The 71709-nt window shown below is 39.9% G+C and overlaps 3 protein-coding genes, 1 long non-coding RNA gene and 1 other non-coding gene across 7 annotated transcripts in view; 1 reads left to right on the plus strand and 4 right to left on the minus strand.

Annotated features, from left to right (window-relative positions):
• Nucleotides 1-2036, minus strand: part of Cdhr1 (cadherin related family member 1) — a 22768-nt gene extending 20732 nt beyond the window's left edge. Inside the window, exons 1-3 of the mRNA XM_005340083.4 lie at nucleotides 1748-2036; nucleotides 1024-1119; nucleotides 1-52 (exon numbers count right to left, since the gene is read on the minus strand). The exon at nucleotides 1-52 is cut by the window's left edge and continues 94 nt beyond it. Coding sequence (XP_005340140.2) covers nucleotides 1-52; nucleotides 1024-1119; nucleotides 1748-1802 — 203 coding nt within the window. The 5' untranslated portion in view covers nucleotides 1803-2036. The remainder of the gene's footprint in view (nucleotides 53-1023; nucleotides 1120-1747) is intronic.
• A 7659-nt stretch (nucleotides 2037-9695) lies between these two features.
• On the minus strand, nucleotides 9696-18993 carry Gpr15lg (G protein-coupled receptor 15 ligand). The gene is made up of 3 exons (XM_005340082.5): nucleotides 17159-18993; nucleotides 15205-15279; nucleotides 9696-10279 (listed from the first exon to the last, which is right to left on the minus strand). The coding sequence occupies exons 1-3, from the start codon at nucleotides 17226-17228 to the stop codon at nucleotides 10194-10196; spliced, it is 231 nt and encodes a 76-aa protein (XP_005340139.1). The 5' UTR covers nucleotides 17229-18993; the 3' UTR covers nucleotides 9696-10193.
• A 6622-nt stretch (nucleotides 18994-25615) lies between these two features.
• Ghitm (growth hormone inducible transmembrane protein) lies at nucleotides 25616-38690 on the minus strand. 2 transcript variants are annotated; one of them, XM_005340079.5, is made up of 9 exons: nucleotides 38537-38690; nucleotides 36790-36953; nucleotides 35186-35285; nucleotides 33742-33853; nucleotides 33178-33319; nucleotides 30451-30559; nucleotides 28958-29146; nucleotides 28331-28502; nucleotides 25616-26880 (listed from the first exon to the last, which is right to left on the minus strand). In XM_005340079.5, exons 2-9 carry the CDS (start codon nucleotides 36916-36918, stop codon nucleotides 26796-26798), a joined length of 1038 nt encoding a protein of 345 aa, XP_005340136.1. In that variant the 5' UTR covers nucleotides 36919-36953; nucleotides 38537-38690; the 3' UTR covers nucleotides 25616-26795. The 2 variants fall into 2 exon arrangements, with proteins under 2 accessions (XP_005340136.1, XP_040127969.1); XM_040272035.2 differs by lacking the exon at nucleotides 38537-38690 and adding an exon at nucleotides 37975-37996.
• A 6939-nt stretch (nucleotides 38691-45629) lies between these two features.
• LOC120885979 (U7 small nuclear RNA) lies at nucleotides 45630-45691 on the minus strand. The gene has a single exon (XR_005728764.2). It is a non-coding gene; the product is annotated as a U7 small nuclear RNA (small nuclear RNA).
• Nucleotides 45692-65353: 19662 nt separating this feature from the next.
• On the plus strand, nucleotides 65354-66839 carry LOC144375178 (uncharacterized). Of its 2 annotated transcripts, XR_013434666.1 has the most exons (3): nucleotides 65354-65577; nucleotides 65810-65831; nucleotides 66576-66839. It is a non-coding gene; the product is annotated as an uncharacterized LOC144375178 (long non-coding RNA). The 2 variants fall into 2 exon arrangements; XR_013434665.1 differs by lacking the exon at nucleotides 65810-65831.
• Nucleotides 66840-71709: the final 4870 nt, after the last annotated feature.

Raw genomic sequence — 71709 nt, forward strand, 5'->3', positions numbered from 1 at the left:
GAGACCCGGTCTCCCTCTGGGTCTGTCCCATTCAGCGTGTACACATGGGTACCTGGAAAGAGCACAGTGAGGGAAACCTAGAACCTGGGACCCAATTTATCCTGAAAATGGCAGTTGCTCAGAACCAAGGATACAAACGTTTATAGAGTGAATGTTCAATTCAGCACCTAGGGTGCTGCCCTGAACTGGGAGCTCCTGACTGGCCTCACCCCTCCTGGCTTCTTCCCACTTTTTATCTTTATTCTTCACAACTGTCCGATGTTATTATCAGCCACTTTGCTGACTATAATCTATAAGACAGATTATGGAGGAGGTTCAGGTCTGCTGTGCCTAGTTGACTCTAGTGACTATTTCCCTCTGTCTAAAATGACTTCTCTCTCTGGAGCCAAGACTTGGGAGGAGGGGGAGGGTTATCCCTGGGGGGGGGGGAAGCAAGGAGACAAGGGAGCAGTACTGAAGGCAGGAAGTCACTTGGAAGACTTCAGGGATTTCTGAAGGTAGGTACTGCTTAACTTGCTCCTCCTTTTCTTTAGGAATACCAACGCTGATAGAGTAAGGAAGAGGGGCTGCGACCCTTTCTTCTTATTCCTCGCTATCTCTTTATATTTCAGCTGGTTGGAACTTGGTGACTCTTTTTAAAGTCTAGAGAGCTGAAGCTCAGGGAAGTAAATATATATGTTCAAGGTCACAAAGCCCCTAAGGAGCAGTGCCTTATCGCCAAGTTGCAGACCACTGACTGCCCCCAGGGGCCTACCCTGTCTTCAGCCTCCGCCCCCCCCCCGCCCCCCTGTCTCCTGGACTGTCCCGGCTTAGGTCGCCATGGCAGCGGTGACCTCTTTTCCAGACATTGCCCTGGGGAACTTGGAGGACAAACAAGGAATCCCCCAGGGGCATGCGCAGCCTTGAGCTAGGCACCCTGTAGGCTCAGAGTCACGGTTGCGTCTCTGCATCCAGGGGAATGCAACGTACTCTATGGGAGACCTGGGGTGGGGGTGGGGGTGGGCTGAAGCTAGGGCTACTTACCCACAGGGGTGTCCTCTGGGAGGCTGAATAGGGCCATGTTTCCATTGGTGCTGCCCACTCCGTTGTCAAAGAAATGGGGGGCAAAGTTGGCCTGGACTAGAAAGAAGAAAGGAAAGATCCCCCAGACACCCCGGGAGAGCTTCGCACCAGCATGGTCATTGGTCAGACCCCACTAGTGCGAAGAAGAGCGCTCTGTCTCTCCAACTTCTGCGCACGGAGGGACCCAGCTGGGCGCGCCGGACAGTGCACCCGTACCCCCGCAACTCCAATGGGCTCCGACTGCGCTCCAGCGTCTCCAAGACACCACGTTATCCGGGCGTTTAGGAGCGAGGTGGCGCCCAATCCCATCAAAGGGAGGACTGAAAACTCTTGCTCAGAGAGGGGCAGTGCCCCGACAAGGTCATACTGCGAGGCAGGATACCTTCCCTTGCCCCTCCAAGCCATCAAAGTAGTTAGTCAATCTCCCACCTTGCGTCCGAGGAAAGGAGAGCAGCAAGGATCTAGCCCCCACACCGCGGGGCTCTGGGTCCACCCCTCTGGAGAAGGGCCCCAGGAGCGCCCACGATCTGGCCAGGCCAGACAGCTGGAAGGACTTCTCCCGCCCCCGTCCCGCAGCCTGAGTCTCACTCTGGAAGTGGACGATGTTTCTGAGTCCACCCAAGTCGCACCATCCCCCATTCTCCCTGTCACCCACGGCGGCCGGAGGGGCCCAGCAGCCACTCACCCAGGCAGAAGGGCAGTAGCCCCAGCGCCAGGACGGCCCGCGGCCTGCGCCTCATGTCTCCGCGGGTGGGTAGTGAGCTTCACCGCCGCCGAGGCCGGGAGCAGGAGCATCAAGCATGCCCTGGATCCGCGAGGAGAGCAGAGACGACAATGGGGGTGGCTGCGGCTGCGGCGGTAGCGGCGGGAGGGGGCGCGGGGCGGGAGAAGTGCCGGGTGGTGCGAGGGCGCTAAGCGGATGACAGGGCTCGGATCTGTGCAGCTAGAGCACTCCTGCCCGCCGCCTTATGAGACCAATTAATGGGAACGGAGCTGAGGGACCTGCTCCTAGGTGCCGGCAGGAGGGCTGACAGGACTATCCTCCCTCCACCACGCCCCCTTTGCTCAAGCCTGGGGCTCAGGAGCCTCGAAGTGCAGAGACAGGGCATTATGGAGGGAAAGGAGTGTCTTTCCCCTGGTTGCCCTGAAAAGGCTGTTGGAAAATTGGGGCTTCCTTGGGTCCTCAAGTCCTGGTAGGGCTAGGGCTCCACCCCGGTTTTCCTTTTTCATGAACTTCTTCTGTGAGTTTCAGGGAATTCAGGACTTCTTGAGCATTCTTGAAGACAAAACAATGGGCAGGGAAAAAGCCCAGACTTGGTCTAAAGGGATATCTGGAGGAGAAGCGAGAGGAGAAAGAGATGGAGAGGTTTGGGGAGGCATTGACTTAGCAATCTAAATAGGTCCCAGGAACCACATTCCTAAAGGCTTTGAAGGTGAGACCAAAACATGGGGAACAGGTGGTGAAGGGTTATCAGGGCCTCCTTTCTGGGATCCCAGGAATGCCTGCCCTGCCCTCCAGGTGAGGCCAGCTCTCCCAGAGGGTCTCATCACATGTGTTGTGTGTTGTGGGCAGCAGACTCACTCTCATCCCTAGAGCACAGTCTGGTGACCACAGAGGAGCAGCTGACTCACTCTTCAAGCTGGCCGAGGAAAGGCAAATAGTTTGCAGGCAATTTCAAACCCCATCTTGAGGTAGACTGGCATATAGCTGGCCAACTCAAGTGTGAACTGCCCAGGTAGGGGGAGCTCCCCAGACCTGCAGGATATTTAGGCAAAGCAAGGCACTGCTTTGGCACCCTGACTGATTGATACCTGGCTGATTGATACCTTACCTGAAGCAGGTAAGGGCAGGAACTTCCCCAGTTTCTAGTAAAGTTCCCTGAGTTCTCTCATTGTCCTGCTCTGACACAGAAGTGTGTTTGGAAACTTAGCCTATCTCCCTTCTCATGGCTGTGTCATTTCTGAGTTAGAAAGGAGGGCACAGGGAATCCACTTCAAGCCAGGTTACATTCCAGGACGCCCTTCGGAGGGTGTGATTTCAGGTAGAGGAGACCCCCTACCTCCAAGGGCCTTTAAGGGAGCAGAGCATCCCCCATCTCCTATGCCAGGCCACCTTGATTAGCTATTAGCAAGGGTCAGGACTCAGAGAGAAGGAGGGAGAAGATGAAATAATGGTTCTAGGACATTCAAATTTTCAGGCCCAATTCATTCATCTTGTTGGATCCTCTCAGGCTGGGCATTTTGAAAAGCTGCTCTAGAAATTGCAGAGATCTTTCTGCGTCTTTCAATCACAAAATGCTGGGATAAAGCCAAGGTCAGTGTTCCTCAAGTCTTATATGGAGATGAGAAGACAGAGGCTGGCTGGAGGCAGAACCAAAGTTTCCAGGAGCCATCTTGTCATACGCAAAGAAGAGCCCACTCTCCTTGTGTCCTGTCCACTATCTCTTCACTATAGGGTTCTTTGGGACCTTTGATTCTCTGTCCTCAGTTCACTTAGTCAACAGACTTATACCAGAGAGGAATAGAGAAGATAGGTCACATGCCAACTGTGTGTGTATGAGTATGTGTGCAAATGTGTGTGTGTTCATCCTCACCCCTATTACCTTATTTAACCTACACAGTCCTCCTGGTATCATTGTCCCTACTTTACAGAAGAAAAACTTAAAGCTCAGAAAGGGTAAGTCACTTGCATAGGTCCACACAGCCAGTGAGCAGAGGTTGGATTTATATCCAGTTGGACTGCTTTCAAAGTTGAAACTCTTTCCATGGCTGATGTAGATGGCCATGAAGTTGAGGAAACTTTAGACTCTGAGCTCCCTCACTCACATATCCCTTCCATATTTGTACTTTATAGTCTTTTCCTTGAAGGGATTGCCTCCGTCCCAATTGTATAAGCTCAGATCTGCTAGAGTGACTAGCTGTCCCAGTTTGCCTGTGACTGAAGGGTTTCTAGGGATGCACTAATTTCCATGCTGAAATCAGGAAAGTCTGGGGTAAACCTGAGATGGGGTGGCCACCCTAGATCTGGCGCTGTCCTCAGAGCACCTAAAAACATGGAAAAGCAGCAATGCTTCATGGTAGTTTTTGTCATGGATCTTGATCTTGACATTGTGCACGGGGGTGGGGGAGGTGGAGGTTGGGAGAGTGTGGGGGTTGGAGCTGGAAGCTATGTGGAGGACTCAGTTTGCTGTAGTGGGAAAGGCTCATCTGCCATGAATTATAAGACTTGGTCTTCACCCTGCAGACACTGAGCAGCCCCAGGTACCCAAGTCACCCTTACCTCTACCTGCCTACCACCCCTGCAGGGTAACTGAGAAGCTCCCTCTCTCTTGGGCCTCCCACATGATATCTGTGGTGCCATCAGGTCATCTTTGGGTCGGGTTCTGACAGCTCTTCCTCTGGCAACTGGTCCAGTTATTGATAAGTGAGAATTACAGAGTCAGCTGCCAGCCTGGGCATGCACACATGTTCTAGCTGTTTGCCAACACATCACCCCAGGCATAGATGCCCTTTTACACCTTTGCTTTTATCTGATCTTCCTAAGTGTGCTAACTTATAGTCTGTTGCCCACCTGTGCACACACATTCTCACAGCTGTCCACAAACATACACATGTGAGTTCTAGTCCCATTTTCACACCTGTTTGTATAAACATACATACTGCCATTCACATGCAAACTTGTTTATGTTTTATCACAAACTTGTTCCTGTCTTATCTCCATGTGTAAACACTCAGCCCAGCATCTGCATGCACATCTGCATGTAGAAGTTGGACCAGGTACTCTCTAGGCTCCCCCTAGTGCTGAGAAGATGGTGAGCACCTGCTGTAGCTATTCAACCACACAGATGGAGGAGGCGGCAAGGGTAGGTAAACAGTTGCTGCAGTGTCTCTGACTCTGCCCCAGTAGTCTGGGAGACCGTCTGGCAGATTGTCAGCCTCTGCCTGTCCCTCTTGTTCCTAAGCCATGTGTAGGGTGACAGTTTCAGTTTCCTCTGGAATGAGGATTAGATCCCTTCCGCATTGTTGTGGCTCTGCCTATCCCCTTAACGGAGGTACTCTGCACTGTTTCCTGGCACTCAGTGATGCCCCAGTAATCATTTTGCTCATGGACTGACTTCTGGATTGTAATGTTGTAGTGCTTTGAACATGACATTCACACAGGTAGGCAGACTTTGCCTAGTTCTACCCTGTAGATGTCTTCTTAGCTAGCTAAGTCTGCTGCATGGCTGAGCCTGGTAGGGAACACTTCAAAGAAGATGTGTTTCTCCAGAGGGTTTTCTTCCCCCAGTATGCCCCCATCCCAAGAAGAACTGGTCACCACTTGGAACAATGAATTGTAATCGTTTGCTTGTTTTTCTCCTCCAGGGGGCTGTGAACCATTCAGAGAAAGGCTGTGTTTAAATCATAGGTTGCTTTACTCTCTGCAAAGGGCCTGGACACAGTGGGTTCTTCTTGTGTGAGTCAGCCTTCTACTACTGCAACAAATCTCGGAGGCAATCAACTTATAAGCAGTAAAGGTTTGTTTTGGCTCCCAGTTTTAGAGCTTTTAGCCCATGATCCATTGGCCCTGTTGCTCTGGGTCTATGGAGGTACATCATGACAGAAGCTGGTAGTGGAACAAAACAGCTCACTCCTGCATAGGAAGTGAAAGAGAGAGGAAGAAAGAATGGACTGGGGTCCCCCTCTGAGATCATGCCTCCGATAACCTAAAGACTAGGCCGCACCTCTTAAAGGCTCTACCACCTCCCAATAGTGCCGCAGGCTGGGGACCACACCTTTAACACATGGATCTTTGGACAACACTTATCAAAGCCATAGCAGTCCTTAAGGAGTAATCATTCACTTTAATGAATGAGGAAATAAGTGAATGAAGAGTCTTCTAAGAATGTCAGGAGTTTTAGTTCCTGGTTCTAGTTAACCACTGACCCTCTGCATGCCTCTGACATGCTCTCCCATCCTTCCATAAATTGTCAGAGTAGAATAGCCAGGAGATATATGTTGTAATGCTTCTGAGCCAGGCAGGAAATGGAAATGTTTGAAACTGGCAGGGTGAAAGACAATAGGGAGTGGTAGAAACTATGGCTCACACATATGACTGTGCACATCCATGGAATATTTGAATGTGAGCTGAACAAGCAATAAGCAAAAAAGGTTGTGTTCTGATGTGGAAAGGAACTCCCCAGTGTGGACGTCTCACAGCTTGATGCCTCCTATCTTTCTGGTTAACACTTTGCAAATCTGAGGGTTTGTGCAGTTTAATTGAATTTACATGGCAGTTGTGCACCAAAAGCCCATTTCCAGGGTTGGAGCTGTTGATGGTGTATCTGCTAGCTGCCTCTAAGCTGTCTTCATACTCCCAGGCCGCTAATAAACTGGCAAGTTTTCGCCACTGTCAGGGAGACCAAACTAGACCACTGGACCTACCCATATCCTAGGTGTTCCCGGTAAGTGGAGTCACTGTGTGAATGTTAGCCAGCTGGAACGTGGTCTCTACAGGGCTCTGGGAGGCGGCTTACCTGATCATTTGCCCAGAATGAGCTGGGAGTTGTGATGAGCAGTCTTAGCCTCACTTTACAGGTGAGAAACCTGAGGTTCTGGAAGCCTCCTGATCTCTCCCAATGTCACACAGTGGATGCTTAAACAGGCACCGTTGGAACCTCAAATCTATCTTGGAAACCAATCAACTACCCCAGGTGCCCCTTTCCCACTTCAAGGACCATGGACTCACTCTGTTGCCATGGAGACTGTACTTTTACCCACTGTATCCTGTGAACATGTCTAGATTCCTTGAGGAGTCCATGGGGACAACATAAGAACTCCAGCTTTACTGGTTTAAAGTCATTTACAGATGTGTAGGATTCCTCCCCATGTTTGAAGAGTCTTATGCACAAGACTTCCCTGGATACTCAATATATCTTTTGAGAACTAAGTTTTTCTACTGCTTGGGCAAAGGACAGAGGGGACAGGGAGAGGTGGGGCAAGTATAGGGTCCTCAGCTCCCCTTCAAGTCACGGCATTTATTTATTTTTTGGTTTTTCTTAGTTATACATGTCAGCAGAATCCATTTTGATAGAATTTTACAAGCATGGAATGATTCTTATTCTAGTTAGGACCCCATTCTTGTGGGTGGGCACAATGGTGGGATTCACTTAAGAATTTTCACACGTGTATCTAGGAAAATTATGTTAAATTTATTCTACTATCTTTCCTATTCCTATCCCCTCCCTTTCTTTGATTCCTCTTTGTCTAATATACTAAACTTTCCTTCTTCACCTTCCCTATTTTATTGTAGTTTAGTTTCCACATATCAGCAAAAATATTTGACCTTTGGTTTTTGGGGACTGGCTTATTTCACTTAGCATGAAGTGATGGACACTATGTGTCCAGATTCATCCATTTACTTGTAAATGTCATAAAGTCATTCTTCTTTATGGCTGAGTAATATTCCATTGTATATATAAACCAACATTTCTTTATCTGTTCATCTGTTGAAGGGCACCTAGGTTGGTCCCATAACTTAGCTCTTGGGAACTGAGCAGCTATAAACATTGATGTGACTGCGTCACTGTAGTATGTTGACTGTAAATCATTTGGATATATGCTGAGGAGTGCGAAAACTGGGTCAAATGGTGGTTTCATTCCTAATTTTCTGAGGAATCTCTATACTGCTTTCCGGGGGGGGGGGGTTGCACCAATTTGCCAATTTTCAGTCCTTCCAACAACGTATGAGACTTCCCTTTTCCCCACAGCTGCTCTGAAAGTCAGCTGTCCCTGGGAGCTGGCCTCTTCCTTGTGCCCTTTCTCTGTGAGCATCCCTGAGCCATAGCATGGCAGTTCTTGTCCTCAAGAGAAAGTGTCCTCTTCCCCCAAGGGCCAGGCTGTGTCTTCTTTTTACTTGTGAGCATTAACAAATACCCACACACAAAATTACCAAAGAGGCTGACGCTCCAGGACTGGTGTTTCCTCACTCTGCCTGTTTCTGGGAGAGGCTCACTTTTGAGTCATTTCTCTTAGTTGACTCAAGCACATTCGTTAAGTCGTGTGTGTGTGTGTGTGTGTGTGTGTGTGTGTGTGTGTGTGTGTGTGTTTTCTTTACCTCTTTTCTGGAGGGAGGGGTGGGCATGGAGAGAAGAGAAGAAGGAAGGACAAGGATACAGGGACCACCAGCTCCCACTGCTGGTAGGTGAAGCAGCTGCCTTACCAAGGAGGGAGTGCCTGGTGAGGGTCTGACTCGTCCCCACAGCCACCCAGCTCATGCATCACCAAGGCCACCCCACCATGTTCAGTGACACCCCCGCCTTCCCCCCATGCCTTATCCTCTCCAATGCATTCAATCTCCTTTACCTGTGTTCTCTCCTGCTCACACACTTTTCTAGTTCTTTGTTGTTCTCGAGAGAAAACCCCAGGTCCCCGATGGCCTGTCATTCTATGTGCCCCAGGCTGGATCCTCCGCTTCCCCTTTGGCCCCCTATTGTTGTCCAGTTGCTGAATTCTGCTCCAACGCTCAAGTCTTTCTGCCCAGCCCTTGGTGTGCTCCTACCCAACCCAACCCATAGGCCACAAGTACACACACACACACACACACACACACATACACACACACACTCTTCACTCTACACACACAAACACCACACCATGCATTATATACCCACCACATACATTACACAACAAACGTGTAGACCATACACCTACACCACACAACACACCACACATAGTGCATGCACCGTATCACATGCACACATACCCTCCCAGTAAACACACGTCACATCTTCCTCATCCCCCAACACAAACCTCATACCTGCATACTTCTTCTTCTAGCTGGATTCTCCGTCCCACTAACTCAATTCATGGGTCAGCTTCCCATCTTTTCGCTCCCCTCTTGCACCCAGCTTGCAATTTTCCCACTGGTGCTCACAGTTTGGTGGAGTGGTGATTGCCTATCTGATGTTAAAGGACCCTCTTTATCTCTGAGCTTGAGAACCCAGCACCGAGTCACTGCCAACCCCAGAAGTGGGGTGCTGAATGTGTGAGTGAGTGAGCCCAGAAGCATCTATGAAAGGGATGGGAAAATCCTGGCCTTGACGAGATAAAGACTTGTAATGTGCTCGGGGACCGCTGTCCCCACATTCTGCACCTGGGACCTGTGCCCATCACTCTCACATCAGGTGGGCTGGTCGTGTCCTCCGTGCCTGTGGGTGATGCAGGGATGGGGCTTCTCACCTTGCTGGGAGAATCTGATTAGAAGGGAGCTTTACTGAGAAATAAGCCTCTTAAACCTGAGCCATCTGTCCCCTGTGAGCCACGGCTCTGAGCCTTGTGATCACTGTAGCAGGGAAGGCAGTGACATTACTCCTGTGTGCTTGCCCTCTGAGAAGGTCCTGTGATCTCCATTTATACAAAAAAAAAGAGACTGTAATGCTCAAGTTGCATGAAAAATCCTGGGCAGGGCTGGGCTTTGCATCTTGGGGTGTTGAACCTGGTTACTGTCCCTATTGCCCACAACCTAAGTTGTTCTGTGATAGAGAGGTGGCCTGCATGATCTTTAGGACGGTTTTGTTTTAGTGGAATGATGTGTCTCAGGCCCTATCACCAACTTTCTCAAAAAAAAAAAAAAAAAAAACAAAGATGCATCATGGATTTTAGCTGTTTGTTTGTATCAGTTTGGGTCTTCTTTCCAGTAGAATCATGTCTGAAAGTTAGCGAGTGGTTCCTTTGGGGGTCACTGGATGCTGGTGGCTAAATGCCAGGATTGGGGTATATTTGAGGATGACTGAGTCTCTGCAGTCCTCATTGACCACCCTTCGGTCTTATTATGCTGAATTCTAGTAGACTTAGAAGCTTCTGGAACCCTAGGTGCCACAGGTCATGGTGAAATCCTCAACTATCTGCACTAAAGGGACCTCCTGGGGTTGAAGTCATGGGGGTTGGGCCTGGCTCACAATAGCTCTTCAGACTGTGGCAGGATTGGGACCAGGACCTGGAGTTCCAGAACCTTCCCCAGGGCCCTTGATGCCTTAGATGACATTCTCCAACATCACTGCTCACTTGCTAAGAGGGGCAGACCAAGGGTTCTGGTGTTTCTGGTGCTGAGAACAAGAATCTCAGCTGTATGGAGCCTGGCTCTGGGAGCACTACACCTGCGGGAGAGCCCCAGGCACCACCCAAGACTGTGACATTGGCTTGAGCTTGCACACTCTGCAGAGCCTCATGCGGTTTCCTGGGGAGGAGCAATGGGTAGAGGCATGAGGACAGGAAGATAGATAGTGGGGAGCAAAGGTAGGGCAGGGAGAGAAAGAAAGAGAAAAACATAATTAAGACTCATTCTCAAGTACAAAACTTTTTTTAAAAAAATCAAAGCAAAGAATCAGACCTTCCCCTCCTCGCGGGAGGCCCAGAAAGGGCCCTTCATGGCAAACATGACTACCCCAGATGATTTTGGTCATGTTGGGGGAGTCTGGGGAACGCTGATTTACTGGCAGAAGGTGGAGAGAAGGTGACTTATCCCAGGCAGAGCACACTTGAGTTGACTTGGGTCCAGGAGGCCTGTTTGTGAAGGCTGTGGCCCGAGGGCTTGCCACATGGATGTGCAGCCCTTGGACCCCCAGACTGTCTCCCCCCAGGCAGCAAGTGCTAGGCCACATATGTTCCAGAGCTGCATTTGCATCATTTGGCAAACCGGTCTCATTTACAGGAGGACAATCCACAAGAAAGGAAATACTGCTTGCATTAAACTATTCTTCATATTATTTTTAATAGCAGAAAAAAATGCTGCTAATGGTGTATCCTGTGATCTTTATGGATAATTAGTGATGATACCTCATGATGATAGAAACCCCGAGGTTATAAAAAATGTGTAGCAACATAAAGAAAAATGCTTATTATGGTTAATATTAAAGATTTTTAAAGTGAAGTACAATAAAAACAAAACCAGGCAAATGTTTTTTTGCATAATAATAACAAAGAAAACATGAATGAGAAATGTTCTTAAGTTATGGTGATGAGATTCTTCTTTCTCTCTTGATTCCAGATTACTATTACACGCACTGTCTTATGAAAGTTAATAACAGAATCTGGAGCTAAATTATTTGGACTCAAAGCCCAGCTGTACCATTTACTTACTAGATGTGTAACCGTTAGTAAGTTACATAACTTATCTGGGTTTTGATCCCTCATGGGTGAAAATAAGGATAGTAAAAGCATCTGACTTTTAGGATTATTGTGAGGATTAGATGTGTTAGCAGATGTAAATATGACAACTAGTAACTGCTATATAAGCACTTGCTATGTAAAAATAAGTTTAATTCTCATAATTCATCCACAACCTCATGTATTAATCATAAGTAAGTGCTAACGTTGCTGTGATTTTCTTTCCATTTTTTTACTTCCTACTTGAAATTACTTTCACCTTTCTGTGGTGATAATCATGAACATACATAACTTATTCTTTTCCTTTGACACTCATTGTCATGAGTATTTCCACCAGCATTTCTGATGGCCCATGATGATCTGACCACTGCCCCCCTCTCTGTGCTCTGTCCCCATCTGTAGACCCCAAGTGTCGTTGTTGGGTTCTACAATAAACATCACAATTGATTGATTGGGAATGGGTGGTCATTCTCCGCCCTTCTCTTGCAACTTCTCCCATCAAGGTATAGGATCTATTTCCCTGTTCCTAAGATCTGGGCTGGTCTTGTGACTTGTTTTGGCCAATAGCAAGGGGTGGACATGAAGGCGGTTGATTTCTGAGCCTCCACTTGAGGAAGCCTCCATGTTCCCATTCCCAAATGGTGGATCCCTGTAGCCTTCTTGTGAACAGTCTGGGCTAGTCTGAATGAAGAAAGACCATGTGGAAGCAAATCTAGTTGTTACAACAAGACTCTCCTAAACTGAAAGCTATTCAACCCACAAACACATGAAGGAGTCCAGGCAACATCCACAAAGCTGCCTCTCTAAACCTTAGAAGAGTGAACAAGACCAGCCGAGACTAGAAGGAATGCTTAGCTGACCTGCAGTCGCATGGAAAATAACAACTTACTGCTTTGGGTCACTCAAGTTGGCGGTATTTTTAAGGCAGTTACAGTTAATGGACATCATTACAGGAAGCAAGACCACAGATTTGCAGTCCCTCTAGTGGGTCTCCGGGGCTGAGGGCTCTGTCCACCTCCTCCAAGGTCTCTATTTCTAGGTCCTCATGTCTATTCTGGTACTGTTGCTGAAACCCTGAAGCCACCACATGTTTTTCTCAGTGGGCAATCTTTGTCCCTCCTGTCTGAGGTCCTTCCTAAAGACAGAGACAACTGCATGGTAGGAGAGGAATCTCTCTATACCCCATTCACCATGAGTCTTCCACTGTGGGTTGAATCATTTTGCTGAACTTTGAAGCAGAGAGGAGCATGGGACTCCCAGTATCTGGGCAATCTCTCAAGTATTGCCACAGGGCCCCCCAGGTCCTAAGCAGCCATCAGTTGACCCTAGTTTAAACCAGAACAGCTTTGCATCTCAAGGCCAGTGCCTCATGCCCCTTCAAGCCAACAGAGTTAGTATATTGAATGTTTCGTTTTAAAAAATATCATGACAATGCTGCTATATAGATTGCTCTCACTTTGTAAATCTTTAAGAAAGACTATTTATCGGGAAATTGGTAAATGGAGTCAATTCATCAAATCCACCATTTTTTCACACTAATTTTTGGAGATGGTTTTTGCCTTAACCCAGAGTCCTGGGCCTTCCATATCTCGTCACTGCTGTGAGTTTCACGTAGCACTTAGATATAAAGTAGTGCCCAGAGAAGGCTTTAGAGTGAGGAGCAGCTGCCATCCAGGTGTGGGTCCCAGCTGGTGCTGGCAGCCCTGTATGAATTTCTTGACTGCAGATGGAGGCACAGGCGCTTTCATATGTCCAGGTGCTGGGTTCCATGAGGCCAGATTCCAGGAACCCGACACACCCCAAAATCCTGCTCTTGGTTACACAACACCCTGATTCATTTTTCTCCCTCCTTTTCTCTCAATCCCAGTGTTGGTCCTGGAAGATAATGGGTGGAACCCTCAAGCCTGGGCAAGAATGCGTGAGCTTTGGTGTTTGGCACGGGAGTCATGGCTCTCCTGCCCCAGGGGAAGCAGGCAGGGTCCAGCCTAACTCCATGGTAACAGGCTTGATGCCAAGTGCCCCACTGACTCCTCACTGCAGCCCCATGCAGATTCACTTATCATACCTTTTCACAGGGAAGGTGACTGAGGCTTAGCAAGGCTGGGGACCTGCTCAAAGACATGGATCTAGTGGGTGGGGAGCTGAGATCCCAACCCGGGTGGCACTTTTCATCTAAGAAGTCTGCGGTCCAGCCTGGCGTGCCGTGTCGTCCAACCCATGCTACAGGAGACTGTCCCTCCCAGGAAGAGACGGGTAACTGTAGTGGAAAGAGGTGCACAGAGCCTGGCTTTTGGCTCTGTCCAGTTTCCTACTGGGCCTCATAGTTTTCCAATCTATACAATGGTGACAAGACCTCCCTAGGGTGGTAGCAAGGATTTAAATGTGATCACATGGTAAGGACCTGGAAATATGTTTAAATATGTTTAAAAGTTGTTTATATGTTTCTACAGTGGAAATTAAATATATACCTGAAGAAATTCAGTCTCAACTTAGAAGTCACAGCCCTAGGTTATTTTTCCAAAGTGTTATATGATTAACAAAGAGACTACTTTTGTACTATGCACAAAGGATGAACCTGGCCATGTTTCCTATGAACTGTGTGTACTTGTATATGTATATGTATGTGTGTGTGTGTGTGTGTGTGTGTGTGTGTATGAGTTTGTGTGTATCTGGGTGTGTAATGTGTGGCACATGTACATGTGTATGTAGTGTGCATATATGTGTGTGTAGTACGTATGTCTGTGTTTTTGTGTATGTGTCTGCGTGCCTCTGTACATGTAGTGTGTAAGTGTGTGTGTGAGTGAGCACAACACCACCCCTCAACGGTCTATTCTTGACAGCTTCTGAGCATCCCATGCTGGGGAGGTATGAGAGGGGCCTAGGTTTGCAACTCACGGAAGTGTTCCTCCCCAGCAAGCCTGGGGGAGCAGAGTTATAGTGAGCTTGTGCTCACCCTTCACCTTGCCTGGGCAGATGCCTCACATTCTCTTTGCAGTTTTGCAATGTGCGAGGTGTGCGTGTGAGAACTGATTATTTTTACCCAGCCCCAGATGGGTGTGATGCCAGCTGGAAAGAAGAGGTTGTCAGCGTCTGGAGAGAAGTAGCCCGAGGTTGGAGCTGTCCTGTCTCATACCCCCTCACACTCCTATCCATATCTGAGCTTCCCTTTGGGTGGGTGGGACTCTTGGTTGCTAAGACAGGCATGAGGCTCTAGTGTTAGTCGTGGGCTTTAGGGGCTATAGCCTTAGAGAAGCAAAAAGGGCTGGGGCCTCCTTGGACTCTGTGGGGAGGGTATTGAGTCAAAGCATGGGCCCTAGAATGGGGGTAGATCTGCTCTTCCAGGCCTCACCCTGAGCACGGAGCCCATTTGGGTGCCTCCATCTGGGTGCCTAGGAATGGAGCCTGGATATTGGCAGCCTGCATCTTTGGGGGATGCAATGTGCCCCTCCAGGCTGAAGCTCCTGGCACCTGCATGCCCCATCCCCCCGCAGGTGGCTTGCACTGCTGGCCTGTGCGTCAGGTCCACATGGCTGCAGTCAGGCACTCTTGGTGTGTAGATTCCATAAGCACCTTTGCCCACCCCCTCCTCCCAGCTCCTTTTTGTGTTCCATGTCTTCTTCTAGCCCACTCCAGGCCTTCAATGCCGCTGCTGCCTCTTTCTGGACCATCAACCTCCATGGTCTGAGGCAGGGTTCCTGGCCTTTCATGGAGTCTCATAAATCTCACTTCCTCTGACACCTCCCATCCAAGGGACAGGTACACCCCCATGCCATTTCTTAATTGCGTCTTGCTTTTCCTTGATAGAATGTGTTCAATTTGAAATGGTTAATTTGTTCCCTCTAAGCTCTAGGAGGCAAAGATCATACCTGTTGGTGGCGCCCTCTGTACCAGGGCCTCACACCAGGCTCAGGTGAAGGCTGATCAACGTGTCTGGCCTGTTCTGTGACCCACTGGAGCTATTCCCTATCCCCAGATGGAGCAGGTATGAGCACTTACCTTTCTGGGTTGTCAGGTTGAGAGCAGGAACTCTGTGGCAGCAGAGTTTCCAGGACTTGGCAGGATGCCTTTTCCCTGAGGGTGGATACAAAAAAGCACAGACACTCCTTTAGTGCACTTGGGGGTAACCTGGGGTGGTTCTGTGCAGGGAGACTCAGGTTCAGAAAACCCAGGATGAGCCAGGCTATGTGAGGGAAAGGGTGAACTTTGTTGTATTTTAGTTTTCAGAAATAATAAAGTCAATGTTGGAAGATGACTATGCCCTCAGAATACATCCTCCTCATTTTCCTGTCTGAAGAACCATTCTGTGGCCCAGAAATGTCCATGCCCTTCCACACAGTCTCCCCTGGCAATCTAGCCTAAGAATCCTAAGTATAGGAAATATTTTATGTACACATTTTTTTTCTTTTACGTATACTTACTACAGTGCAACATTTTGAACCATCTAAATGTCTGAGCACATAAATTTGTGCTATCTCACTCACTTAATGGCAAATTATACGTGAGAATATTATATTATATATTATATTATATATTGAAAATAATGTCAATTTTGGGATCTGACATAGATAGTCCTAAATGGAATAATAGGAAGCTTTATGGAGAAATATAGTCATCCTTATTGAGTTGCCATGAGAGTAGCATTGGTGACCTCTAAGATATCCAAAAATATATTTCTGCTTATGTCAGAAATAGGATTTTAAGTTGAAGGCTTGAAGGCCATCATTTATAATAAATGCCATCAGCTATGTTTGCTGTTATTTCTCCACTGTGGTTCAGCCACAGTTTTCATGTTTGCTCATTCATACATTTCTTAGTTTTGTATTTTAAAGGTTTAAGCTTTTTCCCAGTAAAGTAACATCACATATAGATTGTTTAAAGTCTTAATAAACAGTGAGGTTTTTATAATACAATAAGACAAAATATTGACCATATAGAGACATTAGCAATTTTTTTAAATGATGCACATAAGACTGAAAAGAAATAAACAGAATATTGAAATGGTTATACCTATTTTTTTTTTTGATACAGGGGATTGAATTCAGGGGCACTCGACCACTGAGCCACATCCCCAGCCTCCTACTTTGTATTTTATTTAGAGACAGGGTCTCACTGAGTTGCTTAGCGCTTCACTAAGTTGCTGAGGCTGGCTTTGAATTCTCAATCCTCCTGCCTCAGCCTCCCAAGCTGCAGAGATTATATGTGTGCACCACCATTCATGGCCAGAACATGGTTATTCTTGAATCATGAAATCGTGGGTGTTTTTCTCTCCTTTATATATTTCTACATCCCTGGCTCTAATAAATGTTGAAATAACCATAACCATTGAGACAAAAAAAGTTGGTAGTTTCTAGAGTATTAGGTAAGAGAAAAAGCCCCAAATATTCAGCTGAATGAAGAAAGGCAGGGGAGCGAAATAGTCACATCCTCAAGGGTGGAAAGAACATGCTCCCCGCTTCTGAACATGTATAAATATACCCCATATCTATCCCCATTTCATACATACCCTCATCCCATCTGCCTGTGCAAGATGTTTGGGATGTTCAAATTCAGATAGTCAACTAATTAATTATTCATTCAGCACTAATTCACTCTGTCCCAGCCATGCTACAGATCCAACAGAGTGGCTCCAGATTTTCTAGACAGGTTGGACTCACGTGCAGCAATCTAGCTGAGAGGTCTTGGGCTTGCATGTAAGCGTGATGCTTCACCTAGGCTGTCTCTTTTGGAGGAGTTGGAGCTATTGATGAAGATTGTAGGTCCTGAAGCCCCAAAGCCACCTGTTTGGTGCTAACTGTGGATAGAGACACTGCATGGATTCAGGAGCAAGAGCCTGTCTTGTGCAGGACTGCCTGCCAAAGCCTGATCTCCAACAGTTCCTGTTTGGAAACTTCCTAGAAACTAGAATTCAGGTAGTAGCTCAGGTACTAGCACCCCAGGGGGGCAGCCCTACCTTCTGAGGAGAAGATGGAGAAACAGAGAAGCAGGATACAGAACAGGCTGGAAAGTATTAGAAGCCTCATGGTGAGGTGACTGGAGTCTCAAGTCTTCAGCCGGAGCTGTGCTGCAGAAGGCTTCCCTCAGGACCACTACGGCATTTATAGAGAGTGACAGGGAGAGGCGTTTCCCAATGGGCAGGGCACCAGCAGTGCTGAAAGTCCTGAAGAGTACAATCAGCTCCTCCCAAGAGGAAAACTATCAGCTTTTTGAGAAATCAGGAGCATTTAATGACCTGTAACACAGACAACTGTAAATGCCTAGCCCCTGAGCTCCCTGATCTGGTTTCAGTGGTCACAGCAGGAAACTCCTGCTATAAGGGGAGAGCCACTTCCTAGGGTTGAACATTAACTTTTAGTATCTGGAATAATCATATGCATGTCTTCCTGCTCATTCCTCAGATGAAGCTGGGATAAGGACCATAAAACCCTTTTAAATGCCTCAGGGATGGCCAAATAACCTGGGTTTGAATCCTTACTCTCATTTATCAGCAGTGTGACCTTGAACTTGTCGTTGAATGTCTCTGAGTATGCATCCAGCTGTAAAATGGGCACAGAGATTGAGAGTTCAAAGCCATCCACAGCAACTTAGTGAGGCTCTAAGCAATTAGTGAGACCCTGTTTCTAAATAAAATACAAAATAGGGCTGGGGATGTGGCTCAGTGGCCGAATGCCTCTGAGTTCCATTTCCAGTACCCCCCAACCAAAAAACAAAAAAACAAAAACCAAGGAGTAGTTGCACTATTGTTAAATTATTCAGGTGCTGGATAATTGTTTCATATGGTGATAAAATGAAAGGGTACTTCAGGTATAGGGTTAGCCTGAAAGGCATGGAGGAGGGAAACATCCAACCAGGATTGGCATGTGGACGTTGGCCATGGGTGCAGGAGGCTCAGTAGTTACCCATTCACTGGACATGTACCTCCAGCTGGGCCACATTTTGGGCCTCAGGAACACAGAGACACTGTGTCTGGCCTCAGGTGACTTCTTTGGTGGAGGCAGCCATGCAGACAGGTGACTGCCACACTGGATCCTAAGTGCTGTCCATGACAAAGGCTAGTGAGGGATATTGTACAGTGAGGGAGTTGGGGAGGAGGCAGTTTTGTAGAGATGGGCTAGAATGAGTGGGAATTGGGATGGGGGTGGGCTAGCATGATGGGTCAGGTCATGGTGGGCTGCTAGAGGTGAGGTGTTGGATTGGCTAAGGTATGAAAAGGGGAGGTATAGGGGTCTTTCAGCTGGGGAGAGACCGATGGTGTGAACGCTTTGAGTTCCTTTTCCATCAGGAATGGTCTCTGGATGTCCCTTTAATAATGGTGCATGGTTGCCTGAGCATATGCAAGACCCTGGCATTAAGGGGTAAGTTGGGTGCTGCCAGTGTGGTAGCGTATATCTATAATTCCAGTGCTCCAGAGGCTGAGGCAGGAGAATTGTGAATTCAAAGCCAGCCTCAGCAACAGCAAGGCACTAAACCAGTTAGTGAGACCCTGTCTCTAAATAAAATTCAAAACAGGGATGGGGATGTGGCTCAGTGGTTGAGTTCCTCTGAGTTCACTTTGCCAAGCACTTTGCCAAGCCTCTGCCTGGGCTGTACTCTAGCCCCTACTCCTGAACCAGCTCCTGCCTGTCCTTCCAGCTCCAGCTTGAGTTTCCTCCTTGTGAATCATCAATGACACCTAGAACAGCAGTGGTCACATAAGCTGTGACTGTTACCTCTTAGCATGCTCTTTCCCCTAGATGCAGAGACTATGGTGATACAGGGCCTGGTGAATGGACAGCAGGATCCCTGAGGAATGACAGTAAAGTGAAAATGTGTCCAAGGGGGTTTCCTGTTGGGCATGGGGTCGGGGTGGGGCGGGAAGAGGCTGTCCCAGGCTGAAGAAGCAATATAAATTTTGTATGGCTGGAGAGAAGATGGGCCAGCCTGCAGGAGCTCCTTTCTGGAAGCCAGCAAGTGAAGACATACACATAGCTGGCATGAGTGCACACACATATTTGCGTTTATGCTTGGAATGGGATGGCCATCTGTCCTTTGTCTTGAGAATCATGTCCTTCTAACTAAGGAAATGATGGCGACTCCCAGACTAGAAAGGCATGTGGGAAGATGGCATCAACTGTTCAAATCTCCAGGATCTCCCTGGTTCCTGGCAGCCAACTCAGATGATTTCCTGCTGTTGGAGCCTAATCTATGGCCCTTCGATTCCCTTTTCCTCCTCATTTGCTGCAGATTAGAGAAGCAATTTAATCCACATGCTTAACAGCTCAACGGACAAGTCAATGGCAAAGGGCAATTTTGGCAGCCATCCGGTATGCTTTTATATGTTTGCAAAGCTTTAAAGTCAATTCACACAAAGAAACTGGTTGGGGCAGTTAAGCTTACGAACTAGACCTCATCCTTGTTAGTTACCCACCCCAGCCCCAGCCTGATTCCCTTTGTGGCCTGTTATCTGAATTCTGATGGCTGTGCTGAATGTGCCATGCCATGGGGTTCCAGCAGGAAGAACCTGGGAATTTACCAGGGGCAGAACCAGTGCTGGTGTCTAGGAGATACTGGGGGCAGCCACTGTTGGAAGAAGAGAGAGTCAGAAGGTGGGACTTCTCTTGAGGATGCATTTGCCTGCCAACACTCTATTCTTACTTAGATTGCAATAAACTGCCAGTTTCCTAACGGTGATTCCTAAGATCAGGACTATATCCATGATCCACATTAAGGATAGTACTACTATTTTACTAATTTCATATTTTATCTGGGGTTGTTTGGGAGTGCTGCCACTGAGTTCCCTGAGTAGCTGCATACCTTGGGCTGCCACTTATATTGTCACCTGTTGTAACAGGTACTACTGGAAGAGTCCCTTGTTGTTTTTGGCAAACCATCATTAGAGGGGAAGGGAACAGTCCAGCTGGCAGAGGGGGCAGCCAAGAATTTAAGGCCAACTCCTAAACATGAACTCTAATCTCTTGGGGAGTACATAAATTAAGAGTGGACTTTTAGGCAAGTGAAGAGATTTGTCTGTAACCTACTGACCAACTAAACTGGGATTTGGATAACTTTCCTAGTATTTGGCAGCCATTCAGCTATGGAATTGGAAATAGACTTCGGGTTCATACCACAGGTTTTTTCCTCCTTACAGAACAGAATGCTAAGGGCACTGTCCACTAAGGGCAGGAGAAATCAGTTATCTTCAGGGGTTCTAGTCCTCATACACTCACACATACCAGTCACAGATTTGCAGGTTTCTCTGGGACCGTACATTTCAGTGGAAAAAGGGACTCATTTGTCAGTTTTCTGCTTTCTAAAGGCTCACAGAAAATTACTGAAGCAATCCAGGCCCATGTTAATTTAAATAACACCGAGTATAAAGTGTAAATTCCATGCTCAACCCCATTCCTCAGGGACAATCGATGTTCACAGATTTTCACCTGCTATTAACATTTCAAAGATAGCTGTCAACTTCTTATTTTTAAAAAGGAAGAAACACCTCTGGCTTTTTAGAATATTCAGAATCTCATGTCGAGCTGGGAGAGGTGAAAATGAGAAGCATTTTAACGGGAACACCTGCTAGTTTTAAGCACATGCAGTTTAGGTACCAAAAAGCTACTCAAATTTGACGCTTTGAATGATTTCCAAAGATGATTTTGAAAATTTGTCAGCCTTTCTGAGAAAGAAGTCTCCAGACAAGCACTTAAAATTCTAGAGATCTTACAAGGAAGGAAAACAGTTCAAGGCAAATTTGCCATTTCTAAGACCAGTGAGGACGCTGCCTGTAATGTTCCCACCCTACCGTGTCCTACACTGCAGTTTTGAGTGAAACACTCTCCATCCAAGTGTTTTATGGATCCTATAATGGACCAGAGTTTACTCTCCTTCTTTTATTTGCCTGGCAAACTGCAGATCGGCTCTGAAGGGAGGGTGGGACTAGGTCCTGGACACTATCCTTTGCTTGTCCTCCCACTGAATTTCCTTCCTGTTTGAGGGAGGCAGGAGTTTCTATTTTGTCTTAAGGAAAATGAAGTTTCCCTTCACTTTGCAAAAAAGGTCTTGGGAATTTCTGAACTGCAGCCAGGTCTGTGTATGACAAAACCATGGTTCTCCCCTGAGTTCCAGGAAATAATCTACAACATGGATGTTTAGCTTACACTCCACCCCATATTGTGCTCCATACCCCCCTGAAAGACTGTCCTCTACTTTTTACAGTTAATCTGAACTTCCTCATAACCTCCAATCTACTGGGTTTTGCTTGCCTCTGGGCATCCTGCTGTGTGGTCAAGGCTGGTGAATGAGGCATCTGGCCCCTTGCTGACCCCTTTGCTTTCACTGGAGCTTTAAATCTTCCCACTGTTATTCACATCTCCCTTCCCCCAACCCTGTCCACCTATAGCCTTTGCTGTGGGGTTATTCTGCCTGGCCTTGGTGGCCACCTACAGGTGGAACATCGTGATTTCCACCATATCACAAAGGCTTGTGGGGAGACTAGAAAGCATTGATTGGCTTTTCCATTCTTCCGTGGCCACTCCATATTGGTGTTGGAGCACCTGTGAAGCCATATTCTTTGACTCCCTGATAGAAATAACCTTTAGCTTCTGGGGCTTTTGGGCTTTTCCCCCTTACTCCACCCCATGTTTTTGGCTGGTATGGGGCACCAGCAGGCTGATAAGACAATTTTTGTCTCCCTGCCTCCCCTATTCTTGTGCAAAGCACAGCTTTTTCAGTCACATGACCCAGGCTCTAACCAGAGTGCTACTATGTTTTAGATGACAAGACTGGAATACTAAAATGTTGACTGTAGGGAAATTTATTTATTTTGTAATATTATGTGGTCAATTTCCAGAAAGGAGGGTGCCGAGCTTTTCCCTCCCTTTTTGCCAATCCTAGAATGTTTATTATCATAACAGTTCAGGATAAAAGACTTCAACATACTGAATAGTCATTCTGACCCCGAGATGCTATAGTGATATTTTGTTTAATTCCTATCCAAGATTCAATACCATTTCAAGATTTAAAAATATTTTGATTTTTTAAAAAACTTTTCTAGTCACCATTGACTTAGATTTACATTTTCTGAAGAATTAATTCTCTCATAATATGCTAAAAATGTATTTTATTTGACAACAAATTGTGATTGTATGTAATTATTAGGTTCAGTGAGGGAATGATTGAATCAAACTAACATATTCCTAACTGCAACCTAATCAAAATGCCTTCATCTATCCTCTCCCTAGTTTCTGATAAATACCATTATTCTCTGTTTCTGAGTTTGATTTATATCTTACATATAAGAGAACATATGACTTTTGTCTTTTGTTGACTGGCTTATTTCTTTTAACATGTCTTCTAGGGCCATCCATGTTGTTGCAAGGACAGATTTTTTCAAGGCAAAGTAATATTCCATTGTATGTGTGAATTTCTTTATTCCTTCATCCACTGACACACATTTAGCTTGTGAATAATGTTGTAATGAATATAGGTATGAAGATACCTCTTTGACATACTGATTTCAAGTTTTTAGGATATATACCCAGAAGTGGAAATGCTGGATCTCACTCCTTTTTCAATGAAAACCTGTCTCCAGAAAATACTCAACCACCTACTTGTGCTCAAGGATATCTGATACTTCTTTGGTGGGGAATGACTTCCTTGTCACAGTTAAAAGGAAAAGTGTGTGGGGCACATGTGTGCGCACACTGAAATTCAGGTCTGAATAATTGATGCCAATCCAATTATTTGATGGAGAAAGGTGAGAGGACAAGCGCACCAATTGCAATAGCCCAGCAGAAGGGAGGGTGTGCAGACAGGAGCTTGGGTGCCAAGGTTTTCTGCTTCTGCCAGCACTTGGGGCTGGACAATAGCAAGGTTTGGAATGGACCCTTTTTGTCAGTGACTGTTCTAATGCTGTATTATTTGGCAGCAGAAGTGTTGCTTTGTTTCCTATTCTCACCCCCACAGCAGGTGTGGGGGCAGCAGGCAGGGGCGGTAGATGTGTGTAGTGCAGCTTGAACTATGTAGCTTTTCGGCAAACTTCCACTCCGCTGGAGGAATAAGGGTAGGGCCTTGAAGGCTCTGGGTCCAGTGTCACAGTGGAACAACATTTTGTTTTTCTGGATCTTTCCATAAGCTCAACTCTGAAATTTTTCTTTTGGTGGTGGTGGTGGGGATACCAGGGATTGAACTCAGGGCCACTCAACCACTGAGCCACATCCCCAGCCCTAGTTTGTCTTTTACTTTATTTAGACACAGGGTCTCACTGAGTTGCTTAGTGTCTTGCTTCTGCCAAGGCTGGCTTTAAACTTGCAATCCTCCTGCTTCAGCCTCCTGAGCTGCTGGTATTAAAGGTGTGTGCTACCTTGCCCAGCAAATCTGAGATGTTATAATGTTTTAATGATTTTTGACTTTCTCTCCATATGTACTTTCCTTTTTACAAAATTTACTTAACGGCAGCTATATTATACTGAAAAAGATACACAACTCTCCATTTTCTAACCAAAGACAGAGTTTCCCCTGACAATTTACCACAGTGAAAAATATCATTTTTCCAGTTTTGACTGCTCTATTTAAATGAGGCAGGTGATTTCTGCGGGTGACACTAATCGACTCGAGCTTACGTATAAGCAGTCTTGGAGGGCATTTTCAAGCACAAACAGAATTTAGTCAGAGTCCTTCGGAAGAGGTAATTTTAAAATAAGGATGTAAACTTCGGTTCTAAAAATGTGACTAAAGACAATAGGCCCTTTGATATTTCACTTTAAAATTACATTGATACTGGATGGGGAAAGGGAAATTTGGCATCAAAGGGAAATTTGGAAACAAACTAATAAACCAGAATCAGCAGTTAATAACAGAATTTGGTCAGGGTCCTTTAGGAGATAAGCTCTCTGTGAAGTAGGTCAGGACACGACCTATCATGCTGCACGTAGGGCCTGGCCGCCATTCCCCTTCCCAAGCATCAACCCTTCCCTTCTGTGGTGTATATTGACACATAATGTTTCCAAGGGCTCTTGGCACATTTGCCTCTTCCTCTGTCCTGTTGCAATTTTCCAAATAATCCTTTTGTAGTTTCTCAATGACTTTGCCTTGATTCATGGAATCATTTGTTGCTATTTTCCATGGTTTACTATTACTTAATAAATGTTTATCTCTCAAGGATGACTCGGGTGAAGATTACCAGTGTTCTATTAGGGCATGAGATTCCCCACCTTACATTGTTTCTGTCTCCAACACTTCGTTCCCAAAGGTCAACAGGGCCAGCTGTCTTCTAACAGTAAATCCCACCTGGTTACTGCCCACCAGTGAATTCCTGTTTGGGAGGCATTCTGCCCTGCTGAAACTGGCCTAGTCACAACATGTGTATAGGTAACTGGGCGTGGCTAGCTTGTTTGTATTTTCTTGTGAAAATTTCCTCTGAATCTTTATGTCATTTTAATAGTGCTCACTGCCAAGACACTCATCCAGTGGCAGGGACTGTGGCTGTTTATGTGGGGCTGCTATGCTTCAGAAGGCAGTTACTTTATTCATAAGACACTCATGTCTTCCCACTGAATGCTCATTAGACACCCTTCAAGCAACCAAAAGGGCTTTATATTTTGTGTGACTTTTAAACCACAGATCTCAGTTATCCTTTAACACTTCAAAAGACATGTCTGAAAATGTAAAATGCTAATTTTATTTTTCTGCCTAAAGCCTATCAATTTTCAGGTCTATATACTCTTCCCTGTGGATGAGGGGAAATGAACTCTGCATGTTAACAGGAGTAAAGAAGCCAGATTTTTTTTTTAGTTATCATTTTAGAGCTATGATAAATAATCACATTTTATATCACTCACTTTTCTATTTTATATAGTCTTCACTGTCTTGATAAAGTTACAAAAAGTACTGTAATAAAATACTAAGCTGCTAAATTAAAAAAACAACAACATTACATTCTACATCAATTTTTGCCTGCTATCATTGTTGAAATTAAACCATCTGGATTTTAAAATAAGGATGTAAACTTCCGTTCTAAAATGTGACTAAAGACAATAGGCCCTTTGATATTTCACTTTAAAATTACATTGATATTGGATGGGGAAAGGGAAATTTGGCATCTATAATTTTTATAATTTATAATTTTTGTTTCCCAAACTAACAAACCAGCATCAGCCATTAATAATTATACAATGCTTACCAAGTGTGTGCACATTTAACCTTAACTCTGTGAGGCAGGCTTTACCTTCATTTAACAGAGAAAAACTAAACAAAGAAAGGTTAAGAAACTTGTCAAGTCACATAAGAAATAAGGGTTAAGAAGCTGCGATAGCAAAATAGAGACAGATGAGGTACAAGTACTATTAGCAAACGCCTAAGTTGCTGTTTTGAACAAATAAATCCCTATTAAAATGGTGTTCATGTGGTTTAGTTGGTAAAAGCAGACCAATTACCATCTGGCTGAAACCTTTATTATTTCAGAAATAAGCATCCTATATACATACTTTGAGATGGTTAAAATAGTTATTTCTGGATTACTGTAATAAATATTTCTCAAAAACAGCAATCATCTCAATAATCATACATATTTCTTTCCATTCATTAAAGACTTCCAAAAATAACTCTTGTATCAAAAAACTTATAATCACAAAAAAGCTAAGTAGTGGTTTATGCAGGACAGAAAGAAAACTGCTAGTGGACACTAACGAAGCGCTTTCCCTACTATACATCTGATTCATGTGTTTCACAAACACTACTTTTGCTTTGCTTGTTAAGTGCTTATTAGTCTCAGAGGGAATGCAAGAAACCATCAGTTTTTTGAGAAAACTGCTTTCATAATCTCTAGTGTAAGCAACAGACTTTTCTGAAAAAGGCTCCTGAGTTTGAAGAGATAAGCAATTATAAACACATCTTTTGTGTACTTAAAAAAAAAAGCATCAAGTTTCATGTTATGAATAAATATTTTATCTTGAAACAAAAGATTCAAAAGTCAAACTCACATAATTCTATCAGGAATTCTCCTTATGATTAACACTCTGGATTGCCCTAACAATGAGAAGCCAATCATTATATCCACAATGTAAAGACAGCAATGAGAAGCAGAGCAGATTTAATCACCTCTGTTTCACAGACACATGGGAAAATAGCAACTGTTTCAAATACCTAGATGACTCTTACTGGCTTCCCATGATCACACAGCTAAGACATATGAGTATTCAACAAAAGACTGCAGATGACCTTTTACTTCTCTCTGGTCTCTATACCAAAACCCATATTTTCAACATTCTGCATCCCCCCCCAAATATACAGGCAAATATGAGTTTGCTAACTTAACCCAATAAACTTAAAAGCTTAAATTCTTATAACACAAACCTTAGATTTCATATTTTGTTATAGTATTTTAAAAATGAAAATTGGAAATGTATGTGCTTATTTGAAAGAGAACTATTGAATTTATTCTCTAGAAGAAAAAGCAAACCTGAAGGATCACATTACTGGAAATTTTAACCATGTTGACAACATATGTTCCTAACTTCTAAACATCATGGAAAGCTGCTTGTACAAACTATGTGACAAATATGTGCTGTTAAACAAGCAAGACATCTGATTCAGTAGCAAAGCCAGAAGCTGTTACTTCACTTCTTTCTGTTGCCTCCAGATGCTAGCATACTTGCAACTCGCATAAATATATTTAGTGTATCCATGTAGATTCCCAACATCCTAGGAAAGAAAATTATGCCCATTATAAATGATGCAATTCTAAAGCTTTTTTAATATGTAAAAGAAAAAGCAATGTTCATTATCTGGTTCTAAATACATGAAATAGAAACTTGTTAAAAATATGATGTTTAATTGCCAACTACAGAAGCCCTAAATTAGGAAATACAAGGTTTCCTTGTAATATACCAATCTTTTAAAATATTATACACAGTTTTTAAAACCGTTAGTCTATTCTCTGACCATCTGCTAGGAGTACAGCTTACTGCAAAATAGGCTGGGTGACAGACAATGAAATAATCAAGACAAAACCAAAAAAACACCTTTATTTTAAAAACTTGCTAGACACAAGTCTAGCATTTTAAAATATAACATATCTACCCTAATCCCCTAAGAAAAATTGCTCCAATCTGTAAGCTTTACAGCAACAATTTTTAAACCATTACATTGTTTTATTTTTAGATACAGAAAAACAAATTACTTTAAGAATGTGACAGACTTCATGAAATTCTAGAAAAATTTTAAAGATAAAATAAACTAGTTTGGTAGAATCCAAAGGGGGAAAAAGAGAATATGTAACACTAAATGTCAACAAAAGTTCAATATCTTCAAAATACAACCTGTATGCTGAAGAATATCTAATTTTTAGAATGATACTCATCCTTTAAAAATTCCAAGTCTATTATTTTCCAAAAATATGTGATTAATACTTACCTTTTCTTTAGTTCTAAAGTCTGTCAAATATATACTATCCAAAAAACTGATGAAGACCTCATTGTTGCACCCTAAGCCTAATTAACAAAAATAGGTAAAATACTTTGAATTGGACAAGTATATAGATATTACACTTAGTTGCAAAATGATTAGTTTTTTGGATACACACACAGTTTATTAAGAGACAGGAGATAAAACTGCAACAGAAATAAAATGTTTGATAAAGTCACTGATGTTGGCTGAACTGTGTTTCGTCAAAAGATATGCTGAAGCCCAATCCTGGTACCTGCGAACATGACCTTTTTTGGAAATATGGTCTTTGAAGATCTAACCAAGATATGTTATGATGAGACCATACTGGACTAGGATGGGCCTTTACTCTAAATATGACTGGTTGTCTTTTAAGAAGAGACAATGAGAGACATTTAGGGAGAATGCCAGTCAAGTTCAGTGATTGGAGTGATGTATCTACAAAAGTCAAGAAATGCCAACGGTTGCCAGTGTAACAAAAAGCTAAGAGAGGCATGGAACAGATTCTCCCTCAGAGGCCTCAAAAGGTACCAACCTTAATTTCATACTTCTGGCCTCTGGAACTGTAAGAGAATAAATTTCTGTTGTTTAAGCCATCAGCTTGTGATATTTCATTATGGTACTACTCTAAGAAACTAACAAAGCCATAAACAAAACAGACAAAAAAAAAAAAAAAACCATAACAGTAACAATGGTAAAGACTACTTACGAATTGATGGGATCATATTTTTGAAATCCATATGCTGGTATTAGTTCTGCACGCTTGATTACTTTTTGAGTATCATACAGAAGGAACATGCTGAAAAGAACTAATCCACCATACATGGCCACTGAGTACAGAGTGGCACCAGCCACAGTGGTAGGTGGAAGAAACATAGATCCTGAAACCAAAATTTAAAGATAAATAAATAAATAAATTAATAAAATAATAAAATAAATTAAGATTTGTTAAAAAAGGAATTTCTTATAACTGGACTAATAATTTAATTAATCAAATATCTTTGGTATACTGAACAACTAATAAGACAAGTGAGTATATGTTCTAATGTTACTTATACTTGTTCAAAAATCCATGGCATTCATTCCTCCAATGGGTCTCCTGCCCATATCATAGGAAGATTCCTGTATCAGAGCAATTTTCATGTTCTCTAAACCATTTTAGATTTTATCTTATAAAACCAATAAGATTTTTTTTTAATATCAATGAAACCCAACCAAATTAGCATAAACTTTTAAAACAACTTTTAAAGAATGACTCTTAATTATAATATTTGAGTGTTTCATATTTCAGGACATAAGAACCAAGTACTAAAAATGTTAAAGCATAGCAGCTTACCCAGTGAGGAAACAAAGACGAGACCCAGGCCTACTCCCAGGGGTGCTCCCATGTTCAGAAACTTCTCACTGGGGGCACACATGGCCACAGTGGAGAGGCCTCCCACAATGCCAGCTGTGTACCATGCAGCTCTAATAAGGAGAGGTCCTCCTAATATCGTCAGAGGAGCTACTACCGCACCCATCACACCTGGAGGAAGAGCAAGTTTTTGTTATGTATTTACCAAATAACCACCAAAGAACAAATGCCATATTGAATGTACTATCTTAAAATATTGTGCCTTTATTTTAAGCAATATTATAAAAAGCTTTCCCTTTAGATAATACTACCCTCCAAATTCCACAACCCACACCTGTTTCTATCCAAATTCTATTATTACATTAACATTATTTCCTAGTCAGTGACAACCTATAACAAATATTAACCTAAATTTTGGGTAACTTTATAAAAATTCCAAGTAGCTCACTATTTGGATCTAAGCCCACTATCAGTTTTTTACAAAATTATAGATTCAAGAATTAAAGTAAAAAGGCCTAAAACAAAAATGAAAACTAGTGCTGCCAAAAGGGAATACAGTAAAATAAGAGCAAGAGTGTTATGATGGAAAATGGAAAATACAGGAACTTACAGGACAGTGTTGTTATTTGTGTACTAGAGAATGCTATCACAGCTTATAAAAATTATTTTAGGCGTCAGATATTTATAAACATCTTCATAAAAATTATAGTGGAAAGCATTATTAATTTAAAGAACAAAGGTGATGCAAATGTAATTCCTTAACTGAGAAAAAAAAGTCCTGGATAAGGCATTAGTCAAGTGCTGAGTAGAAGTTACCCTTTTGTTAAATGTAGTTTATCTTACATAGAACAGGCAAGTGCTACCTATCTTCATGCTGAATTTTCAAAACTAGCTGTCTCTTGGGCAAGAGCACCACTTTTAGATCAAGTAATAAGGTATGAATAAGTAATAAGGCATACTGTATTTCATGATGATGGCTAATTTAAAAACACCTTTTGTTTTAGGAAAGATAACTGGATAAAATTTTCGACCTGTGACATTTCTCTTAGGATTCCCATCAGTTTTGTAATTGGCAACAAACATTTTAGCAACTTTCTATACCTTCAGTTTTTCCTTTTTTCTAAAAATACCAGACAAAAGGGGATCTCAGAAGATATGTATCAGATTTGAAATCCTCCTGACACTGGATAAGATACACAAAGGTAAATCTATGCACATACTAGACTGCTACAGGGAACATATTTAATATTGGGGTGGCTTAAAGTCTTAGTATCAGAAATAACCTTTCAAAGCAAAGGTTAAGCAATAATGTAACCAGTAATGACTACAGAAAATTTTGTTTTCTACATATACCATTTCACTAACTTATGTTAGTTGTGTTGACATTTAAAACAATCATTTACAACTGTGAAAAGCCACTTAAAAAGGGCACAGTTTTCAAGGTTGTTCAGTAACAATTTAAAAACAGAACATACCAGAATGTAGCAACCAAGCAAGATGTTTTGGGCCTGGGCTTTGCTCATATGATATGGAGTGTACCAGCATTCCAGCTCCAATCATGGCTGCAAAGGTCGCACCAATTGTCTAAAATACATTGAAGAAAAAACACACAAAGAAACACCAGATCTTTAAATAAAAATAAAGATGTTTATAAATATCTGACACCATAAGTTTCAAATATAATTAGGCACTTCTAATAAACCAGTTTTTATAAAGGATAAATGGCATTCTATATTTTCCCAGCACATTAAGGCAATGGTTTATTTCAGTTTTGGTTAAGTTAGGAGAAGTGCCTCCTCCTGCTATATATGAGGTTCTGCAGCTTCAAGTATACAAGTGGAGAATGGACTGGCAGCAACATCTTTTAACAACCAAATCCTTTCAAAAACCACAGAATAATTTTGATTAAAATATATATTCTAATATAACACAAATAGCATGTGAAATATACATGTCTATCTTTATAAATGCATATATTTACCATGCAACATACATGTCTGTTTATAGACACACACACACACACACAAACACACACACATATATATCACATTATATCACATTTCCTTGAAATAATTTTTAAAAGAGTCTGAAAAACTGAAGGTGAATGTCATAACACGTGGAAAACAATGAGATATAAGATCCCACATTTCTGTACCTGCAGGTTTGTGGCTGAATTTGTCATCATTCCTTTTCTTTGCCTATCTTAGGTGATTTCCAAGGTTGTAACATTTAAATGTTGTGTTATGATAAGAAGAAACATGTGTGATAGGAATAAGAGTGAGTCCATTTTCAAGGAACTTAAGGCAGAGATTGCAAACATGCAGTCTTTGGATAAGATCAGACAGCAGATATGCTTTGTTTGATCAACTATTCCTAAAATCGAAATGTTTTTAGATGCTTATAATCCCATGGGCCATACCAGGCCTCCTTATCTGTATCCTTATCTGAATTATCTGTCTAACCCAAGGACATCAGAATTTTCAGCCTACAATATAAAGTACAGGTAAGCAGAACAGCTGTTTTTTTCAGAGGACCAAAAAACCCCAATTAATGAAGAAAATTTTCCGATGGAGAGACAATTACCAAAAACTTCACACAGCCTCCATGCATAACATTTTCAGGGTATTTACTAAAATTACATTTATTTTCTTCAGAGGTCCCTCATGATTCAGTCTCATTTTTTGCCTTTTACCTTTCTACATTCTACATTCCAGGTACACTGACTGGTGTCTACTGGGCCTACGCACACCTCCTTGCTATAAGGCTGAGTTTCTGAACTTTTCATCTTGAGTTTTTTCTATTAGGCACTTTGACTGCCCTAAAGCAGTGCCAGATGCCTCTCTATTCCAAAGCACTTGGGGCAAACTCACTTTATCTCATCTCCAAAAGGCTACATCTTCATTACTGTAGCACCTGTGTTTGACTTGCCCAACGATTTTACTTAATTATCCTTGAAAGCAGAGTAGAATAATCTTTTGACCAAAGAGGATTGAGGGTACAGCTGCAGCTCAAAACTTCTTTAAGTCTTATTTTAAGGCCTAAAATTTTATGTACATTTAAATATTTTGTGTTTTATTACAGAAGTATTGTTTTAAATTATTCACCTTTGATTCAAACTGACATTGCTGGTGAGAATAACCATGTTCACTGTGCATTCATGAACCTCTAGGCTGAGAGATTCATGATATGCATGATCCTAGACTATGTTAAGTGTTCAAATGGTAATGATACCATAAATAGTTCTCTTCTTAGAAAGTAGAATATAATGGAACTACCACAAATCTGAAAGATGGATTTGGGTTCCTGATGGAGGGAACTGGTTAAGTACTACATAATCTCTCTCACCTCTTCCCTTAGTTTCATTTACTGTTGTAGTTAAGGTTGTTATCCTATGTTTCAGAGGTTACAAAGGCACAGTTGGTATACCTGTTTCATGTCTCTTCCACATCAATTCTGAACATTCAAATACAAACCATATTTTTGCTTTTTTAGTCTTTTTAATGGCCTTCAATGGCTTAGGTAATCACCTTAGCTTAGAAATCAAACGTACTCTTTCTAACCATGTCTTCTTTACACTCCACACCTTAAAAACATGAAACTTTACTCTTACTGGGATTGCAAGCCCCTTTTCAAATTAGATTTTCCTATCTCTTCTTTATTCAAGTTGTTTGGTAAAGCTGAATTACATTTACCTTTTTCTAAAAATCAAATAAATATGTTAACCTTCAATAGCCTTGATGAATTGTCTCTTTCACAGAACTGCTCCAAGAGTCCAAGATAGAAACAGTCCTTCTATTAACTTTTGTGCTTTCTACTTTTTATTACATATCCCATACCATGGAGTCCAGTTCAGCTTATACTAAATAGTGTGAAGAGGCCCCCATCTGAAATCTTATTTTGGTGTGTATAAAAATCCAAGCATTCAAGAAATATTCAATGAACATAAAATCTTACATAAGGCCAAGAAGCTTAGGAATAACAGTGGCAGCACTATCCTACTCTTAATAGCACAGAATGCTTTATACTCAACAAAGAATAGCAGCTAAGAATGTACTTCCTTATTAATCTCAGCTGTACTAAAAAGTCATATAATCATCTGAACTACAACTTTCCTAAAACTGTATACTTCCATTTACTACCCCAGTATAATTCATCTAATCTTTTGATCTTTACACTTTCAAGAAAAATAAAAGCTGACTTACCACCCAAGAGCCTCTCATCATGAAGTTCATAAGAGCAGGTGTTCTAGACACTGCCAAGGCAGACAAAGTAGTTAAACCAATACTTCCTGCTAAGTACATATAGGTAGAATGAATTCTATCCTTCACATACTGAGGCCAAATTCTGTAAGAAACATGACATGGTTAGTTAGGGATATGAATTCTGATTGAATCATTCACTGGCTCAGTGACATTAGGATAAATCACTTTAATATTCTCAATTGTATTCACTTCATTTATCATGGAAATTATGTATAACTTGAAGTTACTATAAAGATTAAATAATATAAAACAAACTTTTGGCATACCTAAAAAGCAACATATTTTTTCTTTGCTTAAACATGTATAGCCTTGGTAAAAGATGTTTACTTGGATTTGAATACATATAGGCCAAAAAAGCAAAAAGTGATTCTATTTTTATTCATGTATATACATAGATGAAGACTGGATACAAAACATTCCACTAGTGACTAAAGGTTAAAGAAGAATGAGAACTGGAATCTTTATGGAAGGTTTCTGGGATCATCTGGGAACAAATTTACTCACACAGCCTTTTCAATAGCTCCAATCTCACTAGACATTCCCAAGCCATAGTAGCACAATGCTCCAAGACCAACAGCAGCTCCTCCAGCAACAAACCACCTTCCCATCTGATCAACTGCAGAATACAGGAGAAAATATAAGTTAATACTGTCATGTCTCAACTACACTAAAGTGCTGGAGGTAAAGCCTTCTTGACATTTATTAGGGGGGCATCAATGATATACTGTATTTCTTCATAATAGCTAGAATTATCTTGTGTGGACATATAGAAATGTTCTCAAGGTCAGGAGACCATACTGAAGAACACCCTGAAACAAAGGTGTAATAATCACTAAAAAAAAGGGGGGCGGGGGAGGACGAGCTAGGTGCTATAGCTCACATCTGCAATCCTAGATACTTGGGAGGTTGAGGCAGGAGAACTTGAAATTTGAGACCAACATATTTAGAAATGGGAAAAAGCTTTTTCCTATTTGGAAATGGGAGGGGGCAGATTTTATTAGCCTTCAACCTCATTCCAACAGTATTTTGGTGGGGTCTGCCAGTATGTTTACAGCTGTGGAGATGACTCTGTGAAACACTTTATTAAAAGGAGTTGGGGGGGGTATGTTCTCATGGAATTTTTAGACAGTAAAAGATAAAAAAGAAAATATTTATAAATAATCATCTATACCGTGTCCTAAAGTAGTATTAGCAAAGATAAAGTTTACATGGCATCTAGAAAGAGAACCAAAGAAGAAAAAAAAAATGTAATCAGTGTTTATGCAGTACAGTCAAGGGAGAGGATGCTCTTGTTAAGAGTACCAACAATTAACTTGTCAACTCTATCTCAATGGACAAAGATGCTCATAAAGAGTATCATTCCCTTCAATTTAAATTTGTTTACTAAGAACGTTACTATGCTGTTGCTATAGAATTATTTTATAAGACTATTTAGCACTGGAAGATTAACAATCTAGTTATGGAATTAGCAAAGCTGAAATCCAAACTGTGAACTGAAGTGACTTTATTTAAGGTAATGCATTTCTGAAAGGTCCCAAATGGGCAGTTTGAGGTCCCTTCTTAGATAGCTAGGCTTTTCCGAATATGTGTGTTTTGGTGCCATATTCTTAACATTATATGCTCAAATGAAGATTCTATATAATATTAAATGAACTTCCTTAACAGACTATACCTTTAAAATTATGGCATATTAATAATCTTTTATATTTCTTCCTAAAAAAAAAAGGTAGAAGTAAAATTTTTACTGGAAGAAATACATGTAACCTGGAACCACTGAATCCAATGCAAAGTACTAATGTGTTTTGGATCATCAGATCCTTGACAGAAATATGACCTTTCTTTCAGAAAATGCACATATATACAGGTTTGTAGATATTTTTAGGAAGCTATTAGTGGACTTCTTAAAACATCATATACTTCAGGTTAAAAACTAAAAACTACCACCTACTTTTAAATATTTTTTCCGCTGATGGTTCCATTGCAGCGTCTTTGAGTTCTTGGCCAGTTTTCCCACGGCGGATCCCAGTTCTTGTCCTGGTGGCATACTCCTGATATATATATACAAAGATATATTATCTATACCCAAACAGTATGTTTAATAATAAAATAGAGGCTCTCTTTACACTAGAAAACTCTATAGTTAAAAGAAATTTGATACTCTCTATAATGTAATGTCAATAATATTCAACCAAATTAAATATGGAGCAAACTGTGCTTCCTCTTCATGGTGATTCACTAATTTATTATACACTTCTTGGTTTGAGTTTCAGAATTATTTCCTTTCATAAATTACATATTTTATTTATATACCTAGAATTATTATAAATCTCAAGATGAGAATCTAGTAGTATTTAAAAAAATACAAATAAATCATTAGCTATATTCTGTTATCTGAAAAATCGGTTCAAGGAAAAAAAAGTCTTTCTCCTGAATATGAAGTCAAGGGAAGCTATGACTACTGCTTCTGTTTTGGCTTTTTTGCAATGCTGGAACAGTTACTCCAAGATGGAAAAACTGACTTTCTAGCTACTGTGTATTCTCCTTAATTATCTCACAGTTCAAAACTTACATTCCTACTCACTTGATTACTAGGGGAGAACTCTGTTGTAAAAGAAAATGGGCTTCTCTCTAACCTGATAGATTTCATCAGTCTCTGAATAAGAGCTAAAATAGTATCTTTACTAACTTATTAATAAGACATTGGCTCACTGGAGGGCAGAGGCTGTAGTTCAGTGGCAGAGAGCTTGCCCAGCATGTGTGAGGCCCTGTGTTCGATCCTTAGCACCACATAAAAATAAACAAACAAAAGCATTCTGCCCATCTACAATTACAAAAAAAATAAATAAATAAAAAAATAACATTGGCTCACTGAAAATATCTCCGGGTTCTTAAGCATTTGGTTATAGGCACCACTCAAAATTTCCTTGTTGCACCCACTATGTAACTACTGATCCCTTACTATTTACTCTCAATTTTCTGAGTGAGAAACCCCAAGAGATGTAAATCAAAGAAAAGCTATAAGAGCCCTTTTTCATACATAATAAAAAAGAACCAGGATGAAAGAAAATTGATGGGGAAAACCATCTAATTAGAGACATTACTTTTTTTTTTATTCGCTTTTGTTTGGTAATAGGGAATGAACCCAAGGGCACTCTGTTACTAAATTACATCCTCAGTCCTTTTTTTTTTGCCATGTAGAGATTAAAACCAGGGCCTTGTGCATATCAGGCAAGCACTCTACCATTGAGGTACACGACCCCGCCCCATCCCTCATCCTTTTTCACTTTGAAACAGGGCCTTGCCAAGTTGCTAGGCCGGCCTCAAACTTATGATCCTCCTACCAGAGCCTCTCCAGTTGCTAGAATTACAGGAGTGCACCACCTGCTGGCTATTACTATTCATTATTTTTAGTAAATCGTTACTTGTAAATCATTAAAAGCAGCAAAAAATCTCCCCAAACAAACCAACCCAAACCAATCTCAGGACATCAAGAGAAGCCAAACACTAAAAAGACAGAAAAAGACAATAGGAAAACATTCAAATTATCCTTACCCTGCTGGGTGTTAAAAGCCATTGATTCTTAGTGATGGAATTCTTCACAACAGGGGAGGCCTTGGTGAAAGCTGGATGGAAAACCCTGGAAGGTAGTGTCCGGAGACACACAAACCTTGCAGCCAGCATGGTGACACACCAGGTTTACCAAGCAGATCTAACCGCTAGTTATAAAGACAAACAAACAAAAAACAGAAAACCCCAAACAAAATCCATTAATTAAGGGAAGGACATGGAAGAGAAAGAGGATAGAAGGAATAACTTATCTTTTAGCAGGGCAAAAAATATGGAATAAAGCAACTTCTCTAATTTTCAATGAGGAGGCCTCTGCCTGCCTCTTCTAATTTAAGAAATCTATCCCATAGAACCCACTTTGGGATGGACCACTAAATTAGATTTTAATTCCAATTTGACCAATAATAGGATGTATGACTCTGAGAAGTTATTTGTAAGTCAAAATGGATGTTACTATTTTTAACATGATTAAAGTCTGTGATAACTTTTAAAACATGTAATTTTGACTTTATTACTTATGCCTTTCTACAACTACAATCAGGGCAATTAACCTTTAAAAGAAAACTCAGTTACTCAGGTTTTCCTCATGTTACAATGGTGATTTCAAAGAAAAGCATGCTAAAATTTTGATTCTCTTAGCTCTGAGGGAGATTACACCAGAAAAGTGTTCAATAAGAAATCAGGTAAATGTCTTTCTGCAATGCTAAGATGATTATGACAGACAGGTAAGAATGCAACGAGAAGTGTAAGCCAACTTGGGCTACTAGCCCATTTTTGCCAATCATCTGTAGTGAATCTGAGGCAAGTGACCATCCTTCTGTGTCTCATTTTCTTCATCTTCAACGTAAGAAAACGTGACCAAAACAGTGTTCAGACCACATACCTATCTTGGGACTACACGCTTTGAAACTGTCAAGATGCATCTTAAAATGTAGACTCCTGGGTGGGGTCCTACATTGCTTCTAGAGGGTCTACTTCTAGAAATGAACTAGTAATATGATTTAACTAGCCCCCGCCCCCCAAAGGTAAAAACTCTTGCTTTGGAACAGATGAATGTCTCCATCACTGCCACTGGACCTATGAATGGTGTACAACACTGGACATCTGTCCTTTGGGAAAATACCAAGACCTTCTGGTACTTGCATGCCATTACATCATCTCAACCCTTACCTTCCTCAGCCCACTGACTGGGGCAGGATGGCTTCGGTGTCCTGTAACAACCCGCTTCTACCACAAGTTAAAAGTGACCTTGAACAAGTATTAGGCCTCTTAAACAAATACCTTAGCTAATTTTGTATAAACCACCACCGCCCCTTACATAAGGCACGAGCCTTATAAGGCGCCTTATAAGGCGCCCGGTCTAACCCGACGGAAAGCCTCCGACCTTCCAAAGTGACCGCACACTCTACGACGACACCCCGCCCCCGTGTTGGTCGCTCCGTTATCTGCCAAGGCCGCGGCAGTGAGGCTCGGAGGCTGGATGACTCAGCACCTGGTTGTCAAGCGGCAGCAACCAGCAAGAGAGGCTTTTGTCCGCTGGTCAAGGACCCCAAGGCTGCCGCTCATTCATGGGGGTCACCCACAGGACGGCGACTCTGACCCGCAGCCTAGCTGTGACAGCCAATGGAGCCGCCGCCTCCAGCCCGCACCCCCCCAGTACCGCCCAGACGCCCCATAAAGCGGGCTTTAAAGAGTGCTGAGAGGGTCTCAAGTCGGTTCGAAGGAGAAGTACCTCAGTTCCCGGTCACCTCCTCCACGCAGTTTCCCTTCCGGGCCTGCGAAACGCGCACACGCCACCTCCTCGCCTTCCACCCCCTCCCTACTGCCTGTGCGCGCGCAGTCTCCGAGGCGCACTGAGTGACGCCTCATCCGGAGAAGATGTAAATAGTACAAACAACCAATCATGAGAAAGCCTACGAAGGAAAGGTGGGCATAGTGGGGAGCCGGGGTTCCGGTTGGTGGGGCGGGACCAGTGGAGGATTGTGGTTGGAAACGTCACAGTCAGCGTCCATTTTGGGTGCGGGCTGGGAAGCCCTCTCGGCCATATTTGCTCTTGGTAGTGGAGCTCTCTATTTTGTTCCAACCTTTATCCTCGTAGCTGATACAAATATTTAAAAAACCGAGTGTAATGTTACAGTCGAAAATGAGTCATTCACTCTGTTCTATCCTAATGCCGCCTCTTGTGCTTTTATTGTGAGAGAAATAATCATGCCAAATGTGGTAATTTCTGACAGGAGCCAAACCATTTCTTGGGTCTGACGTAAAGAGTTGATTGTTGAGTCTCGAAGTTTTTTTGTCTCCTTTTAAACTGCCTTGAGATAGCACTTAAAAGTTTCAGTCTGTACCTGTGTTATAGGGCATATACAAGTGACCGTTCCTCCTTCCAGGGTTTTTCCGATGACTATTAAGATGCTTTCATTGAGAGTAATTCATTATGTAAAAGCCATTTCTGGTTTCTAGGGGAAGTCCCCCTTCCTTTTTTATTATTACTTTCTCTTAACCTTAAATAAATATTTACTGGAAGCTTGCTTTGAACCAGGCTCTGGGCTATAGATGTGTACAACGGATTAAAATGCATTGGGTACCCCTGTTTGGTGAAACAAAGCCTTTGCCTTTAAGGCATTCAGTTTCTGGTGAAGACAAAATAGACAAATACAACACTTTAAGCTGGTGATAAGTACTATGAAGAAAAGGCAGGGTAAAGCACTAGAGGGGTGATACTATTGATAAGGTCATTAACATCAAGAAATTTTATTACCTACTAAGCAATTGCTAATTGTGATTTATGATCATCTCCTAATCCTGTATTGCTGACAAACATAAAGTTTTGCTTTTTTTTTTTTGTTTGAATGTGGCTAATAAAACAATTACACAATAACAGAGTTCTTATCTGTTACTGGAAAATGGCAGACAAACACTAAAGAAATGTGTCACTGAAGGTACTGAACAGATCCAGCATGAGCAATTTAATCTTACTTTAGATCTTAACCGGATTTGATTAGTTAGCAACTAGGATCTCTGTTTAGCTCCTTTAGTGATATTCCGTTTCCTAGAGCTTCTGTTATCAGCAAAAAGGAGGAATTTACAACACAATGTCTGAATAAACAGAATCTTGAAGTCTATGACTCAGGATTCCTTCAAAATTGCTATTCTCTTTGTAAGGGAAGAAAAATTTCTGATTTCCTATTTTCCTTTTTAAAGTATGAGGCTGTTACCACTGGCATGAAATATTTTGAAATAGGGATAGAAGCTGGTCCCATTATTGGGAAGATAGCTCAATGGCACTGTGTGTGGGGAGAGGTTCCTTTGACTCCCGGATTTGGTATTGTAATCATTCCAGCAAAAGGTGATGAAGTCTGGAAATAAGACAATAGAGGGACAGGGGGAAGGCTTATGACAGAGATAGTGTTGCTGAGGTGAAATTTACAGGATTTTAATGACTGATAGAATATAGTTGATAAGAGTGAGGGAGGTACCCTTGGTAATTTCTCTTTTCTGAATTGAGTGAAATTGGGCAGATAATTACACCATTAATTTGGAGAAAGGATAGAGGAGATAGAGATGTTGGGGATGTAGATAAGTAAAACCTGTAGGTAGTGTTAAATTGTAAATCCACAGCCTCTAAGGTCTAGAATATAGGAGAGATAAAAAGGCTCAAATCCTGAATTCTAGTGTTGAATATCACATCATAACTTTTTTTTTATAGACTGTTGTTTCCTTATTCTTTACCTGCTGATTACATGGGAAGTGCTGACTTATAGTGGAGAAAATTCAGAAACAAGAACAAAAGGGAATATATTTATTTTTAGTTGAAATAAATACTTTCCCTCTGCCCCACTAGACTTTTCCATCAGGAGCTGTGCTGTGAGTATGAGAGAGGTAAAAAGAGAGTTTTCAAGGGATTTAAACTTTATCCTCTCCAGAAGGTCTCCCAACAAAGGGAAGGTGTTACTTCTGGAAAGGTTGGGAACATCCGTTTCTGAATGTGGAGACCAACAAACACCCACTTTTCATGTATCTGCTGAGTGGTCAAAAACATAGCAGGTGGTATTGTGGTTTGTATCTTGAATGTCTTCCAAAGGCCCATGTATTGAAATCTTGTACCCTGGAACAATGGAGGTGGTAGAACCTTTAAGAAGTGGGTAGTCTTTAGGTCATTAAGGGTGTGCCCTGAAGAGGATTGTGATATGCTGGTCCTCTTTCTCTTTCTTTTTTATTTATTTATTTTAATGCTAGCCATGAAATGAGCCAGTACCATGCTGGCACCATGATGTGCTTTCTCAGGCCCAGAGCAACAGGACTGACCAATCATGGACTGATATCCCTTAAATCCTGAGGTAAAATAAACCTTTTCTCTTTGTAAATTGATTATCTCAGATATTTGTTATAGTGGTGGAAAACTGACTAACACAGGTGAGAGGTGGGTCAAGATCTCCCCTTACTGTTTCCCCTTGGATTTGAGATTTGCTTCTAGACTATAACCGTGAACTTGCATCTGCTTGTTTTCACCCTTTAGGATGCTGACACTAGAATTATGCATGGTTGAAATGCCCAGATGAGCATAATAGATCATTAGTGTGCTACAGGACAGAGCCAGCATCTCACTGGTTGGGTGAGAAACCAAACTGCCAAACTCAGAGTTTAATCATTCCAGCCACAGAAGGAAAATGAAGCCACCGTTGAGAAGGGGATTGCTTTCTCTGGATCATGCCCAAAGCATCACCTTGCATATGGGTGCCCTGACTGAGGGTAGAGTGGAGGCACAGAGAACAGGTCACACATTTTCCATTGAATATAAAAATCCCTCCCTCGCATTGAACATAAATCTCAAACATGACTAATGGTAATAAATTCTGAATCTGACTGACAGATTATCAGATTAGCCCAAGCTTATCAGAATGGAAAATATAGTGCTGTCCTCCTTAAGTTGACTAGTCCCTTAAGAAGCAACATTGAGTCACTTAAGGAAAAATGAGGTTCATTTTTACATTCATCCAATTGGCAGTTTTTCAATTTTTTAGCTAAGGGATTAGACTAAATGAATCTTCATATCCTGCCCTTCTCAGTGCTGCTTTGAAGATAGCATGATTTTTCAGTAAAAATATCTTTCAAGAATTCAGGCTAAATAAAATCATTTTCAGGTAAATGAATTTTAAGAGAATCTGTTGCCACATGTGTGTTCTAAGAGACATGCTAAAGAAATATCTTCAGGGTAAAGGGAAATGATATCAGAGAGAAACTTGGAACTTCAGAAATAAAGAACAACAGACATGGAAAATAACTGAGTAGATATAATAGACTACTTTCTCTTCTTAAAGTCTTTAAAATATATGAGTGTCAAAAGCAAAACTTGTAACACAATAATATGGGATTTTCAATGTATGTAGTTGTAATAAATATGATAGCCTGAACATAAAGAAAATGAAGGGGACCATGAAACCTATTTGGTGGTCAGGCATCTCAGTTTTTTTTAAGTGATAAAATATTAACTCCAAATAGATTATAAAAGTCATTATAATAATCCCTGAAGGAACAACAGAACCACCACCAAAATATACAAGGAGCTAAAAAGTAAAAAAATAAATTAAAATAGGATACTATAATATTGTCAGACATTCTAAAGGAAGGCACAGAAAGGGTGAACAGAGGAAACAAATAACAAAATGATAGATCTAAATCTGATAGGTCAATAATCACAATAATTGTAAGTGGTCTAGATATAATAATTAAGAAAAGAGGTTTTCAGATTGAATTGAAATAGAAGACACAACGGTATGCCATTATGTGAAATCCACTCAATGTATTGTAGTGTATATAAACATTATATGAAAGAAAAGATCAAGAAACACTAATCAAAGAAAGATAAGGTAATTATATTAACTTTAGACAAAGTAGACTTTAGAACAAGAAAGATTACTAGGGATTAAAGGGATATTACATGAGGACAAAAGGTGAAGTTCATCAAAAAGACAAAATGACTCTAGATGTATTGGACCTTATTACAAAACTGAGGGTCAAATAATGAAGCAGAAACATAGAAGAGAAAGGTGAAATAGGCAAATCCACAATACACATGGAAACATCAACTCTTTCCTCTCAGTAAACAATAGAACAAATGGAAAATCTGAGAAGACATCAGAGACCTGCAACCACTAAAACCAATTTGGTTTAACTGGTATTTATAGAACGTCCACCTGAGAATAGAAGCATACATATTATTCTCAAGTGTACATGGAATATTCATAGCAATAGGCCATAGGCTGAGCCATAAAACAAACCTTAACAGATTTTAATGAGTTAAAATCATACAAAGGGCATTTTGTGACCTAATTGCCGGGTTTTTGTGTGACTAAAAGTCTCAGGGGTCACTCTAGTTAATTTGGGCTAATTGGGCTGCACAAAATAACCACACAAGAGACACAAATACCTTTTTCTTTGGGGTCGCTGTGACAGCTCCTCTGACCTTAAGGGTCTGCAGAGAGCAAGAGCACGCGCTGACCCCTTTTATTGAGGAGAAGATATTCAAATGAGGCAAGGGGTCAGGTTTCAGGGGGCTGAGTCTAGCTTCATGATGTCCACTGTCAGCAGGTTTACTGACACCTGGGTAGGCCACACCCAAAGGGCACAGTAAGAGAAGGGGACACACACAAGGCACTTCCATGGAAGATTCTATCCTAAACAGGGCAAGGGGTTATATTACAAGGGAACAGGTGAGCATAGCTCTACTCATGGGGCTGTAGCAAGACACACCCATGCATGAGACAACAACCCTCGAACCCAAGGAGGGCGGGGAAAGCTCTGCCACATTTCTGTGATTGAGCACCTCAGCACCCAGCTGAGGAGTGTGACCCGTGCAAGGTTGATCTCCCACACATAATGCATTAATAAGAGAAAGGTGTTTTGGAGCATACTCAAATATTTGAAAATTGATCCACACAGTTCTCTAGAACCCATTGATGAAAGAAAAAGTCTCAAGAGCATATAGAATATATATTTTTAACTGAATAAAAATAAATACCTAACATAAAATTTGTGTTTTAAAGGTATAGCAATGCTTACAGAAAGATTTATAATACTGAGTATGTGCAATAGAAAAGAATAAAGGCCTTGAATCTATAATCTAAACTTCTAACTTAAGAGACCAAAAAAAGAAGACTTATTAAGCCCAAAGAAACCAGAAAGAAGAAAACTATCAAGAGCAGAAATCAATGAAATTGAAAATAGGAAAAAAAAAAAAAGAGAGAGAAAGCACAATGAAATAAGACACGGATTCTTTAAAAATAAAATGGCTAAACCACTATCCATACTGTCCCAGAAAAAAAAATTAGAAACAAAATGATCAATATCAGAAATAGAAAAGAGGACGTTAAAAGTGTTAGAACAATAGGGAATATTACAAATACACCATATCTTCAAATTTGACTCTTAGAGATTAAATGGACTCATTCTTTGGAAACTATCAAAATTACCTCCAGAAAGAAGGCAAATAAGAAAAATTTGGTAAGTTGTTTAGTCCTATACCTAAAAGAGAAATTGAATTTTAGTCAAAAACTTTCAGCAAACCAGTCTCCAAACCCAGTTAATTTGATGAATTCTACCAATTGTTTAAGGCAAAAAAAAAAAAAAAAAAAAAAAAAAAACCAAAAGATGAGGGAATACTTCACAATTTATTTTATGAGATTGATTACTCACACAAAACAAGCAAAAGCCTTGTAAGAAAAGAAAATTAAATCAATATCTCTCCTGCAAAGCAAAATCAGACAAAGTCTTAATGAGAAAGAAAAGTAGACTAATACCATGAGCACAGACACAAAAATTCTCCACAAAATATTAGGAAGTCAAATCCAACAACATATAAAAGGGCTAAAGTATCTTGACTACATGATTTATCCCGAGAATGGAAAGCTGACTCAAAATTTAAGACCAGTCAATATAACTTACGATATTAACACTAAAGAAGAAAAACAATCTGAACAATAGATTTACCAAAAATATTTTATAAAATTCAATATTCATTCTTCATAACAATTTTAGCAAAATAGGAATAGAAGGGCATCTACAAAAAAAAATCCTTAAAGCCATTACTGCATTTAGTGGTGATAGATTGATTAGAAAGGAAAAAGCAAAAGTATCTTTAATCAAAAACACCATTATTATTAATGGAAAAAATCCCAAGAATCTATTAAAAAACACTCTAGGAGTATTAAATGAATTGGAGATCACAGGATACCTCATCAATACATGTATATATCAATCATGCTTCTGTATTCTTGCAGTGAACAAATAAAAGTCAAAATTATAAAACAGTATTATTTATATTAGCACAAAAATACTTAGATATGATTTTAACAAAAAAAATGTAGATTACATGTGCTGAAAACTGCAAAATACTGATGAAATAAATCAATGAAGGCCCAAATAAACTTGATGTATCATGTTCGTGGAATGAAAGATCCAACATAATAAATATATTTATTTTCCCCATAATGATTTTTAAATATAACACTCTTGCACACAAAAATATCAGCAATAAATTTTTAGTTATTGATAATATAATTCTAATATTTATACATACATGGAAATGAAAATGAATTATAATATATTGTAAAAACTTATTTTCAGTACTAGGGTTTAAACCCAGGGGCCTCTAAACTACATTCCCATCCCTTTTTATTTTATTTTGAGACAGGTCTCGCTATTTTGCCCATGCTGGACTCACACTTGCCAATTTTGAATTATTCTGCCTCGGCCTCCTGAGTAGCTAAGATTACAGATGTGCACTACTGCACCAGGCACAATGTAAATTTTTTTTTCTTTGAGGGTGTGGAGGAGTTCTGATAATAGCCAGAAAGCCTGCTAGACAATTTCTAAAAGAGCTGCAACTTTTGTAAAACATTAAAAAAAAAAAAAAACTTTGAGAACTTATACTATCTGAATTCAATACATACCATGAAACATAGTCCAAATTTAGACCCATACTAATATGAACCATTGATTGTTGTTGCTGGAAGAAACTTAGAAGTTAGGGAAAGCTAATCCAAAACACAAATGAGTATCTGTCTCTGAAGGCCGAATAGCTGCCCTGTTGGTGATAGAATGTTGTCCACTAAATAACCCTGACAATAAATGCTGGCTTTTGAAAATTTTTGAAATTTTTTTCTGCCTTTGGAAAACTGAACAGTTGACAGTAGCAGTCAAATCAGTTTTGATAAGACAAAGTCCATATAGCTGAGTCCATACAGAGCTTCTCTTCTTGATTCTATGGCCACTTATCCTGAGCCCATTAGGTAAGCCTCTTTGACAGAGGCTAAATTACATCAACAGGATAAATATGTGTGGAAGAGTTAACTCAAATGCCTGGTTGCTTAAATGTTGCATATTCTCAAAAAAGCTGGCTTGTATAATTGGCCCTTTTCTGGTTCTTGATAACTGAATTCTTAGATATTACTCTTGTGTATGCACAGAGCCTGAACCATTCTGTTCCTGCTCATCTAGATTCTGCAAGCAGTGTAATTGATGGTGAACACCTTCCTTTCTCTGGTGGGTTTAAAATTTCATAAATTACAATGTCATAGACACACGGTACCTTAAAAAAACCCCAATAAAAACTCTGGTCATAAGCTTGAGTGAGATTCTGTGGTAGAAAAATTATCTTACGTATTGCTGCAATTTGTTGAGGGGGAATCAAGTGCACCTTGTAGGACTCGGGAGAGGATTCCTGGAAGCCCACGCTTGGTGACCTCCAGACTCTGACAGATATACCTTTTCTCTTGATTGACCTGGATTCATATCTTTTTGTATGTATTTGCATATATTTACATATATATGGAGTTTTACATACATATTACATTATATTATCTATAAAATATAAAATTAATTTTAAGTTCTGTGAGTCCTTTTAATAAATTATCAAATCTGAGGTTTGTCTTGAGGACCCCTGACAAAATGGGACATCACATTGAGCCACTTATTGAGGGGGTCCTCTGCTGTGGATGTGCTTTGGTGGGCATTTATATGGCACACAAACATCTTCACATTCTGGGCCAGTTCATCTAATATTTCTCTCATAGATCACCTTGACACCAATCTTGCTTTTTCAAATTCTAAAAATCTTGGCCAATCCATTAGCCAATCTACATAGATCTGTGTTTCAGTCCACATTTCTTTTTATGAGAGCTGAAATGCTTTCTGATATTATTTGAATCTGGAACATCCCCCAAAGACCCATCTGGTGAAGGCTTGATCACCATCCTGTGGCACTATTGGGAAGATGGTGAAACTTTTAAGAGAGGGAACCTAGTTAAAGGAAGTTAAATATGCCAATGAAATTAAAGGAGATATTGGGACACTAGGTCCCCTCTCCCTTGCTTGCTGATCACCATCAGGTAAGCAGTTTCCTTTGCTGTGTGCTCTCTACCATGATGTACAGCCTTGCCACGGGCCCCAAAGTGACAGAACCAAGTGAGAACCATCTATAAGTTAGGCTTATGCTTACTTTCCTAGTTTAACTAGTCATATGGAATACTCTAGGAAGTCAAAGGTTTAGGTTGACGAAAAGGTGGTAAAGCAATAACAACAGGTACCATAAGAGTGAGGCATTTGTTCATGTAGCTATTCAACATCTACTTGAGTCTGTCACTATAAACAAAAGAATAATGTAGAGAATATCAAAATTATGATTTAAAGGATCAGATAACATCCAGGATATGATCCTGGGTTGTAAAGTCACTTGGTTTTCATTAGTCATGCACTCATGACCTCTATGGCCTTAACAAACAGGTACCACATTTTTCCTTAGAACTATATGCTATGATTATCTGCTAATTCCTTTCTCAGGGCCCACATTCCATCCCTCACCACTACCAGTAATAATTTGAGTAATTGTGAGAGCACCACATGTCTAGAAAAGAGACCATCTGTGCTCTTATAAAATATGTGAGCAATTGCAGAATCCTGTTTTGAGGGTCCGTCTTCTGGGTACCTCTTATTGTATTAGCATCCAGCAGGAAACTCACGGAACATCAAAAAGAGACTGTTGAGGGGCTGAGAATTTAGCTCAGTGGTAAAGCATGTGCTTAGTATGTGCAAGGCCCTGGGTTCAATCTCTGAACACACACAAGGCCACTGACCTTCTCATCACTTGCTTGTCTCCTCTCAAAGGCTGAACCTTACTCTAAGCACTATACAGTCCCCAGAGGCCAGACTACCAGGGCCCAGGACAGAGTAGATAAGCATGAAGAGTCATTCTTCAGTTTATGGATTAAATTGTGTCTTCCTACCTCCCACCAAATTTGCTGGGGATTGAACCCAGGGACTTGTGCATGTGAGGCAAGCACTCTGCCAACTGAGCTATATCCCCAGCCCTGGGAGATGAGGTCTTTATAGATACAACTAAAGTTTAACGAGGTCAGAGGGATGGGAACATGGTATCTTTATAAGAAGAGCAGGAAACACCAGAGATCTCCCTTAGCCAGTGAGGACACAATGAGAAGATACCAGGAAGAGAACCCTCCCTGGATACCAACCTTGATTGCATCTTGATCTTGGACTTCCAGCCTCCAGAACTGTGAGAACAAATTTCTGTTGTTTAGGCATCCAGTCTGTGGAATTTTGTTTTGATAGTTCAAGTAGAATGAGGTGTCATCTATAAGATGAAGATTATAATAGGTATCTAATAGAGTTCCTGTGAATATTTAATTAAGTAATATGTTTCTAGTTTGAAGTGATACATGATAATCTTATTAATAACTCTTCTATTATATTTATTCTTGGCCTTAACAATTAAACTGAGTCTCTTTTTATGCATTTTTTTTTGCTATCATTCTCTGGTTTTTCTTTTCTCAGCTTCATTTATCTTTCTTGAGGTGAACCAAATAGGCCTTCATACATTATATATGCTATGGGATTTAGGATACCTTTTACATTCTATTTGAAATCTGCTCTTGTTAATGTCTTACTCCCCCCACCATCATATTGGATTAGTGTCTCATTTTAGCAGTTTATAATGTCTTCTTTACTGGTTTATAGCAGATGGTTCTGAGTTCATTACTCCATAAATATAGATTATATATATTTTTTCTGAGTGAATTACTTTGTATCAGTCCCTGATGAAGTTCACCTGTCACATTTCAAAATGTTCTTGTCAAATAGCAGACCCAACACTATTTTCATTTTTATCTTCTGTGTTTTACATCTGGCTTTTCTTTTCTTTTTAGTACATAAATGCTTTATGGACAGAAAGCACTCACTTCATATCATTTTATATGTCATTTTCAAGCATGAAACACACTGATAGTTTTGAAAAAAATGAAAATTCTTTCAGGTAAAATAATTCATATTTTAGCACTTGATTTACTTAGATTTACTGGAATGGTGGCTGTGATAATAATAAAACTCTGTTATCTAGATTATTTTTGTCTGGGCCATAAGATCAGAAGGCAGAAGTGTGGAGACTGCATGGATATTTTAAAGGTGGATAATACTGGTGATACAGTTTATTAGCTATTAATATTATATTCTTTTAAGCCAGGTATGGTGCCATGTGTCTATAGCCTCAGCTACCTGAGAAGCTGAGGCAGGAAGATTAATTGAACCCATAAGTTTGAGGCTAGCCTGGGCAACATAGTGAGACCCTACCTCAAAATGGAAATACTGCTACTCTTTTAGCAGTAATGCAAAGTGAATCAAGGGAATAGTTTAATAATCGCTACATCTTATTGACTTCTGGCTATGGATGGACATTGCTAGTGTGTAGGTCAGTTCATATTTATCATATTATGTACTCTTCTGAGGTAGCCCTAGAGGCTTATCCTTCCTATGTAGAGCCCACTTCTGAAAAAAACTTAAGCAGTTTTATTGGATTTAACTGAGTACATGTTTTTCAGGCAAATGTGGAGGTGGGGAAGAAAAATGACAAACCTATTAAAGGTTTTCATGGGAGGGATTCCAGTGGTAGACTACAGAGTCTAGATAGAGGTGAAAAGGATGAGAGAATAAAAAACTGGAGTGTGGGCTGGGGTTATATTCAGTGGTAGAGCACTTGCCTGGCATGTGTGAGACTCTGGATTCAATTCTCAGCACTGCACATAGATAAATAAATAAAATAAAGGTCCACTGACAACTCACAGAATATTTTAAAAAATGGGCTGTGAATGTATTGGAGGTTTTTGAATTTGCATAGTTGCTAGGACTGGTGATCTCAATGAAATTATGTTGTGTTTAAAAAAAAGCAGACATTTGAAATTCAGATTTTGGAGAAAGTGTGGTTATTGGTAATAGCAAGACTGTGGGTATGGCCCTGGGGTGTTGGGTGGATCTTCCAATGGATGATGAAGCAGAAAATGGTGAGAGGACAAAGAGTGAAGGAAAGGTAGGTATGGTGGGTGCAATAAAGACCTCTTAAAGATGTCCATGTTGAAATCCTCAGAACCCATGGATATGTTAGCTTATTAATGGCAAGGGGACCTCTGCGCATATGATTTTGTTCAAGTCCTTCAGTTGCTTCATCTTGGATTATCGGGAAAAGAGGGAGAGGCAATTGAATTACAGAGCTTTATAAAATGAGGCAATAGGATTGGAGTCAGAAATGGACATCTGCTGATGGGGGCAGAGATTTAAGTGATGTGGGTTCTTGGGCTGAGGAAAGTGAGCAGCCTCTGAAGGCTAGAAAAGGCCTGGAAACAATTCTCTTCTCCAGAAAATCCTGTATCCAGAAGGATTGTTGCCTAGCTAAAATGATTTTAGACACCAGAATTGTAAGGTGAAAAAAATATATATATATATATATTGTAAGGTGAAATATATATATATATATATATGATATATAAATATAAATAATATATAAATAAACATATATATATAATTATATAAATATAATTTGTTTTTATCTTATTTAGAGATAGGGTCTCACTGAGTTGCTTAGCACCTTGCCGTGGCTGAGGCTGGCTTTGAAATCAGGATCCTTCTGTTTCAGCCTCCTGGGCCACACATTTATATCATTTTAAGCCCACAAGTTTCTAGTATTTTATTGCAGCAACAATAGAGTAGATATTAGAGTCATCAATTAAGGAGAGTGATGGTAGCGGGGATGGGGTGGGGTTGTAGATGGTAGAACTAAGGAGGCAACACTAGTGTATGCACTTAGGGTCACAGGGATTTTTATTAATTTTACAGGTGATGTAGCATGAGGATGGAACACTTGGGAAGGGGGCGGGAAATTAGACATATTTGGCTGAGTCCAGATGACAGTAGGATATGCTCATGAAGAACCCAATAGAGGTTAGGTTTCTAGTGGTGTCTGGATAAATAAGAAAGAGAAGTGAGAATCCCAGGCTCCAGGTAGTTTGATTTATTTATCCAACACAACCACACTGTTTCTGATTCATCACAGTTCAACTTAAGATTTTTTGATTTTATGATGGTGTGAAAGCAAAACATATTCAGGAGAAACCATACTTCAGATTTTAAATTTGGATCTTTTCCCAGTCTAGCAATGTGTGGTAGGACACACTCTTGAGATGCTGGGCAGTGACAGTAGTGGCAGTTTCCAGTCGACTATGTAACTAGAAAGGAGAACTATAGGGGTGCTATTCTGCTAAGATATGATATTCAGTAAGTTAGGTATATTAAATTGCATTTTTCTTTGCAATGCCTAGGATTGAATGCAGGGCTTTGTGCAGGCCAGGAAAGTGTTCTACTGCAGAGCTATATCTCCAGCCTAAATACATTTCTGACTTAACAATATCTTCAGTTTATGTCAACTCCTGGTACCCCATAGTTAGTAAAGAAGCATTTGTATTTATCAAACACACCTTTGCTGAGAAAGCTGGGTGATTTAGTGACCAAACATAAACCAGTGTCCTCCTGGGGCTGTTGTCTTGAATGCTAGGAATTTGAGTTGTTCCAAATCTGCTTCTGCTTTTTTTTTTTCTTTTCTGTTCCAGAGGCACAATGGTTTGATAGTCTGGGTGGGTAGAGGGAGCAAGAGGAAAAAAAAAAGAATTTTGGGGCTGGGGATGTGGCTCAAGCGGTAGTGCGCTCGCCTGGCATGCGTGCGGCCTGGGTTCCAAACTCAGCACCACATACAAACAAAGATGTTGTGTCCACCGAAAACTAAAAGTAAATATTAAAAATTCAATTAAAAAAAGAATTTTGATAGGAGTGTGTGGTAGGACACACTCTTATTTGGAATAGGAAGCTTGCAATTTCCAATTTTCTGTGGTGGTTGGATAGACAGGAGAAAAGACGAGAACCTGATATGGAAGAAGAATCAAACTGGTATCATTTTTCTTATCTACAACATTGGATGTTGGATGTCAGTGGAGCAATGCCTTCAAAACTCTGAAGGAATAGAATTGAGGACCTGGACCTACATGAGAGGCAGAAAAATATATCAAGTGTGAATGAGGGTGGCTATGCCAGTCCTTGACCTGTATAATGTCATATGAGATCTATTTGGTTTTTGTCCCTGGTTCCTATCATAGATCATCTAAAGCCCCTAAAATTTTCCAAGTGATAGGAGTATCTTTTGATTTTTATAATGAGCTCCTTTAATTACTCCTAAGTTATACTAATGAGCTTTCTTAGAATGGGGCCCCTAGATAGGCTCAAGCTGGAGCCAGTCACCAGATCAGGTGAAATTTGGGTTAGAAGGTTGGAAGTCTTTCAGTCCTACTCACTGACCTCTTATAGTGCGGAGGGGTGGCTGGAGATCAGGTTCTATGAAAACTCTTGAACAGCAAGACTTGATGAGCTTCCAGGTTGTTGAACGTGAAAACGTGCTGGGAGGGTGGTATACCAGAGAGGGCATGGAAATTCACCTCCTGGAACCTTCCCCTGTGCCCCCCTTCCCCTGTGTCCTTCATAGTGAACGAGTAAACACAAGTGGTTCCCTTTGTTATGTGAGTTGTCCTAGAAAACCATTGAACCCATGAGAGAAGTTGTGGCAACCTAGATTTATATCTAGTGGATCAGGAGTATAGGTGACAACACGGCACTTGTTGCAATTAGTATCCTGAAGTGGGTTTTTTTTGTGGGTCTGAAGCCCTTAAACTGTGGGACCTGACATTCAGATGGTGTCAGAATTCAATGGAATCATAGGACACTCGGTTGATGTCCTCCTGAGAATTGCTTGGTTTAGGGAAGAAATTTTCACGTACCTGATCATAGAAATGTTCTGTGTTGAGTATCTGAGAAGGAGAAAATGTGTGTGTGTGTGTGTGTGTGTGTGTGTGTGTGTGTTTTTCCTTTCAGAGATGGGTCCTCTGGATGGATTTCTTGCCCTTCCTTCAGATTGATTTTAAGCAGTGAGAATGCAGGAGGAATGAACAAGTCAGGTAGGGTTCCTCTTCTCCCAATCCCTTAGTGTGGGACCTGACAGTTGCTATATCATTCTTGATCATTTCTTCTGGGTGACCTGGCCCAGGGGTGGATCTGTGAACACTCCTGCTTTGTCTCTCCAACCTAAGGATGGCTGTCAGTGTTCACTATCTGGAATGTCTGTGTTGCCTTTCACCCTGTGTGGTTTCTTGGTCCTTCATTATTTATACAATCAATTTTCTCCTTTAAATTCCTTCTGTGTAAGTGCCTACAGTAATTTCAGTTTTTTTTTTTTTGTTGTTGTTTTTGGGAATCTGAACGATGATACAGACATTTTCAGACATTCATGGCATCAGAAAGTCTGTCTCTGAAATAATCCTTCTTAGAAAGTTCTATGATAATATATTCTAACAAAGACAGAATTTGAGAAAAAGAAGGCATCTAGTCCAAGGGGACAAGGGGAGCGCAGTGGATCTAACCCAAGAGGGCCATGAAGGAAAATCCAGGATAAAATCCATTCCACAAACTGGGAGCACAAACACTCCACTTTCAGACAGCAGTTCAGGAAACTCCAAAAGAGCAATTAAAATCCTGCCCCTAAAGTGAAAGTCAGGTAAAAGCACAAGCCATTGTGTTCCAGATTTGAAGCAAAATATTCCATGATCTTCAATATAACTGATAAAGTGTAAGAGAACCTATTTCACTTTGAGGCAAGAAGCTTTCTCCTTTTCACAGCCCAGGAGTTGACAGTGGATTTGTAAACAGGGACATTTGATCCTAGCATTATACTTGGCCTTGCAGTAACAAGTATTTACAGTCATGTTAATGTAAATGTTATTCATTGGCTTGTATCTTGTAAAAGTCAATCTTAAGTATGAAGAATGGAAGACTTGGTTTTGGTTGCTGAAGAGACTATGTACAAGTCAACAAGTTTCCTGGAGTAAAAATAAAAGTGAAGTTGCAGAAGGTCAAGGGAGGAGGTTGAAGGGAAAGATAGGGCATCACTGTTCCCTGAGTGCTACGGGAAGAATGAATCCACAAAAACTGATGGAATAAGTAGAGGACTACTACAGTATTTAAAACTATTAAGGTAGCCAGTAGTAGAATAAAAAACAATATTGTAGTTGTTAAACATTTAGGAGAATGGAATGTAGCACAGGTGAATTCAGAAGGTTTTGCCTCCAGTGGTTAAATCAGGAAGAGGTTTGCACTGGGGCAGGGCAGGAAGGAGAGCAAAGAGATTGGGGGTATTATCTGTTTCTTTCCAGCCTAAACTCTCTTTTATTCCTTAAGTTGTTACTGTGGATATCTATTACTCCCAGCCCTGAGAGTTTTCAAGACACACAGGAATAAAGCAGAATAGAATCTTAACAGTGTTTGTCTCTGGGAAGGAAAATTGTGTTTATGCCATTTTCTTTATTTTTTGTGTTATCTGTAATGAGCACTTGTTTACTTTTTCAGAGAAACTTTTGCTTAACTTTAAAAAATTGAGCAACTTATTGTTCAATTTTTCTTCATCTTGGAGAGAAATAATTCCAAACTCCTCATATCATCAAGAGATGATATGAAGTAGGAGTTATGAACATGGTTCAAACCTTAGTAGTTATGTAATTTTAGGCAAGTTTTGAAGCTTTGTGGTAATTGTTTCTTATCTGTAAAACTGAGACCTTAAATATGCTGACCTACTAATGGCTGTTTGGAGGATGACAAGTTAGTCTGTAGGAATCATGTAGAATGGTGCCCAGCACATTGCAAACATGATGCAAGTCCTTTTTGATTACTTTTGTGTCTAAGATTCTTTATGATCTGGCTCCAGGGAAACCCTCCATACTTTCCGTACTTGCTCTTCGAATTCCTTGCTGCTCTTTCCACATAAATTCTATTTCCCCACTCTTATTTCATGTCTCAATCGCTTCATTTTCAAACCAAACTCTTTCTTTATATCCCAGTTCAGTACTGCTTCTCCAGGTAGCTTTTTTGGACCTCCCCAGATAGATGTATTATCTCCTTCCTCCTCTCCACACCCACCTTTTATCAATTCCAGGATGATCTTAGGGGCCATATTGTTGTTAAAAAATAGGACTTTAGACAAGTAAATGTCTAAATGGTTTAGCTTAGAGGTGTCCCCCACCAAAACATGTATATATGGGCCCCAAGTGAGGCAGAACATCATGGTGGCAGAGTGTGGTGGGGGAAAGCAGCTCAGGATGGTATGCTTCTGGAGGACTGACTGAGTATTTAGCTTTCAAGTTCCTGGCAGCAAATAGGTGTTCCCAAAATATTGTTAAACATTAATCAACCAGTTAAAAAAGAAATGTGCAAACAATATGGTATCTTAGTTAAAATAAAATCATCCCCTTTCTGGTAAAATTGTTATGCCTGTTTCTCTTTTGTTTTCCTTGCATAATAGGCTGGAAAAAACTTAGAAGTGACTTTGATAATAAACCATGTTTGCCATTTCCAGTAAATCTTTTGTGGCTTGGTGCCAAGATTCATTAGAGTCCCTTCCTTTTGTTTACAAAGACAAGTTTCTGTCCACCCCCCCTCCAAAAAAATGCTGATTCATTCCTTTGTGGCTTTGATCCAGTTCAATTGTTCTGGAAGGAACCCACTTGCTATCAGCAGAATTTTTAAAAATTCTTGTTTCCATAGGTGGCGCTAGCTGTGCATGTTAAAGTCATAAATTGGGCTAAAAATTAACCTTGCCTAGAAATAATCCAATGTCTATTTGTTTTTCATTCCTTCTTTCTCCCAAACTTTTTGCTTCTTTGTACTAATTTACCCTTAGAGAATATTCCTAAGCAGTGTTCTGGAGATGTTTCCCTAAGGTAGTTCATTAAAACAAGGTCCATCTTCAGCATCTTTGGGTATTTCAGGCTTTAAAGAAAATATTAATAATAAAAAACTTACATCATTTATAGTGACTCTGAGCATATTGTGCTGTAGAATTACTGTAAAGATATCATGTCTTAATCATATCTGATAAATGCAGAATGCTAATTATTAATATCCATGTAAGTATGCCTATTCTAGTTTTCCTATTTTATATTTTATGCTTACCCTCCTCACAGACTTTCATTTATTTAATTTTTTTGGTACCAGGGATTGAACTCAGAAGAACTTGACCACTGAGCCACATCTCCAGCCCTATTTTGCATTTTATTTAGAGACAAGGTCTCACCTAGTTGCTTGGTGCCTTGCTTTTGCTGAGGCTGACTTTGAACTCATGATCCTCCTTCCTCAACCTCCCAAACCGCTGGGATTACAGGCATGCGCCACCACACCTGGCTCCCTGTAGATTTTTTATTATACCTTTAAGTAAAAAAAAAAAAAAAAACAAAAAAAACCAAAAAAAAAAAAAAAACCAAAAAACATGGCATTTCTCTATTTTATTTTCAAAATTATTTTTGCATTGTGAGTGTGAGCATTTGGTATTATTATACTTATGGCAATATTTTATGTGTAAAAAAATTATAGCAAAGATTAAAGGTGAGCATCTTGTGCTTTGGCCCATGAATCCAAGACAAATAACAAAGCTGGTAATAAGTTCAATGAAATAGAGTCAATAAGCCAGTATCTTCAGCTTCTCTTTCAAAATCCATTCATTCCATAGAGTTTTACACACACACACACACACACACACACACACACAGTGCTTGCATTGTCTATATATATAAGAAATGACCAGAGAAATTGTACTGGATACATGGAGGTAATGTAATCAGTGAATGTTCTATGCTTTGATTGTGGGAAAAGGTGAATACATTCCTATGGGCAGGGCTATATTCATGGATATGTGACCCATGCAGTAACACATGGCCCTCTGCTTAGAACAGAACTGTGCTCGGTTTAGCATTCTACTTGAATTTCTGTCTTAAATTTCTTAATAAGTTATTTAACATTTTCATTTTGCCCTGGTCCCTTCTGATTTTGCAAATCACGTATCTGGTCCTGTCTAGGGCTTATTGGCTTTACAAACAAGATGCAGTGCTAGGGTGGAGAATTGTCATTGGTACTATATCCTATATGACTGTCTTGAAGGTTTTGAGATTATCTGAAATGGAGAGTCAATAAAAAATTCCTGAAATTGGCCCCAGTATAGGGTCATTGTCCATAGACTGTGGAACAGCCTTCTCTGTAGACCTTCAGTAGAAGGCAGCCAAAACTCTGCTTCCAGCCTTTGTTCACCCAGATTTCAAAATGTACACTCTGCATATTCGTGCTGAGGAGTTTGTATTAAAGATTTTTGACACCTTTCCAGAAATACTTGTATCACCTCCTATTGCATTTATCTCCCAAACGGATGTCATATGGAACATATTTTCTGGTAGGTGGAGTGCATTTTCTTCCAGTTCCAAGTAAGATAAACATAAAGGTAAAATCAAGTCACCTATATATTTAGCATAGTGCAAATCTAAGTTGCATTAGTATATAGGGTGGTTTTGAGATTCGGAGCTGAAAAATCATAACTGCATTTTTGGCACCCTTTACATAGAAAGATGAGTTTATCAGCTGTTCACATGTCTGTGTTCATCAGCAGAAAATAAATGAGTCTGTGCCTAATATGAGTTCTCCTTGGAGTGAGCTTGCCCTGAAGTTTTTAAATTAGATCTGGGCAAAAAATCTGAGCCTGCCATGGCTTTGCTTCCTGCTTTGCATTCTGGATGCCTCTCCTGGTATATTGCACAGGGTTCCAGGAGCTTATCTATTGCAGTTCTTTATATTATCATATCATTTAATAAGAGAGCTTTCTTTTCCTTCTAGTCTTTATAATAAAAATTTAACAGGGACATATGGAGACAGCACCCATAAGATCATGGACCTTGCTCAGCAGAGATCGGGGAATATGTCTGAATACATGATAACATTCTTGAACCTTGTCCTTCAGATAAGCCAGAGTAATATTTAGATCAATTTTTTTCATGTAGAATTACTTATATTCACTCATTTATTATCTGTTCACTTATTTTTCTTGTTTATGCTTTAGAAATGAATGTAAATTTGAAGCTCTAAAGTTTACCGTGGGCATTCTTTAATGTTGAAGACACTGATAGTTGGAGCCCAAAAACATTCTAACATTCCCTCATGTGACTCAAAAAAAAAAAGAAGGAATTCGTTGGAAGTTAATAGGTTTGGTAGTATCCACTTGGAATAGTCTATGCTTTGAAGCTATTTTCAAGAAAAAGGTCAGTCGTCATGTATGTTGCAATTTTCAAGCTTGTAAGCAGTCAGGGACTATACAGTTTGCATATTTGCCACAAAATTTGAAAGATTAAGATGTTGGGGATTCAGCATTTGCTCTTTGTTGCCAGGTTGTGGGTAGCCATAAGCTAGGCTTTTGTTTAAAAGTCCTAAGACAAGTGAGGAATCAGGCCTACGAGTAGTTTAATCACAAAGCAATTCTTTATCTTGCCATTTCTGAAAGAAGTTATGGACACTTACAGAATTTGAGCTCAATAAACCATTATTATATAACTGGTTATATCCTAATAGCTTAGAACAATTGTTGATTTCAGTTAGTTTTAGATACAAGTTAGTAAACATCTGTAAAAAAAATGCTGAGAGAGAAAAATCATTTCTTTGTAGGTGTGTGGGGATAGTGGTGGGTAGAATTTACAGGTTAGTATTTTCTTCCTTATTTAGGGTTCTATTTACGAACGGTATAATGATGCCCTTTACTGTAAAGCAATCCATTTATAATTTTTATAGTCAGTCATCATGTATTTCAGATACATGATTTCATATACATATAAATTTTCTTTTTTTCATATAAAAATGGTTAAAATAATAAAGGAAGGTAATATGGATATATTTGGGGGATAACTGTGAAATATGTATCCTTATAGAAATGTACACTAAGAGTTTCTTCTTCTTTTCAATGGAAACAATTAAGAAAGTGCCCAGATCCTGTTTGATTTGTGTTTTTGTCCTGCTTTGGTTCTCTGTAGGCCAGGAGGAACATATCATGTGGTGCAATTTGGTTCCTAGGAACGATGATACCTAGAATCGGGGCTTCCAGTGAGTGACCAAGGTTACCCCAGAGACTCATAAAAATTAAAAGCTCTGTGAAGCAAAACTTAAGTGAAAACACACCAACCATAATTATAGTGATCAGAGATAAGCATCATTAATATAATGGTTATGTATTCCTAAGAATGAGGTTAGTCACTATTGATCTTTCACTTTCTCACGTACATTTTTTTAAAATTAATAAGTTAATTTATTTGTTCTAAAGTGTTATACATGACAGCAGAATGCATTTAGATTGATAGTACAGAAATGGAGCCTTTATTTCTCTGGTTGTACACAAACTAGAGTCACAACATTTATGTCTTCATACATGTACCTAGGGTAATAATATCCTTCTCATTCCACCATCTTTCCCACTCCCTGCCCACTTCTTTCCATTCCCATTTGCCCTATCCAAAGTTCCTACTTTTCACCCATGCTCCACCCCCACCCCCACTCCCACCGACACACACACTCCCATTGTGAATCAGCATCCATTTAGAGAAAACATTTGGCCCTTGTTTTTTGGGGATTGGCTTACTTCACTTAGCATGATATTCTCAAACTCCATCCATTTACCTGAAAATACCATGAATGTATTCTCTCTTCATGCTGAATAATATTTGATTGTGTTTATATATCATGGTACTTTTATCCATTCATCTACTGAAGGGCATCTAGATTGGTTCCACAATTTAGCTATTGTTAATTGTGCTGCTCTAAACATTGATTTGGTTGCATCACTGTAGTGTGTTGTTTTTATGTCCTTTGGGTATAAACTGAAGAGTGGGATAGCTAGGTCAAATGGTGGTTCCATTCCAAGTTTTCTAAGGAATCTCCATATTGCTCTCAAGAGTTGTTGCACCAATTTGCAGTCCCACCAGCAATGAATGAATGTGCCTTTCCCCCCACATCCTCGCCAACATTTATTGTTGTCTGTATTCTTAAAAACTGCCATTCTGACTGGTGTGAGATGAAATCTTAGAGTGGTTTTGATTTGCCTTTCTCTAATTGCTAGAAATATTGAACATTTTTTCATATATTTATTGATCAATTGTACATCTTCTTCTGAGAAGTGTCTGTTTAGTTCCTTAGCCCATTTATTGTTGAGTTATTTGTATTTTTAGTGTTAAGTTTTTCGAGTACTTTATATATCTGGATATCTGTGCTCTGATGTGCGTGTGATAAAAATTTGCTTCCATTCTGTAGGCTCTCTTGCACCTAACTGATTGTTATGTATATACCTTTATATTTGCCTAACACATGTTTCCAGAAAGTCATTTCTCCTTTAAGATAGTTGCTCCTTTCCTTTTTTTTTTTTTTTTTTTTTTTTTTTTTTAAAGCCTCAGAGAGAGGCCTTAACTACAAATCTATCTTCTGGACTTTGGGAGACTGAAAAGCCCCTCCTACCTCAAGAGGTTGGGATTCTCAGACCTGGCACTTTCAAGGAAAGTGTTATTTACCTGATTGTGAACAATTTCTAGAGGAGAGTCAATCACTAGCCTTGTGTGTAGTTGCTGTGACTCTGTTCTGGCAATTTGGCAGCTGGTCCCGCCTGTGGACTAAGAGTGCTCCACTGTGCTCTTTAGCACCCTGTGAAGAAAAGCTTTCTATGGGATTGCAGGCCTTTCTGTCCCGCTATGCTTCAATTCTTGTCTGCTCCTGTGGCTTCTAGTAGCTCTTTTCCACACTCGAGTTAGACGTTTCCCCTTCTGCTACTTCAAATTGCTATTAAAAAAAAAATAAACAGTGGTCACCCTGTGTCTTGGCCACTACAAACAAGAATGAGAGGAGAGAGCCAAAGATGGAGAAATGGAGAATTTCACTTACTCTTCACTTCTTTTATTTCAAAACCTTCAGTTATCTCAATTTCATCTGTTGGTCCTCTTTTTCTTTTTGCTCTCTCCACTAAAGTATTAGCTTATAAAGTTTTCAGAAAAGAACTTGTGAACCTGAAAGTCAATAGGACTCAAAGAATTGTCAACATACTTATATACAGAAGTGAACCAATCTCAATCAACTCAAATGAGTAGGACTAAAACTTGTCTGTAAAGAAAAGCTATTTTAACTGTTTGCTAAAGCATAAGTCTATGAGCCATTTTATTTGCCATCCTCACAGACACCATGTTATTAAAGTCATTCACCTACTGGGAATATTTTCAAGGAAATTTATTCCCCCACGGGAAATTATGAAAAATTTAGAATGGCACATTTTAACTCTTGAATATTAATGCAACCTTTCCTAACTACTAATAAAAGACTCAAATCCCTGTTTGTGAATATATTAAGAAATTGGGCCAGGTTGTTTCATATATGCACAAGTAATTACTTCACTGTGATATTCATTTTAACTTTAGGATTTAGACAGGATTGTAATAGGCCTGATAAGAGCAGAACTATGCACTTTGTAAACTTGCATAAAAGGGTCCATCTTTGGCTTTGTAAAAAGTGATCTTAGTGTTTGCATTTGAGATGAATGAGTTCAGAGTCCTTATTCCATTTTGTGACTCATATATAGTGTTATCTTCTGCCAAAAGGTTCGATTGAGCTGATGTTAAAATTGGGTTGATGACCTTGACTTAGCTATGGCATATGTCATAACTTGGGAGTTCAATGATTGGATGGGAATTATATCAGTTCAGTAAATACCAGTGTTTGGGAATCAAGAAACTTAAATGTTTAGTACAAAATACATTAATAACAAATTCAGGAAATGGTGTGTGGGTCTCATATGTGTGTATGTGTTTATAAAAAAATGGCATAATGCACTATGATCTGAATATTAGTGTCCCCTCAAAGTTTCTATGTCAGAACTTTATTATCTATTTATTTTGGTACCAAGGATTGAACCTGGCAGTTTTAAGTACTGAGCCACATCCTAAGCCCGATTTTTAATTTTTATTTTTAATTTTGGGACAAGGTCTCACTAAGTTGCTTAGGGTCTCATTAAGTTGCTGAGGCTGGCTTTGAACTTGCAATCCTCTTGCCTCAGCCTCCTGAGCCACCGTGCCTGGCTGTGTTGGAACTTTATATCCAAGGCAATATTATAAAGAAGTGGGTCCTTTTGGGAAGTGATTGAGTCACTTCCATAAGGGTTTAGCCCTTATGGAAGGGGGATTAGTGTGCCCTTTAAAAGAAGTGGATTAGATCCCTTCTACCATGTGAGAAAACAGCAACAAGACACTAACTTTGAGGCAGAGAATAAGCTTCCCCAGACACTGAATCTATTAACACCTTGGTCTTGGACTTTCCAGCCTCTAGGACTGTGGGTAATACATTTCCGTTGTTTATAGATTACACAGTTAATGTATTTTGCTATAGCATCAGGGATGGATGAAGAACAAGATGAGTTAGCATAACTGCAACATTGGGTGTGTCTTGAGCAGGAGTGGAAGACAGGACCGTGGAGAAGTAGATCAGACCATGAAAGATGTTATACATCAAGTTAAGGAAATTGTATTATATTCTGTAGGTTCTAGGGACACACTGATTTTTATAAAACTTAGGTTAAAGTAGTTTTAGACTTACATAAGAGATGTAAAAATAGTACATAATCCCATATACAATTTACTTAGCTTTCTTTAATGTCAACAACATGCCTAGCCATATAATAATTATTAAAACTAAGAAATTAACATTGGTATACTACAAATAACTCAACTTTATTTGGTCTTACTAGTTTTCTCAGTCTTTGATGTTGATATGCTTATTATTGGGAATATTAACTTCAGTCACTTGCTAAGATGACATGTGTCAGATTTATCTACTCTGAGGCTCTTTTTTCCTTTGTAATTACTAAATATTTCAGGTAAACATCTTTGACACTATATAAATTTCTTGTTTCTACTAAATTTTTGCCCACTAGTTTTAGTATTTAGCTATGGATCTTGTCTGTAGTCATTATTTCTGTGTTGTTCCAGTGGTGATTTTCTATTCCCATCATTCTTTCTGTATTTGTTAATTGGGGTTCTTAGGTAAGGAAGAGTCACTAAAATATTTTTTAGGAATGATAAGATATGGATTACAGATTGAAAGGAAGCAAGGCTGGGGACAGAGACTACAAATCAGGAGACAGTTTAAATAATTAAGAGAGATTCAAAGGCATGACTTAGGCAGAAGCAATGAAAATATAGGCAATTCGTATGAGAAATGTTTAATAGGAAGAGTCAAGAGAGCATGGTGATTAATTACATGTAAGGAAAGAAGGCATCAAATATGATACCCAGGTTTCTATTTGAGGATAAGGTATATTGGAGGGATAAATGGTTTTGGAAGAAGATGAATTCAGCTATGGAATATTTGAGGTACCTTCATGGAACATCCAGGGAACATTGTTTAAGAAGTTGGACATACAAAAGGCTGGAGCTTAGGAAAGAGGTCTGACATAGAATTATAGCTTTGTAAATTATCAGTGGGTAAATGGGAATTAGAATCATGGGAATGCATGATATTGCCCAGGAAAATTTGTAGAAGCAGAAAAGTTATAGCAAGTTGAGAGATGCCAACATTTGAAGACAGAAAGAGAATAAGGAGCTCAAAGAATAAAAACATGCCTCTAGAACAGTAGAAGGAAAATCAGCGCTGTAATCAAGGGAGGAATAGCTCCATACAGGAAGCAATGCTCAGCATCCAGAGTTACAGAAAAGTCAAGTAAGAAAAGACTGAAACAGTCTGGCAACTCATTGCCGTGTAATGGTGAAGGCAGCCCATATAGATTCTTATGAGAAATGAAAGAGACACTTGCATGTAGAAGGTCCTTTCAGTGGGTTTGGAGAAACAGAGAAAGAGGCTGGAGGATAGCAGGGCAGAGGACCCCACCTAGGAAATCCTTAATACACACAGTTCCCTGCCATAGACTATGGTGTTAAGTATGGTATTCATTCTTCAGACTAGTAGGGTTCATTCCCCTTATTTCTCCAATTGCTCTATATTTATACACATATACACAATGTTATCTGGCAGCATTCTAGAGAATTCATCATTTCATGGACAACAAAGAAGTTCACCTGGCTGGCACAGAATCACCTACAATCATTCATCTCCATATCATTTTATATATATATATACATATATATATATATGTATATATATATATTTATTATTAGCTGTTCCAAACATCACAAAGCTCTTGACATATCATATTTCATACATTTGATTCAAGCAGATTATGAACATGTCATTATATTTTGAGTTAGCTTGTTTGGATGGATCCTTTGACCATTATCTCAACAGGCTCAGTGGATGGGTCAATTTGCTTTGCCTGACCAGGCAAACCAGGATGCCCAGTCCCTAGCCTCATAAATGCTTCATCATCAGCTGAACAGAGAGCAAGGTGAAAGGACAAAGAGGATAGCTCAGCTCAAGTCTTTCCCCATGAGGAGAAAAGCAATTCAAAACACATGCCCTGCTCACAGAGGAGCAAGAGAATCATAACTCAATGTGGAGGTCAAATTTTCCTTAGGAAACAAATCTAGTAAGAAAAATATTTGCCTCTAGAATATCCTTTGAGCATGAGGAATTAAACTTGGAATGTAAACCATTTGAACTAAAAGTAAACAATATTCTGGAAGCTGAGATTGGGCTTGTAACTGTTTATTTACATTTATAAGGGTCTTATTTTTATTCTAAAATAAGTCAATAATAATTCAGAAAGGTAAAAACACAGAAAAGAAAAGCCACCTTTAATCCTATTAACATAGTTATGATCATTTTTGAATATTCCTTTATATCTTTCTATATACATCAATATTTTTCCATAATTACATCATATTAAATGTATTGTTTCATCCCTGGCTTTTTTGCTTGACTCATGGGCACTATTCTGAATTGCTGTTTAGTTTTTATAATCATTCTTTTTTTAACAACTGCATAATACTCCATGAAGTGGATGTGCCATAAGTTAATTAAACATTCCTCTTCCTTAGGACATTTAATTTGCTTCTCATTTGTCACTGTCATAAAAAAGCCTGTATTGAAAAATTCCAAATGATACACTTTCCCCCTTTAATTTGTATCATTTTCTTAGAATATATTTTTAAAAGTGAGATTTCTAAGCCACAGGAGATAAAATTTAAATCCTCTCTCTGTTTTTATCTATGTCTCTGCATCTTTCTCTTTCTATGTATGTGTACATTATGTTGCCTTTTGAAAGAGTTTATTGATTAAACTGTCACCAACTAAGGTTTGCCAACTGGGTGGGGGAAGCAAGACGTTAGGGCAGGTGGTTTGGGTCTTTTTGTGTGAGAAGAGGTAGGAGGGGAAGTACAAGTTCTGTCCAGGGATTTGCTGACAACGAAACTTAGTGAAGCTGAAATTCTGCTGTGAAGTTCAAGCAGAGGCACAAATGGAATCTGGAAGCAAGAAAAACAAAGGGTCAAAAGTCTGGTAGACACTTAAAGATTAAAGAAACTTTGAGGGCAGAGGAGCCAAAAGGATATGAAGTACAAGGTAATTTCAGCCAATGCTTTGCAGTGTGTGTGGGTTGGGGGGGCGGGGAAGACTGCGTGGGACTGATGCACTGAGAATATTGCAGACATGCGTGATGACGCTGGATTCAGTGATAATTAAAACTTAATTTATTTTTCACTGCCTGTAGGATACTGTCTTAAGCTTTTCATAGATTTTCTCATCTCATCTTCCTTTCAATATTAACATGTGCCATTATTGCTCCCCTTTTCAGCTGAGAACACCAACACTTGGAGGTGAGTGGTCAAGTGACTTTCCCAAAGTCACATAGGGGTTGGTCATGGAGCTGAGATTAAAATCCTGGTGATCTCATGCCTGAGTTCTTTCCGAGTGGGCTCCCTGCTCCTGCAGGAGTTTCTCCTTTTGTAAATGAAGTGTGGGTAAATATATACCACATTCTTCTTTTAATTTATATTTCTCTGGTTTCTGGTCTTGTTTAATATTTGAATACAAAACATTTTAACATAAGTACTGGAATGTGGATGATAGGATCATTTGCACATTTGGAAAATATACTCACAGACCAGGAGGTGAACATGTTCTAAATTAGGATGGAGACAGCGTAAAACTGAGAGAAGACATTCAATATTTAAATTAAAAAAATGTTTGCCTAACATCGACACTTTCTAGATTATGGGTATTTGTTGTAAATATTCCATCTTTAGAAATGGAAAGGAACACAGTCATGGCTTATTATTCCACTGCATCAACACATTGTGCATGGAGACATATCTCTTCAAATATAATCACTAGAGAAAAGATCGTCTTTGGGGTTGAAATTAGGTCTCTCTTCAGGAAATCTGTGGATGTTCTGCCCTAAAACTCTATATTCAAGTCCCTAGCTGTTCATGTGCCTCGTCCAACAGAGATGGGAGGAAGATGCTTTGGTGGCTTGGAGAGTCTTTGGTTTTGAAGTGCCTTGGGAATTTGTTTTTCTTTTTATTGAGGACTTTTTAAATGAAACTTTTTTTTTTGCCTAGGTTAATACTGAAAGGATTTCCGATTTCATCTTCTACACAGGCAGAAATTGGAAGATGTTTCTCTTATTCTTACAATGAGGAAAAGCTGAACAAGCTGAAAACTAATGAATCTTCTTGGACTTATGGAATAAGGTTGCAGGGCAAACCACCACCCTGGAATTTGGAGAGAAAGGTGCCTTTAGAGATAACACAAATGAGAGACACAAATGAGAGCTTCTTACTAGGACTGGGAGATACTGGAACTATAAAGTAATATCTAAGCTACTAGTGAGAACTTTGGTGGTAATTTTTCCAAATTGTTGGAGATGAAACATGGACCAGCATAAGAGGGAGAAATTACTGGGGAATGCAGTCTCAGAAGGACTCTACAATTTTGTGGGTTTTAACTCCAAGGTTCTCACTGGTGAATATCTGAGGACTATCTCCTATGGCTCTGGCAGAGGGAGAGTAATAACTATGAAATATGCCCATAGTCTTCATAACAAATACTCTTCAGAGGTCAAGATTTTGCCATGGCCTTATTGTACCTGGAGAAAGCACATTCTAGCTCTGTCTAGCCTTCCTGTCTCATCTAAGTGGAGGAAACAGTCAGCAGAGCTCAGGGCTTTAAGGACATAGACTAGAATTTTCACAGCTAGGGAAGACAGAGGAATAAAGCTGAACTGCTGGAGAGACACTTGTGAAGGTCACAGAATTGTCACATGCCACTAAAATATTAAGATTTAATCAGATTATAGAGCAATCCCTTTCCACTCACCTTACTAGCACACCAGGTATCCAGTCTACTAACAGCAGATTATAGCCCAAAGCACTATAAGACATAGGCTCTCTCTGAGAAGGAGGATTTAGGGAAGCTCAGAGTCAAGAAGGAACAAAAACAAGGACCATAGGGGGAATTTCAGCCTCTAGCACCTAGGACTACAGCAAACAGTACACATAGCCCAGTTCTTACCTAGATTACCATAAATCTCCACACTTAAACTCTACATAATTTAGTTCTTATTACCTGATCCAAGGCATCTAGATTTCAACACAAAATTACAAGGCATCCATACTGAAGACAAGAAACACACACACACACACACACACACACACACACACACACACACACACTACACCACACTTATACTCAGAACCCAATTCAAATATGACACCCAATTATCAGATAGGAAATTTCAGATAACTATGATTTATATGCTATGAGCTTTAATAAGAAAAACATGCAACTTTTTGACAACATACAACTTTGATTAATACAATGGCTAATATAATCATTAATATATAATATAAATCTAATATAATAATTAATATTAAAAGTTCAGACTTTAAGAAATAATCAAAAGGAAATTCTATAAACTAAAAATATTGTAACAAAAATGAAGAATGTATTTGATGAGCTCATTGGCAAGCTAGACATAGCTGAAGAAAGAATCAGTCAAAGTTTGTCAGTAAAAACTTGCCAAAATGATGTGCAACCCCTCCGCCCATAAAATACCAAGAAAATAAAAACTCAAACCAAAACAGAGAACAGAATATTCAAGAACTGAGGGACAGTTTCCTAAACTGTAATATTTGTGTAATTAGGATGTCAGATAAAAGAGAATAGAAGAAATATTTGAAACCACAATTACTGGAAACTTTCAAAAATAAACAAGAGACTACAAACTACAGATCCAGGAAACTCAGAGAACACCAAACAGGTTAAATGACTGAAGAAACCTCACTTAAGTGTATCATACTCAAATTGCATACAGCTAAAGATGAAGAGAGAACCTTGAAAGAAGGTGGTGGGTAGGGCCAGGGACCATCTACCTATAGCAAAACAAGGATAAGAATAACACGAATAGATTTCTAATCTGATGGCAGGCAAGCAAGAAGAGTGGAACAAAATATTTAAAGTACTAAGAACCTCCTCTCCCCCACCTAGAATTCTATAGTCAGCGAAATTCTCTTTCTAAAGTAAAAGAGAAATATTTCTTTAGACCAAAGAAGCTGAGGAGATTCATTACTACCAGATCTCCTTTGCAAGAAATGTTAACAAAAGTTTTCAGGAAGAAGGACCATGATATATATCAGAATCTGGATCTACATAAAGACAAGAGGAGTGTTGGAGAAGGAATAAATGAAAGTAACATAAAATAATGTTTTCTTATTCTTGCTTTTTGGGAAGGTTGCTGGAGATTAAACCTAAGGCCTTGTGCATGCTAAGTAGGAGTTCTACAAATGAGCTACATTCTTATCCCTCTTATTCATAATGAAACTAAAAGAGAATACTTGAAGTAATAATAGTGACACTTATTAGGTAATTATCAACAAATGGATAATTGAAATGAGTTTTAGCTATATCATAAGGGACTGGGTAGAGGAATAGTCTGGACTACTTACAAATTTTGTGTGTGTTTGTGTGTCGGGGGCGGCGTGGTCAGAAATCCAGAGGACAATTTTCTCACTGACAACTGGACCCTGCAGATTAACTGTTCCAATGGCTCTTAAGGTGTGCTCCCTGGTCCAGCAACATCAACAGCACCTGAAGACTTGTTAGAGAAGTAAATTCCTGGGTTCCACCTATTGAAGCAGAAGCTCTGGGGGTGTGGTCCAGCAATCTGTGTGTATCACTTTAAGTAATTAATTTGTATCAGGGATTGAACACAGGGTGCTTAGCCACTGAGCTACATCCTATCCTGTTTTATTTTTACTTATTTTTAAATTAGAACTTTATAGTTATGTATGGTAGTTGGGTTCATCCCAACAAACTCCTTTTTTTTCTCTGCCCTTCTTCTTTCCCTCCCCTGTTCTCCTTCCTTTACTAAATTTCCTTTTGTTTGTTTATTTATTTATATTTTATTGGTTATTTTTACTTATACATAAAGGTGAAATTCCCTGTGGCATATTTATACATGCACATAACATGATTTTTAAAGACTTCATTCTACATTGCCTCCCCTTACCTATCCCTTCACTCTGCCTCTCGATCTCCTTCTACGTTACCGACCTTCCCTTTATCTTGAGGTATCCTATGCTTTTGTGTTTATTACTTTCCAGGTGATTCTGATGCACATTCAGGTTTGAGAACCTCCACTGTCAGGATGCTAATGTGAATTTGGCCATAGATCACATTCTGGGCCTTTTCCAAGAACAAGTATTCATTTTTAGACATATTCATCCTGAGACTGCTGACTATATAAGTATGCATTTATTTATTTATAGGCATTTATTTATTTATTTTTAAAGTATTTTAGTTGTAGATGGACACAATACTTTTATTTTATTTATTTATTTTTATGTGGTGCTGAGGATTGAACTCAGTGCCTCACATGTGCTAGGTAAGCACTCTACCACTGAGCCACAACCCCAGCCCTAGATGTGCATTTATTTTCCTAGTCAAACTATAAGCTCCTAGAGTGCTAGGTCCATGTCTCATTTTCTGGAAATCTCCTAAACCTTCTGAAGGGTTTTGTCTAAGGTAAAATCATCACTATTGCCTGGAACATGTCATCAGTTGTCACTTGGTACTAAACCAGATACTCTGCATTTTAACATGAATCCCTGACTATGTCAACTAATTGAGCAACCTTGTAATGAAATTGCTCATTAAAAAGAACAATCCCTGAGAACTGAGTTTAAAAAATTACTTCCGATTTTATCAAGAGTGTCTTAGACTCGGGTTCAGGACCACGTGGGGATACCTGGAAAAGACTCAGAGGAAGTTTCCTTCTAAAGACATGGACCTAGAAAAAAATAAAACATCCGGAACTGAGGAGATGTGGTTTGGAGGATACAGATGTGTTTGTTGCTCTAGTTTGTATCCAAGTCTTTCCTCCTTGGATTTCATAGAAGTGAGCATCCCTTGGAGAACAGGTGTCCATAAATAAAATCTGACAGTGCTGTTTCTCTAGCGCCCTAGGGTATGAGTCATATGGCATTGACATTATTAAAACAGACCATCAGAGAAAGGGAGAGTGAGTGCTATAGGGTGTCTGTCCCTTGGGGATTCCAGGATTTCATCTGTAGTGGAGAGGACCACATCCCTGATCAGAGGGATAATAGTCACACTTGAATGGAACCAAAGTGTTCATACATACACTTGACATGGGAAACTTGACTCCAAGAAACTCCTAAAAGGCCCTCTAGTGGGATGACTCAATGAAAAATGAGTTATTTTCACTAATGTCACCCATTTGCTCCAACAGGTTGTGGAAGGCCGGACAAAGTCCTATTCCTTTTAAGAATAGTTTTCTGATGTGGGGATAGGAAAGACAGTAGAATGAAACAGCCATTATTACTTTAGATATGTGATTACATGCCCAAAATGATTCTGCAACAGGTATACTCAGAAAAATGAGATATTATATGCCATCATTGCATGATATATCAAAGTGCATGAATACATTCTACTGTCATGTATAACTATTTAAAACAAAAAATTTAAAATTAAAAAAGAATAGTTTTCTGTTCCAATTCTGATTATTTCTTCAGTTAGTCCTTTGGTTACTGTGCACAAGCATCTAGAACTCATATAAAATGTAAAAAAAAGGTCCAGGGACCAATGTCATATGGTATAGGTTTTTTGGGGGGCCCTGTTTCTCTGCTTGATTTTCTTTATTTTGGGAAATATGAATTTTTTTTAGTATCTCCTTGAAATGGATAATTGAGTTCAACATATTTGTTAAGCTTTTGTACCTTCCAATTTTCTCCTCCTTGAATAGTAGAGTTTGTAATCAGTTGAACTCCAAACTACCCAGCTTCTCAGCTTTTTATCTCATTCTTTACAAGTTTCCCCCTAAGAACCACCATATTTGCTTTTCAGGGCTTGGGTTGTGTGCTTTATTTCCTCTATGGAAAGACCCAGGTAAAGTTTAAATTACAGTTAATTGATAGAGGCCAAGAAGGAAGATAGAAAAATTTAATTAGTTTCCCTGCAAAGTAATGTGTATTAATCTGACTTTCCACACTAGAGACTAACGTATCTTCACTTAAGGTGCACACAAAATGTTCTATTTAAATATACAGGGTCTGAGTCATCCTCCCAGCTTATTTTCTGTCTAGACAGAGAAGAGAATCAAATCCCTTTTAAATTATAAAATTGTTCTGTGATTAGATATCATGCGTGTCTCCTGAGGCACGCACAGAACTT

Source organism: Ictidomys tridecemlineatus, chromosome 1, assembly GCF_052094955.1.
Source record: "Ictidomys tridecemlineatus isolate mIctTri1 chromosome 1, mIctTri1.hap1, whole genome shotgun sequence".
In the NCBI taxonomy this organism is placed as follows: domain Eukaryota; kingdom Metazoa; phylum Chordata; class Mammalia; order Rodentia; family Sciuridae; genus Ictidomys; species Ictidomys tridecemlineatus.

What these genes read in the sequence shown, in the direction of transcription:
- Gpr15lg (XM_005340082.5), bottom strand. Translation starts at nt 17,228, where the DNA reads ATGAGGCTTCTAATACTTTCCAGCCTGTTCTGTATCCTGCTTCTCTGT. An exon ending in CTCCATCTTCTCCTCAGAAG is followed by an intron (nt 15,280 to 17,158) that starts GTAGGGCTGCCC and finishes ATCCACCCTCAG; the next exon opens with GGAAAAGGCATCCTGCCAAG. An exon ending in CAACCTGACAACCCAGAAAG is followed by an intron (nt 10,280 to 15,204) that starts GTAAGTGCTCAT and finishes GCTCCTCCCCAG; the next exon opens with GAAACCGCATGAGGCTCTGC.
- Ghitm (XM_005340079.5), bottom strand. Translation starts at nt 36,918, where the DNA reads ATGCTGGCTGCAAGGTTTGTGTGTCTCCGGACACTACCTTCCAGGGTT. An exon ending in GGCTTTTAACACCCAGCAGG is followed by an intron (nt 35,286 to 36,789) that starts GTAAGGATAATT and finishes TATATATATCAG; the next exon opens with GAGTATGCCACCAGGACAAG. An exon ending in TGATGAGAGGCTCTTGGGTG is followed by an intron (nt 30,560 to 33,177) that starts GTAAGTCAGCTT and finishes AATGTATTTTAG; the next exon opens with ACAATTGGTGCGACCTTTGC.